Here is a 72089-nt window from a genome sequence, read left to right as displayed (position 1 = left end):
TTTCGCATTGATATTCATCAGAGATGTTGGCCTGAAATTTTTTTTTTTTTTTTAATTGTGTCTCTGCCAGGTTTTGGTATCAAGATGATGCTGGCCTCACAAAGTGAGTTAGGGAAAAGTCCCTCTTTTTCTATTGTTTGAAATAGTTTCATAAGGAACAGTACCAGCTCCTCGTTGTTCCTCTGGTAGAATTTGGCTGTGAATCTGTCTAGTCCTGGGCTTTTTTGGTTTGTAGGCTATCAATTACTGCATCAATTTCCGAACTTGTTATTAGTCTTCTCAGGAATTTGACTTCTTTCTGGTTTAGTCTTGGGAGGGTGTAAGTGTCCAGGAATTTATCCATATCTTCTAGATTTTCTAGTTTATTTGCATAGAGGTGTTTATCGTATTATCTGATGGTAATTTGTATTTCTGTGGGAACAGTGGTGATATCCCCTCTATTTTTTTTATTGTGTCCATTTGATTTTTCTGTCTTTTCTTCTTTATTAGTTTGGCTAGTGGTCTATTTTATTAATTTTTTTTTTTTTTTTCAAAAAACCAGTTCCTAGATTCATTGATTTTTTGAAGGGTTTTTCATGTCTCTATCTCCTTCAGTTCTTCTTTGATCTTTGTTATTTCTTGTCTTTTGCTAGCTTTTGAATTTGTTTGCTCTTGCTTCTCTAGTTCTTTTCATTATGATATTAGGGTATCAATTATAGATCTTTCCCACTTTCTCATGTTGGCATTTAGTGCTAGAAATTTCTATCTAAACACTTACTTAAGCTGTCTGCCAGAGATTCTGGTACATTGTGTTTTTGTTCTCATTGGCTTCAAATAACTTATTTTTGCCTTAATTTCGTTATTTAACCAGTAGTCATTCAGGAGCAGGTTGTGCAGTTTCAATGTAGTTGTGCAGTTTTGGGTGAGTTTCTTAATCCTGAGTTCTAATTTGATTGCACTGTGGTCTGAGAGACTGTTTGTTATGATTTTTGTTCTTTTGCATTTGCTGAGGAGTATTTTACTTCCAATTATGTGGTCAATTTTAGAATAAGTGCTATGTGGTGCTGAGAAGAATGTCTATCTTGTTGATTTGGGGTGGAGACTTCTGTAGATGTCTATTAGGTCTGCTTGGTCCAGAGCTGAGTTCAAGTCCTCAATATTCTTGTTCATTTTTCTGTCTTGTCGGTCTGTCTAATATTGACAGTAGAGTGTTAAAGTCTCACACTATTATTGTGTAGGAGTCTAAGTCTGTTCTTTAAGTCTCTTAAGAACTTGCTTTATGAATCTGAGTGCTCCTGTATTGGGTGCATATATATTTAAGATAGTTATCTCTTCTTGTTGAATTGATCCAATTATCATTATGTAACGCCCTTCTTTGTCTTTTTTTATCTTTATTGGTTTAAAGCCTGTGTCATCAGAGGCTAGGATTGCAACCCCTACTTTTTTCTTCTTTCTATTTGCTTGGTAAATATTCTTCATTCCTTTATTTTGAGCCTATGTGTGTCTTTGGAGGTGAAATGGGTCTCCTGAATACAGCACACTGATGGGTCTTGACTCCTTATCCAATTTGCCAGTCTGTGTCTTTTAACTGGGACATTTAGCCTATTTACAGTAAAGGTTAATATTGTTATGTGTGAATTTGACCCTGTCATTATGATGCTAGCTGGTTATTTTGCACATTAGTTTATGTAGTTTCTTCATAGTGTTGACGGTCTTTACATTTGGATATGTTTTTGCAGTGGCTGGTACCTGTTTTTCCTTTCCATATTTAGTGCTTCCTTCATGAGCTCTTGTAAGGCAGGCATGGCGGTAACAAAATCCCTCAGCGTTTGCTTGTATGTAAAGGATTTTATTTCTCCTTCACTTATGAAGCTTAGTTTGGCTGGATGTGAAATTCTGGGTTGAAAATTCTTTTCTTTAAAAATGTTGTATATTGTCCCCCACTCAATTCTGGCTTGTAGAGTTTCTGCAGAGAGATCCACTGTTACTCTGATGGGATTCCCTTTGTAGGTATCCTGACCTTTCTCTCTGGCTGCCCTTAACATTTTTTCCTTCATTTCGGCCTTGGTGAATCTGACGATTATGTGTCTTGGGATTGCTCTTCTTGAGGAGTATCTTTGTACTGTTTTCTGTATTTCCTGAATTTTAATATTGGCCTGTTTTGCTAGGTTGGGGAAGTTCTCCTGGATAATATCCTGAAGTGTGTTTTCCAACTTGGTCCCACTCTCCCTGTTGCTTCCAGGTATACCAATCAAATGTAGGTTTGGCCTTTTCATATAGTCCCACATTTCTTGTAGGATTTATTTATTCATTTTCATTCTGTTTTCTCTAATCTTGTCTTCAAGCTTTATTCCATTAAATTGATCTTCTATCTCTGATATCCTTTCTTCCGCTTGATCAATTCAACTATTGATACTTGTGTATGCTTCACAAAGTTTTCATGCTATGTTTTTCAGCTCCATCAGGTCATTTATGTTCTTCTCTAAACTGGTTATTTTAGTTAGCAGTTCATGCAACCTTTTATAAAGGTTCTTAGCTTCCTTGCATTGGGTTAGAACATGTTTTTTTTTAGCTCAGTGTAGCATGTTATTAACTACTTTCTAAAGCCTACTTCTGTCAATTCATCAAACTCATTCTCCATCCAGTTTTGTTTCTTTGCTGCAAGGAGTTGTGATCTGTTAGAGGAGAAGAGGCATTCTGATTTTTGGAATTTTCAGCATTTTTGCACTGCTTTTTTCTCTTCTTCATGGACTTATCTACCCTTGATCTTTGATGGTGGTGACTTTCAAATTGGGTTTTTTTTGGGTGGTCCTTTTTGTTGATGTTGCTGTTATTGCTTTCTCTTTATTAATTTTCCTTCTCATAGTCAGGCCTCTCTTCTGCCAGTCTCATGGAGTTTGTTGGAGGTCAACTCCAGACCTTGTTTTCCTGGGTATCACCAGTGGGGGCTACAGGACAGCAAAGATTGCTCTCTGCCCCTCCCTTTGGAAGCTTCAACCCGGAGGGGCACCCACCAGATGCCAGCCAGAGCTCTTTTGTATAAGGTGTCTGTCAACTCCTGCTGGGAGGTATCTTCCAGTCAGGAGGCATGGGGGTCAGGGACCCACTTGCAGAGACAGTCAGTCTCTTAGCAGAGCTCAAGCGTTGTGTGGGAGATCAGATGTTCTCTTCAGAGCCAGCAAGCAGGTCTATTTAAGTCTGTGTAGCTGCAACCACAGCCACCCCTGCCCCCAGGCACTCTGTCCCAGGGAGATGGGAATTTTGTCTGTGAGCCCCTGACTGGGGCTGCTGCCTTTCTTTCTGAGATGCCTGGTCCAGAGAGAAGGGATCTAGAGAGGCAGTCTGGCTATAAAGACTTTGCCAAGCTGTGGTTTGCCAAGCTGACCAGTTTGAACTTCTAGGCAGCTTTGTTTACACTATGAGGGGAAAAGCGCCTACTCAAGCCTCAGTAATAGTGGATGCCCCTACTCCCACCAAACTCTAGTGTCCCAGGTCAACTTCAGACTGCTCTGTTGGCAACGAGAATTTCAAGGCAGTGGATCTTAGCTTGCTGGGCTCTGTGGGGGTGGGATCTGTTGAACAAGACCACTTGGCTCCCTGGCTTCAGCCCCATGTCCAGGGGAGTGAACGATTCTGTCTCTCTGGCATTCTAGGCATCCCATGGGTATGAAAAATAACTCCTGCAGCTAGCTAGGCGTCTGTCCAAATGGCCACCCAGTTTTGTGCTTGAAATGCAGGGCCCTGGTGGTATAGGCACACGAGGGAATATTCTGGTATGCAGGTTGCAAAAACCATGGGAACAGCATTGTATCTAGGCTGGATAGCACCATCCCTCATGGTACAGTCCCTCATGGCTTCCCTTGGCTAAGGGAGAGAGTTCCCTCACCATTTGTGCTTCCCAGGTGAGGTGATGCCCCACCCTTCTTCTGCTCCCCCTCCATGGGCTGCACCTACTGTCTAATCAGTCCCAATGAGAAGAACTGGGTACCTCAGTTGGAAATGCAGAAATCACCCACCTTCTGCTTTGGTCTTGCTGGGAGGTGCAGACTAAAGCTGTTCCTATTCAGCCATCTTGCCAGCCCTCTCCAGAAGCTGGTTTTATGAAGAAATTCATAAGACAGATAAGCAGTTAGCTAAACTAATAAGGAATAAGAGGCAATCCAAAAAACAAAATTAGAAATGATGAAGGAGGTTACCACTGATCCCACAGAAATAAAAATAATCATCAGAAACGATTATGAATACCTCTGTGCACAGAAATTAGAAAACCTAGAAGATATGAAATAAATTCCTGGACACATACAACCTCCCAAGACTAAACCAGGAAGAAATTCATTCTCTGAATAGAGCAATAATAACCCCCAAAATTGAATCAGTAATAAGTAGCCTAGTAACAAGAAAAAGTCCAGGACCAGATGAATTCACAGCTGAATTCTACTAGATGTAAAAAGAAGCACTGGTACCATTCCTACTGAAACTTTTCCAAAAATGTGAGACGGAGGGACTCCTCCTCAACTTATTTTATGAGGCCAACATCATTCTGATACCACAACCTGGCAGAGACACAACAAAAAAAGGAAACATCAGACCAGTATCATTGATGAACATTGATGCAAAATTCCTCAATAAAATACATGCAAAAAATCCAGCAGCACATAGAAATCTAATCCACCACCATCAAGTAGGTTTCATCCTGGGATGGGAGGTTGGTTCAACATACACAAACAAACAGAGGTAATTCATTGCACAAACAGAACTAAAGACAAAAAACACATTATTATCTCAATATATGCAGAAAAGCTTTTGATAACATTTAATATTCCTTAATATTAAAAAGTCTCAATATACTGGGTATTGAATAAACATACCTCAAAATAATTAGAGCCATCTACGTCAAACCCACAACCAACATCATACTGAATGGGCAAAACCTGGAGGCAATCCCTTTGAAAGCCAGTACAAGACAAGGATGCCCGTTCTCACCACTTCTATTCAATGTAGTATTGGAAGTCTTGGCCGGGACAACAAGCAACAAAAATAAATAAAGCACATCTAAATAGAAAGAGAGGAAGTCAAACTATCTCTGTTTCCTGATGACATGATTCTTTACCAACAAAACCCCATAGTCCTGGCCCAAAAGTTCCTTCAGCTGATAAACAATGTCAGCAAAGTTTCAGAACACAAAATTAGTGTACAAAAATTATAGAATTCCTATACACCAAAAACAGCCAAGCCAAGAGCCAAATCAGAAAGGCATTTTCTTTCACAATTGCCAGAAAAACAATAAAACACCTAGGATTAAATCTAACTAGGGAGGTGAAAGACTTCTACAAGGAGAACTACAAAATACTGCATGAAGGAATCAGAAAAGATACAAACAAATGAAAAAACATCCCATGCTCATGGATAGGAAGAATCAGTATCATTAAAATGGTCATACTTACCAAAGCAATGTACAGATTCAATACTATTTCTATCAAACTACCAATAACATTTCTCAAAGTACTATGAAACACTATTTTAAATACCATATGGAATCAAAAAACAAAAAACAGCCCAAATGGCCAAGACAATCATAAGCAAAAAAAGAAACAAAACAGGCCGGGCGCGGTGGCTCAAGCCTGTAATCCCAGCACTTTGGGAGGCCGAGACGGGCGGATCACGAGGTCAGGAGATCGAGACCATCCTGGCTAACACCGTGAAACCCCGTCTCTACTAAAAAATACAAAAAAAAACTAGCCGGGCGAGGTGGCAGGCGCCTGTAGTCCCAGCTACTCGGGAGGCTGAGGCGGGAGAATGGCGTAAACCCGGGAGGCGGAGTTTGCAGTGAGCTGAGATCCGGCCACTGCACTCCAGCCTGGGCCACAGAGCGAAACTCTGTCTCAAAAACAACAACAACAACAACAACAACAACAACAACAACAACAAAAGACAAAGTTGGAGGCATCACGTTTTCTGACTTCACCATATACTACAGGACTATAGTAAACAAAATAGCATGGCAGTAGTACAAAAATAGACACATAGACAAATGAAACAAAATGGAAAGCCCAGAAATAAGGCTGCACACTTATGATCATCTGATCTTCAGCAAAGCTGACGAAAACAATGTAGAAAGACTCCCCGTTTAATAAATAATGCAAGGATACCTGGTTAGCCGTATGTGGAAGTTTAAAATTGGACCCCTTTCTTACACCATATCCAAAATTCAACTCAAGACGGACTAAAGACTTAAATCTAAAACCCAAAACTATAAAAACTCTGGAAGACAACTTAGGCAATACCATGCTGGACACAGAAACAGGCAAAGATTTCATGACAAAGACATCAAAAGCAATAGCAACAAAAGCAAAAGTTGGCAAATGGGATCTAATTAAACTTAAGATCTTCTGCAAAGTAAAAGAAACTTTCAACAGAGTAAACAGACAACCTGCAGAATGAGAGAAAATACTTGCAAACTATGCATACAACAAAGGTCTAATATTCAGTATCTATAAGGAAATTCAATATTAAGAAGAAAAAACAACTGCATCGAAATGTGGGCAAATGACATAAACAGACTTTTTTCAAAAGAGGACATACATGTGTCCAACAATCATACGAAAAAAGCTCAACATCACTGATCATTAGATAAATGCAAATCAAAACCACAATGAGATACTATCTCATAACAGAATAGCCATTACTAAAGAGTCAAAAAAAAAAAAAAAACAGAGGCTGGTTAGGTTGCAGAAAAAAGGAAACACATACATTGCTGATGGGAGTGTAAATTAGTTCAATCGCAGTGGAAAGCAGTATGATGGTTCTTCATAGTGCTAAATACAGAGCTACTCTTTGATCCAGAAATCTTATTACTGGTATATACTGAAAGGAATATAATTCATTCTATCATAAAGACACATGTGGCACTATTCACAATAGCAAAGATATGGAATCAACTTAAATGCTCATAATGTTAGACTGGATAAATAAAGTATGGTATATATACACCATGGAGTACTATGCAGACATAGAAAAGAATGAGATCAGGTCTTTTGTGGGAACATGGTTGGAGCTGGAGTTTATAATCCTTTGCAAACTAACAGAGGAACAGAAAACTAAATACCTCATGTTTTCACTGATAACTGGAACTTAAATGATGAGAACTCATGAACACAAAGTGGAGAACAACACACACCCAGGTCTAGTTGATGGTGAAGGGTGGGAGGAGCAGATAAAACAACTGTTGGGTACCAGACTAACAAAGAAAAAAAAGATACAAGACACCAATTGCCAAGATCAGAAAGGAAAAAGTTGTTATTGCAACTTATTCCATGCATACTAAAAGGATGCTACCTAAAAAAAATGCAGTATCTACAGACTTATAACTTAAATGAAACAAACCAGTACCTTGAAAGATGCAAACTATCAAACTCATACAAAAATAAAATAATTTTAATAGGCATATATGTATTAGAGAAATTGGTCAAATAATTTAAAAAACCTTCAAAAAGAAAGCACCAGTGCAGATGAAACCATGCTTTCAAACAACTAAAGGAATAAATCAAAGGATTATTTGAAAGGATGACCTTTCAAACACTTAAAGGAATAAATAACACAAATTCTCCACAGTCTCTTGAGGTAGAAAATAGAAACACAGGGAATACTACCTATATTATTCCATGAAGCCAGCACCACTCTAATACTAAAATTCAAAGAGAGACTACAAGAATGAAAACTACAGACAAATAACTATCGTTGAGTATAGACACAAAGATCCTTAAAAGTATTAATAAATTGCTTCCAGTGATGTTAGAAAGAATTACACACCAAGACAAATAGGATATTTTCTAGGTATGTAAGAATGCTTTATCACTTAAATGTTAATCATTTAAATTAATAGTGTCAACTGGCTAAAGAAGTAAAATTATATGAGCATATTATTGAGGAATGTCTTTTGATCCAATTCATTACTTATTTACTATGCAAACACTCAACAAACAATAAATAGGCAAAATTTCCTGAAATGATAAATAACATTTACAAAATATAAATAACATTTACAAAAAACCTACAGGTAATATCATCATTATAGATAAGACAGCAATTTTAATTATTTTATTCTGAGATCAGGAATAAGGCAAGATGCAAAGATTTTCATTCCTATTCGACATCGTGGTAGATGTCCTGGCCAGTACATTGAGACAAACTGACAGAAAGGAAGAACAGATAGAAAGAAGAAAGGAAGAAAGGGAGGGAGAGATGAAGAGAGAGAGGGAGACAGAAAGAAAAACTATATAGATTGGAAAACAAAAAACTAAAACTTGCCTCCTGAAGTTTCTAATAGCATTAAATGAGCTTATAAAGGAGTCCCCAACCCCGGGCCACAGAATGACACCATACCGAGACCATTATTCTTAGCAACTGAATTTAAATATAAATATGAATGTGAAAATCTATGTATCATAAAATCATATGTGCATATATGATTTTGTGTGAATAAATTATGTTACTGAAATATTTCTAAGCTTGTAAATACTTTTGTTTTTCTTGAGCTAATTTAACATTATTTGAACTTTTTACTAAGATTACATTTGCCAGTTTCATGTTCTATTTTCTGTGATTGTAATTTATTTCAAAGTTAATTTCATATATCAATACAGTCTCATAATTTGTTATCTTAATAGATTAACCCATTCTCAACATAAAATACTTATTTGACCTTTCTAAGATTTTGCCTTGGCTTCTACTTTGTCTAATATTTATATTTACACACCTGTTATCTATTTGTTAATATTTGCCTGGTGTATATTTTATGGTTCTATATTTTTATCATTTCTGGTCATTTTGTTTATTTGATATTTCTTATATATAGCATACATTGTATATTGATGTGATTTCTTTAGTTATTTTTGTTTTATTTTAAATTTTTTAAGTCTTAGAATATAATACGAAATACAATCATTTCACGCATAATATTTCTAAAAATATTTTTAACATCTTATTTTTCTTTTTCATATTATCCTTTAACTTCTTACCATGTTTATCTTGGAATTGTCCAAGATGTCTGTCTTTTTCTCTCCCTCTTAAAATATGTTTATATCTATTTCTATTCTTTGAGCTATTATACATTTAAAATATATTTAAGCTCATATTTTCTATAAATATTTTGAATTAGTAGCAACACACTATAGTATCCTTTCGCTCTATTTCTTCCAGTTCACCACCACTTTCATTGTCATAAATAGTAAGACCTTATTGTTTTTAGTATTTGATATATGATGGAGCTGGTATTCTTAACTATCTATTTTTTTATGATATTTGCTTTCTACTACATTTATAAAACACATTTTCATCTTTTGTTTCAAATGCCTATTCCTTTAAACATGTTAAGTTGATTTGGCTTCAAAACAAGAATTCTAAATGCATTATGAACTAGCACTCAAGAATAACAGAAAGTAAATATAAATATGTAATTACTTCAATATGTCTGAATCAATTAATAATTATTTGTAGATTTTCTTCAGTAATGTTTATTAAATTTGTATTTTATCTTTTCTGTTCTGCAGTGATTTATTTGTTTTACTTTTTCAATATTGTTTTTGTTATTGCTGTTGAAATTTTGAGTTTAGAACCAAGTATTAATGGTATTGACTTTCCCCAAATATTGATGTCAGTAATAATCCAATGTGAAAACAAAAACCATATGACTTATTGTCATTTTAATTTGTCTTGCTTTTGTGATATAACATATAGTAAGTGTATAAAGTATATTAATTGCATAAAATGTATCAATTATAAACACAGAGCTTTATAGATTTCATATATGCAGATATCTGTACAACAATCTCTCAGATTGATACATAGAGTATATTTTCAGAAATCCAGAAGTTTTTCATATGCTCTTTGCTTGACATTCCCTGCAGAGGAAAACATTATTTTGACTTTTGTCAGCATAAATCAGTGTTATTTGTGAACTTATATACAGATTCAATCATTAAATATATATTGTTTCGCGTCTGGCTTCTTTTACTCCATAACATTTCTGTAAGGTTTATCCATGTAGCGGTTGTTCTTTTTTTTTTTTTTTTTTTTTTGGTTGCTGAGCAGTGTTCTGCTGTACATATTTACTACAATTTTTAATCCATTCTCCTAAGGGTAGAGTTGGAAGAAGATCTCCATGTTGGTGGGACTCAGATTACTGAGAAAATTTTGCCTAGGTGGCTTGGTATTTCTGAAAGAATATTATGATGCTGAAAGAATGAAGGAAATTTTGGGGTGATAAATACAGAAATCTTAAAAGAAATTGCAGGTCATGTGTCTCTCTAGCATCACGATGTCTTTCCAGAACCTCACACTGGCAAATCCCATAGGAAAGCTGGCTGAAAAAGGAACAATGCCATTTGCCGAGTCCCAGTCCCCAAAATCCCAAAGCACAGTATTAATGGTTGGATTTAAGTTTCAGACTGAAAAGTTTAATAACCACAACTGACGGCAGTAGCCTGCTTCCTGTCATTGTGGGGGAAAGTTAAGAAGAAGGTTCAATAAGCTTGCTTCACTGACAGTCACAGTCCTCAGAAGCTACTTGAATGTCTGCCCTAATGTCTTGTTTGTCATACAGCCTCTTCACAGAACTAGAGTGCCATACTTCTACCTCCACTTGTTCTTCCTGTATGGATGAGGGTGAAGAAAACTATGTCAAACTGTGCTCTTCAATTTTATTGAGCTACCAAAGTTATATTATAACACTTCCTAGTTAGTTTGAAAATCTGGTTTGGTTTTTACTCTGGGGGCAAATGTCCTTGCTGCATCTTCTCAGGATTGATAGAGGAAAAAGAAAGATTTGGCTGACATACTGTTTACATTTCAGAATTTCCTCTTGCTCTTTTTATTTGATGACTTCTGGATTTAAAACTTTCAGGTGTCATTTCATAGAAAATCTTTTGGGTTTCATACTGGGCTTTAAGTCGCACCAGTTTCCATTCTTTATGTCTTATATATTGGCATGCTCAGTCTCCCTGTAACTATTCTTGTCTTTTCAAAACTTTTATGAAACACATATGCATGTGCACACATGAACACAAACTTATATGTATATAATTATATAATTGTTTATGCATATAAATGGTATTTGTTATATAATGTTACATGGAAGGACATAGATAAAATATTAATATATAACTTAAAATGTGATTTTATAGATGTATAAAACACATATTCAATAAATGGGGTTTTAGGAAGGAAAGTAGACAGTTGATTTAGATTGCCTAGATTCATTTTCACTTTTCCTCCTATTGAAATCACAAATTCTCTTGCAATTACAATTTTTTCCAAAATAGAAACTATACCAATGGACTTCACAATAAAAAGCCTAGGGATAAGATAAAACAAAACTTTTTAAATTATGAAATATTGTTGCTTATATTGAGTAAATTGAGTGTTTGATAGAAGTGAAAGCATAAAATAGTGGATTTTTAAATTACACCTGTTTTCAGGTATATTTTAATTGTCTTGGGCTTCTAATGCTTTAGACTCATGTTTATGCAATAACTTTTCAAAGCTACATCTCATAAAAGAGACTGCTTTCTGTTATACACGGCTTTGGAGGATAGAAAAAGCAACTAAAGAGAGATCAGTGATTGTCTTCATTGAAGGAAAGCTTTGCTAATTTAGGCATAGTTGCACTAAACCAATAGTTCTCAAATTTTGTACATCAGAGTAACCTGGAGGGCTTATTAAGGCACACGTTATTGGGCCCCTATCCTTTTGTTTCCCATTTTATTCTGAGTTTCAGGTGGGGCTGGAAAATTTGCCTTTCTAAAACGTTCCCTAATGATATTGATGCTCCTGTTTTGGGGACTCTACTTTGAGAACCACTGCTAAAAAAAATTGTAAATTATATAATATATCAAATAGAAAGATAAGCCTTATTCAGCATAGAATATATAGTTAAGATTATTTAAAAAATAGTTTATATACTTTCAGATGTTTTACATATTATGTAAGCATACTTAATATTAAACCTCATCTAAATGTACACCTTTAGGCCTATTCTCTAACTCTAGAAATGTATCCTTTCAGGAACATTCCGTGATATTTTTAGAAACTAATTCTATAGAAGGTTTCTGATGGAAATCTAATGATATGGTGTATAGACTGGTGAAAACAACAAAATCCATATATTCTGAAATAGAAAAATATAATGATAAAAAGAAGAACACAAAGGGATTGTTTCATGTATAAAGCTACATCATTTTCTATTAGTTTTTCTCTGACTACAATTATTATTATATATACAGTCCATATAAATGCCACTTCCAAAAGTCTGTGAAAGGAGAAGACTCAGGAAGTACATGTAGAATTCAAGCTATCACCTTGAAGAGGGTAGCCTTTAATTCAAGATGGTATGAAAAGAAGTAGACTATTAACAGATTTACAAAAGTTAATAAAGTTTTTTTTCATAATGGAGACTTTTTATTTTAAAATCAATGTGGATATTATTTGCTATAACAAAAATGTTCATGATAAATGCTTAGAAATAGGTTAAGATGTACTTGTGAGGCAAATCAAACTAATGTCTTCAAGGACTGCTTTTAAGGCCATACATAACTATGAGAAAGTTTTTGATCATGCCAGTTGGGGTTTCAATGCTTGAATATCCAATGACTGAGAACGGGAGAATCTTCAGATACAGCAAGAAAAGACTTATATCAGGTGGAGGAAGGTGCAAAGCAAGGAACTGAGAGAAGAGGAGCTGGAACGTGATCAGGTGGCCTTAGATTGGTAATATTGTTATCTAGGAATGAGTACTGCTTGAGAATTGAATAACTCCTTCCAGTCTTCTATTAAAAAAGGAATCAAAATAAATTAATTGACAGTGTCATTATTTAACAAAGAATGTCACCATGGCAATTCAAGAAGCTCATTTGTGTTCATGTAATCTCAAAAAAGCACAGAAAGGAGTGAAGCATCTTTCAGTAAAATAAATACATTTTTCTTTGGGTGAGTAAAGAGTATCATCAATAGGCAGTATCTGTTTTCCTTAATTTATCAAATTTTTATCTAGGAAAAAGTGAATGTGGCTTTAATAATTTAAACTGGAGGACTGGCGGAAAGTGGGAAATAGCAAAGTGAGGGACACATGAATCATAGCCCACGGCACTGAGGCATAAAACGTCTTCTCCTCATCCTCTGCCTCTCCTCATTCCAACACCTAACCTCTCTAACAAGAAGTGAAAAAAAGTCACAGTAATTAGTTTTAATGGAGGCACATGAAAAAGAATAAAACTTTATTAAGGAAAAAGGAGAAACAAGACTGCTTAAAGAACATGATGTCCTCCTATAGAAGAGACTGAATATTTTCAAGGAATGGTAGTAGGACTGGTGGTCTAAGAGAATTGAAGAAAATGCCATCAATTGGGCATAAAAGTCAAGTCAGGAATAGAAGCAAGAAATGTCCACAGAGTATTCTTTATTGTGAAACTCTAAGTATTTAAAAGGGGGTTACTCCCCAGAGATATCTAGGTGAAATTCTCAGATACTTAGATATTAAACTATCATTCCTACAGATAATTAATTTATTTCCTTTAGATAAAGCCTTGTACAGTTAGTCCTGTGGGCTGAGAGAAAAGGTGGACCAGAGGAGGGGGAGCAAATGCATTCCATTCGCCCAGCTCCAGGGAAGCAAGTTTGATGCCTGTGCATCTATTACTACCACAGTCTGTGATTGCTAATAGCAGCACAACTGAGAAAGGGCCATTGATAATGATCTATTGCCAAGAAGAAATGTTTTTGAGGGAAAATATTCTCAGAAGATAGTAAGAGAAAGTCTCTCAATTGTCACAAAAAGGTAGCCAAGGGTTCCCTTAGAGTAGGGCTTCAGGAAACCCCTGGAAGAAATAAATGAAGTTTTGCAAGATGTGTGTGCATGAGTGTCCATATATATACGGTCCCACATTCTCTCCTGGATCCGGGGCACACATTTTCAAGGATGCGGGCCTAACTAGATATGCACAGAAGTTAGAGCTCTGCAATGTAGAAAAATGAAAGTTAACTTTAACAAGATTTTTAAAAAGTTAAAAAAAAAATTCTATTTCTAATGTTTAAAACATTGCTGGGTTTGCAATAAACATAAACAAATCAAAGGCAAAGATCTGAATTATGAGCAATAAGGAAACACAAAACCAGTGTTGAAGCTACAGATACTTGCTTTGGGATTAAGAGACTAAGCCTGTGGCCAGCAACAATGTGTAGCAGCCAGTACTCAGATGCTTACATTAAACTAGGGCCCCCACAGCATGCCACATGGTTGCATCAGTGCCCATTGACTCCTGGACAAAAGCAAACCTAAATTCTTGGGAGAAAGAATCTCTAATTTAGTCTCTTAGTTTTATCACAAATTGGGTACAATCTAATATGTTGGACCAGTAAAAAGAGAATAATCAACCACGAAAGAATATGTCTTATTTATTTGTTTGTTTTTTTGTTTATTTTACTTTAAGTTATAGGGTACATGTGCACAATGTGTAGGTTTGTTACATATGTATGTATACATGTTCCATGTTATTGCAGCACTATTCACAATAGCAAAGACTTGGAACCAACCCAAATGCCCATCAATGATAGAAAGAATATGTCTTACAACGAGCTTCAGCAGAAACTGTAGCTTTAGATTATATAAATAATACATAAAGAATTATATTACAAGAATATAAAACATCTAAGGCTGACACATTTAAAAATGAAGATGAAGGCCAAGTGCATTGGCTCATGCCTATGATGTATGTACTTTGGGAGGTCAAAGTGGGCAGATCACCTGAAGTCAGGAGTTTGAGACCAGCCTGACCAACATGATGAAACCCTGTCTTTACTGAAAATACAAAAATTAGCTGGGCGTAGTGGCGGGAGCCTGTAATCCCAGCTACTCAGGAGGCTGAGGCAGAAGAATCACTTGAGCCCAGGAGATGGAGGTGGCAGTGAGTCGAGATCACGCCACTGTTTTCCAGCCTGAGCGACAGAGTAAGACTCCATCTAAAAAAAAAGAAGACGATGATGATGAAGTTAAAATCAGCAAGCAAAAACAGAATCATTAATTGGAAGGTAGATGTAAATAAATACATTGGAATAGAGGACTGAGAGACAGGGTAATGAAAATATGAATGCGAGCTTAGTCATATGAAGGATAGCCAGCAAAATGGGATATAGGATCGCAGAGGAGCATATGCTGCACTTCAAGATTGTTAGCGATGTTTTAATTCTTACATTGATTGAGGGTTCACAAAGGTTCAATTTAGTAGTCTTATAAGGTATTATTCAATCTTTAATAACACAGTATTCTCCCCCTCTCTTTCTCCGCCGCCGTCCTCTTCATCATTATATTGAAGCAAAGAGGTACAGATATGCTTGTTAAAGAATCTTAAGATTTTTTCATTGGTAAATGTGTTCTCAGAATGTATTTCAATGACAAAAGAGAACAAGAAACGATCACAAAAAGTTAAGCCAAAAACTGAATCCTGCAGAAGGTGGCTTTGGCCTCTTGATTTTTTACTGATTTATTTCAAAACTATTTGATACCCACAATAGCCCGTGTTCTAATTACTAGATATATAGGCATAAATGAGACAAATTCCTAGAAGATTAACTTCTAGATGTGCTGATATCACATATAATGTGCTGTTAGAGAGTGAATTATAAGTGTTATGGAGATAACTTTATTAATAAAATGTGTCAGGTAATGTGAGACTGTATTAGTCTGCTTGGGCTGCCATAACAAAATATCACAGGCTGAGTGCCTTAAACAACAGAAATGTATTTTTCACAACTCTAGGGGCTTGGAAGGTGCTAGTGAAGAGGGTTTTATTCTGAGGCATCTTCTCTTAGCTTGTAGATGGTCTTCTCATGAATGTTCTTATGATCTCACTGTAAGCTCCCTCTGTATGTGCTTATGTTTGCAGAGGGAGAGAGACCAAGCCCTCCTGTGTCTCCTCTTTTAAGAATGCTAACCTAATCATAAGGAGCCCATCCTCATGACCCCATCTAACCCTAATTACCCTCCAAAGACCTGTTCTCCAGATACCTTCACATTGAGTGTTACAGCGACTCAAACATTCAGTCCATACCAGAGGGACATATCAATTATTTTGTTTTAGGAAAAATGAATCATACAGTTCTTTCAGGATTCAATAAGATGTCAAATAATATAATTTCTCACCTTGACTCTACCACTGAAAAATTATTATTTTTCTCTAACTAACTTGTAAGATGTAAGATTTCTTCTTTCATTATGTGCAGAATCCTTAGTAGGGCAGAGGATACTGTACTCCTTCTTTGTCTCTGGGGAATATGTTCCAAGACACCCAGGGGATGCCTGAAACCATAGCACTGAACTCTATATATATTGTGTTTGTTCCTATACATACATACCTAACTTATGATAAAGTTTAATTTATAAATTAGGCACACCAAGTGATTAATAATAACTAATAACATAGAACAATTATAACAATATATCAACATCAATATTGTTACACTTTGGAGTCACTATTAAGTAAAATAAGTGTTAATTGAACACCAGCACTATAACAACACAACAATAGATATGATAAGCTAGAAGCTACTAAGTGACTAATAAGAGGGTGGCGTGTATAGTATGGATACAGTGGACAAAGGGAGGATTCATGTCTCGGGTGGGATGGAATGAAAGAGCATGAGATTTCATCACGCTACTCATAATGGGGCAATTTAAAACTTATAAATTGTTTAATTTTGGAATTTTCTATTTAGCAGTTTCAGACTGCAATTGATGCTGGGTAACTGAAATTTTGGAAAGTGAAACCATGGATAAGGGGAGAATACTGTCGTCTATTCCATGAATGATATATGAATGATATATATATACACACACATATATATGTGTATATATATACACACATATATATGTGTATATATATACACACACACATATATATGACATACACGTACATATTTGTATATTTTTTTTCTAATTTTCTTTTTTGTTTTTATTTTAAAGTAAGGAGAAAGTCAAAATTTAACTTGAGTATATATCATTTATCTCATCACACCCATGAGAAGTTGTGGTGACATTTAAGATTTGAACTTTTGAGGAAAAAAAAGATTTGCACCCCACTTCCTAGAAATTATTGTCATCAAGAGTTACACAGAAATCAGCGTAAAATAGGCTGAAATCAAATCATAGTATACATTCCCTGCTTTAGAAATTTTATAATACTTAACATACAAATTTTCTTTCATCACAGAAATATGTTTTTAGAGTATGACATTGAAATGAGACAAATATTTGGTTAAGGTAAAGTTATTTGAGCTGACAGGTTAGACTTTAGAATTTTCTTGAATTTAAAATTTCATACTTGGTGCTCAAATACCTTGGGTCCAGGCAAGAAAGGACCAATTAGGGTATCATGCTTCAGAACATGGATCAAACCAATAAAAAAGTAGGTACAGGTACAGTCCCACAATCTTACATCAATAGAAGTAACACAGAGAACAAGATACAAAAAAAAAGGTAGGTGGAAAGCAACTTGTCAGCCTGTAATCAGATAACGGGCCGATTCACTCTCCCCTGTCTAGCTAGCTATCAACAGCAGGATTAGTTCTGCCTATCTATCTATCTATCTATCTATCTATCTATCTATCTATCTATCTATCCATCCATCTATCTAATCTATCTATCTATCTTTCTATCTATCTATCCTCTATCTATCTCTGCCTGGCAAGAATATTCCTCATTAATTTAGAGAATATTTTGCTGGCAACAGAAAAACAACAGAGGATGGAGAGTGTGTTAGCACAGTTTTTCCTAATTTTTGAAATGCATATGTGGTTGTGACATAATCAACCCTAAGACAGAATTTACTTTTATGGTATTAAAAATCAATCAAGAAAATTATTCATAATAATAAAACTAGCTACCATTTATTGGGCACTTAGTATATATTAGACATGGCATCATATTTTTAAATGCATTTTAATTTAATTTTCATAAAAACAATGTGTAAATTTTCCTTTTTTTATTTTGAAAGCTATGAACTAAAAACACAAGACTTAGAGGATTCAATTATAATGCAACAGATCACATAGTTAATAGGTAGTGTAATTGTGATTCAAATACACATTTTGTGTAGACATTATTTTTGGTGGCAGTTTTAAATTAACACAAAAAATGAGCAGATAGTTCCAAGGGTTCCTACATACCTCATTATACCTTCCTGCCCTATGTTTCCACTATTAACTTCCCACATTAGTGCAGTACATTTGTTATAATTGATGAGATAATACTGATACATTACTAATTAAAATCTATAGTTTAAGTTTGACTCTTTGTGTTGTACATTTTACAGATTTTGAAAAATGCACAGCATACAATGACACATATCCACCATTGCTGTATCACAGAGGCAGTTTCACTGCCCTAAAAATCCTCTGGGGTCAACCTATGAATTCCTCCTTCCCCTGGCAGAACCCATGGTAACCCACTTTTCTCTGTTTCATGGTTTTCCCTTTTCCAGATGTCAAGTAGGTGGAATTACACAGTATGTACTCCTTTCAGATAGGATTCTTTCACTTAACAATAAGTATTTAAGGTTTTTTCCATTTGTTTTCATGGTCTGATAACTCATTCTTTTCTTTTTATCACTGAATGATATTCTATTATACAGATACATCAATTTTTTTATCTATTAACCTGTTGACGAATATCTTGGCTTTCTCTCCATGTTTAACAATTACATGTGTGGTCAGATTTTTATGTGGACAAAGGTTTTCAACTCATTTAGGTAAATACCGAAGAGAACAATTGCTGCATCAAAGGATAAGAGTATGTATAGTTTCATAAGAAACCACCAAACTCTCTTTCCAAAAGGCTATACCATTTTGCATTCCCACTAGCAACAAATGTGACTTGCTATTCCTCCACATTCTCACCAGAATTTGGTGTTGTCTGTTTTAAATTTTGATCATTTTAATAAGTGTGTAGTGGTATCTAATTGTGGTTTTAATTTGTAATATCCTAATGGCATATGATATTGAGCATTTTTGCCATCTGTATTTCTTCTTTGGTAAACTGTTCAGATATTTCACCCATGTTTTTGAAAATATGTTGCTTGGTTTCTTACTGTTGAGTTTTGAGAGTTCTTTGTATAGTTTGAATACCAGTCCTTCATCGAATGTATGTTTTGCAAATTCTATTTCCCAATTTATGACTTGTTTTATTATTCTTAACACTTTTTTTGCAGTGCAGAAGTTTTCAATTTCAATGAATTTCAATCTATTAATTTTTTTCTTTCATGAATTATGTTTTGGTATTGTACCAAGAAGTCATTGCCAAACCCAAGGTCACCTAGATTTTCCAAATATGCTTTTATCAATACATCTATAGATTAAAAGCATAAAATATTTCTTTCAAACTTGAACTATTTAAATTTAGTTTTTATGTATTATTTATTTTGGTGCTTTTATTATACATCTGTAGACTTAACTGAGAATGTCATGAGGGTATAAAAGTACTGTAGTTGATGTAAGATATTTTTATTAAAATTTTAGGAACAGTTCTACCACATATCAGACAGATGTGGTTTATATTGAAGAGACTGAGCAAACACTCAAAAGAATGGAGGAGGATCCAAAAGCAGTATGTTAAGACATCATACATTTCTTTCTCTAGAGCTATGCTTACCCACCTGTATGAATGAGTTCTTTTTCTGGTGTATTTTAACCTGGGATCTATACTGGGAAGAATATTACCTTCTGAAACTTTCCTGGTTTTGTGTAACCTAAGTTAACTGTAAGTACACTTCTGATAAGCACTTCGGTAGTTGATCTCAGCACATATACTGGAGTTTTAGGTATTTAAAACTGCCTGTGATAGTTCTGTGATAAAAGGAAAAATAAGTAAAACATCAGTCCATACTATATCTTGTACATGGTATAGATATTTTGTCTCCTTCCTCAAAAATAAACAACTAAATTCCAGTCAAGACCATGTTCAGAGAATCAGAAATAGAGGTGATTACCCATAAGGAAAAACTGAGATTTTTCTCATAATGAGTTTGTATTATTCAATTATCAATCTGTTCTGAAGAAAACAAAGAATAGCTGCAGGATAATTACATACTTGAGATTTTGCAATACAGTTTGAAATGTCCTCTAGGTTTTCATTTTTTTTTTAATCTGTAAGAAGAAACAGACATATCTAGTGTTTAAGTCCAAAGCACTGTTCAAATATTATATGCTGTACCATTTAGAATTTATGTAACATTTAGAGAATCTTACTGAGCTGGAAAATAGAGATATGCCCTTTTTTGCCAATTTGTTCTTCACTCATTTTCCAGTCTAGTAGCAAAATAACTGTTCAGAGAATGAAAGTCAGTAAAAATGCTGTAGGCTGTTAATGGTTTCCATTGGGAAGAACTAGTAGAAATAGTTGATAAAATTTATAAAGGTCTGAAGTGAGGGCACTTAGTGTCAGAAATGAAGCATTTTTAAAACTGCTTTTGCAAAGTGACTGTAAATATGCTCTCTCCAGATTGAAAACATGTCAAATGCGTTACTTAAATTGATTGAAAAAGCACAATATTATGCAAATTTTTCTAAATTAAGTTCATGGTTCAGTGATCTAAGTACCTTACCAAAAATTAAAGTATGCTCTCAGGAATATGGAATCTAATTCTGTTTTAAGGAATAACTGGTAGATAAGGCCTTGGACAAATCAAATGATCTTTCTAAGACCTAAATTTCTTCACAGCTGAATTTCTTTTCAGTTACAACACTGCTATGACTTAATAAAACAAAATTTAATAAACATTTTACCAGGCAATTCTAAGGAGTAGGAGAGTATATCTTTCAAACAAAAATATCCTATGGCCCTTTATTCTCTCCCCAGGACCCACTCTCCCCCTCTACTATCACCTACTGCAGAGGATTGGGGAGTTCTCTTCTCCAGATTCAGAAAATATTTCACTCTTAGTATCAGAACAATGGACTTCAAAACTACATTCTGTGTTGCATGCCACTGAGATATTTTTGCACTTCATAACTTATTTATTTGAAAGAAACTATTGTATTTTGTAAAGCTGGGTTAAGTAGCATTTTATTGATGAAAAGAGTTAAAAAGCTAGAAAAAAAATGCTTGATCTACACTCATGAGGCAACTTGTATTAAACGAAGACCAATATTTTTAGATGTCATGTATTTAAAACATAGTCTCTAGTCTTCATATTTCTACACAGTTTTTTTTTCTACACACAGTAGATTTTTTAAGTTCAAAGAGTTTGGAGAGTATTAATATTTCTGGTTGTTTTGACTTGTTTACATTTGTTAAGATCTGAAATTTTCTTTGAGCTTATTTCTTGTAACATAAGCACAGAGGTTTATATAAAACAGTGATTTCAATTTTAGGACTATTTGGTCATTGATATATACATATATACACATCAGATTTATGTATCTGTATAATTCCTGAAAATAAAAAGAAAAACAAAACAAAACAAACAAAAAATCTTATTGACCTGAAAAGAAACTGGAATATACTGGAATTCATTTTAAATTATCACCAACCAATTAAAATTATTGTTTTCCACCACCTACTATAAGACTCAGGAGGGGTCACACATTGATTTTGGACCTATGTACAGTTTTACTAATAATATTTAAATGTCATTCTTTGAATTAGTCAAGACTCATTAACAAACACGTTTTCTTCTATGTAGAGCAATTATATATGATACTATTAGCAGTATCAATTAAGATAGATAAAGTAATAACCTAATTGAATGCATGAGGAGTCTAATGGCTTTGCCTTCCCTGATAATGGATTGCACTCTATTCTCATGTACAATAAGCCAGACACAGGATCAATAGAATTTTATGCTTAGAAAAACTACTAGCCTGAAGGGTACCAATATCTAATTTAGAACTCATTACTCACATTTTAAGTTAATCAATGGGAAATATGTCATATAATCAAAAAGTTATTTCTGAAAACAGGTGCTCATGTCATTTCATTCCAAAATATTGGGACTTTTAAAGTTTTCATATCTATATATGAGCCATCTAGCTTATAGCTGCAATATAAAATTCAAAAAATTTATCTTGTTTTGTTTTGTCTTTTGCTGTTTACGACATTTTTAAGTTACAGAGGTGGGTTAGTGCAACAACATTCCAATAGTTGCATAACTCAGTTGCTCCTAATAAAATCTGAGGAAAAATGTGAAGTTATTGAAACTTGCCTGAGCGCTCCCTTGGTGAAAGTTACGCTGATTTTGATGGAGAAACTAATCTTTATTTTGCAGAGTTTCTGCGAATGATAGTGTCTCATATCAATCACTACCTTGCATTCAAGTATAAAGCAGCCTTGGGAAAGCTTCTAGCTTCTAGATATTTTCCAATATTCTTGAGAGAAGCAATTCTGTGAAAATCAAGGCGGTGGATGACAAGCAGAATTCAAGTGAACCTTACACAGGTAGCACACTCAAATGAAGTCAGAGTATTTTTAAGCAAATGCAAAGTGAATGAGCTTTGTAGCAATATAGATTTTAACAAAAGCTTTGTCAGACTCATAAGCCTTACTTATTATCTTACCCTCACAAATAACAGGAGATATCAGAGTAATAGCTTATTGCACACGAAAGAAAAAAAGAATTTCTTGTGAGAATATATTTTATTGTGTTAGATATGATTCACAACCATACAGATTAGTTGTATGAGCCCCTTGGTCTCCAAGCACCGTACTACTGCTTTCATTCAGTAAACTAAAATTTAAATTAAAATATTTATATTATACTTAAATATGGGGAAATTGGTATGGCAAAATACAATTAGTTGTGAGCATAACTTGTTACAAACTTTCTGGAAAGCAATTTGGTATTATCTACTAAAATGTAAAATTTTAACACATGTTTAATGGTTGACACAGCAACTCTGTTGTGAAGATATTACCTTTCATGAATGTAATCATAAAAGTTAACCAAGATGTACTATGATTTAGCTCAACTTGAATTAACAAAAATCTGTTTATATCTAAAATGTTAATAAATAAACTGAGTAATTGATAATCTAAAGGAGTATACCTAATGAGTTATATCTGCATGTGCTGATATGGAATATTCTTAAGATTTATGGCTACAATTAAAAGCTAAAATATAGAAAACATATATCTATTTTATAAAACAAGGAAAAGTTAATAGGAGAAAATTAGAAACAAGCAAACAGATAATAGGAAGATGTGGTTTATCTTTCCAGAGGTAGATGCAGGAGCCATTTAAAAGAGGATAACTTTATGCTAAGGATTATATTGTTTTGTTTTGATTAACTTTTTAATCACATGTATATGCAACTTTTATTTTTTAATAATATTGAAACAATATTTCCATGGCATGATAGGTGGGTATGTCTAAGAGAAATAGAAAAGCAATAACCAGTATAACTATACATATTCATAAAACACATTAAGATCTATGTTCATTCTCACATGAAGCTATACAATATATTTTCCTCTATTTAGTATGTTTTGTGTAGCAACGTTATGGTTAATTAGGCAAGCGTAGTTGTCAACATCATTCTTTCCTGGATTAGATAATTTTTGTCCTGAGATATTTGACCATTGTGACTTTGAAATCAGAATATAAATTATTGTTTATCAAAACTCCTATAATACCTATCATGATTATTTCGTAAGCAATTTTTAAAAAGATGAAAATATAATGTTAAATATTAATTAATTTATATTTTGGACCACTATGAACTTATAAAATATATAGTATAATGGAATGGATTTAAATAAATATATATTAAATGCATATATATATAAAATATATGCTGAAATTATTTGAAAATTAATGATAGTTTTGAATGTTAAGTCCACGGAAATACACTAAATAAAATGATGATACTACAATTAAGGAAAAGTATTGTTAAGCTTTTATTGAACTGTTGATCAGACACTGAGCTAAGCACTTTAAACACAGTGTTATGTAGAATTAAATCATGAAGCATCATCAAAGCAACCTGAAAGAAAGAACAGCTTGAACTTTAAGGATAAGATATGTCAAAATTAAAACACTCATGAAACTTTATGGAATCAGTGTTCTTTTCAGTAATGGCATGTTCTGCCTCTGTTAGGACTAGAGTATGTTCTCTGGGGTTCTTATGGTACATGAGAAGGTAGCATAGAGAATACTGGCTTTCAAGAATGACTGTCCAGAATCCTGAATCAACTCTACAAGGCACAGTACACTTCAGGCTGTGTTACACACAGTAAAATCTTTAAATAGATATTGAAAGTCATCTTACTATCCTAATGTGGAAGACATTGCAATGTTTTCATAATTTACTGTTTTTACTTTTTTTGCCACCCCATCTTTTATCACATCCTAACAAATAAAACTTTACTTGTGTCATGGGATCCTTGGGGTGTCACTTCACCAGCAGGAAATCTCCGTGGCCAGTGGCACATTTGCCCAAGTTTTACTCGGGCCCGCTGGGCTCATTCCACCCACTTGGCCTGGCAAACTGTGCTCAGCTTCCACTATCAGCCAGGATCTGACACCTGCCATGGGTGAGCAGGAGTGCAGCAGCATCAGGTGCATGAGCGAGTGAACCTAGGGTCCAGCCTCTACACACAGTCCAGCATGCCAGCTGTGGAAGGGTAGGCAGCTTCAGGTGCCAGCAAAGGCATTGGCTCTCTGCAAGGCTGCAGCCAGACTAGAAATATTTCAAGTGGGTTCCACTGAGGGCTCTGGGGGATGCAGTGGCACCTGGAAGCTTAGAGATGCCAGGAACTGCAGTGCCCCAAAGAGTGTGTCACAGCCCTGGCTCAGGAAGTTCCCAGGTCTGGGATCTTCAAAGGGTCACAGCTCTTCTCTCCTTCTCTTCACCAGTAACATGGCTAGTGGGGGCATGTGTTTCAGCCCTGTTTGTGTTAAAGCCCTTTCACTTCCACCATTTGGCAGGTCTTGTCCCACGTCCAGGAAGAGTGAGGCACCTGGACAACTGGAGGGTGAGCAAGGAGAAGAGGTGCTTTATTGAGCAATAGTACAGCTCTCAGGAGACCCCAAAATAGGTAGCTCCTTTCTGCAGGCAGGTTTCCTGATGAGCGCAGCTCTCAGCAAAGAGGAGACCTGGAGTGTGTAGTTCCTACTCACAGGCAGGTCATCCTGTCATCTGAAGAAGTCTAGCTGAGCCTGGGGTTTTTATGAGCTTCAGAGGGGAGGGAGTGCATGCTGATTGGTCCATAGTAGGTCATGGGTGTACCAGGAAAAGCACCATAAGTTCTTACTCCATTCGGGGAACTGGCAACTTGGCTCCCTCTCCAGGTCATCCCTGACTTGAAGGTGGGACTTCACTAGGCACCTGCCTCTTTCTGCCCAGAAGCCTGTCTGCCTCCTACTGCCATCAACCTGCCACCCATGGCTCCCATGGCCCCCAAGCTGTTCATGCCAAGGGGCAACTGCAGGCCCACACCAATTTGCCCTCAGCCCATTGTTGGCGTCCTTCCCATGCTCATTAGTGCCCAAAGTCTGGAGGCGGACAAGGCAGCAGGAAGCTGATGTGTCAGTGCTACCCTGAGCGCAGGTATACCCTGTTGGTCACTTCAAAATCAGAGCAAGGTCCTGGAGCAAGGAGAGGCCAGGTGGCAGGAGCAGACTCTTCCAAGCCTGTAGAGGAAGTGGGGCTTCTGGGCCCCCAAGAGTGCAGGGATTCCAGGGTCCACAGCAGTGGCTGGGCAGCTGCCACTGTGCCTGGGAGGGTGGGACTCCAGGCTCTTCAACCCAGAAACGCATGGATTTCCCACCTGTTCCCAGCTCCCACTGGCTCTGTGGAGTGAGCAGCCCCAGCCACATCTCCCCTGCTGCAGCCAGTAACTTGGCAGTGACCACTCCAGATGGGCTGCCACTGCCATCAGTTGGTGATTGCACTTTGTCTTTTCTCATATTTTCAAATACAATAGTGTCATTTTCTGGACTAAGATGCATGTTTATAAAATTCTATTAACTCTGTTGATTTGTTTTGTCAAATTGATGATATAAGGCTTAAATGGGTATTTTAATTTGATAGAAATATTGATAGAATATTTAACGGAAATTATATTTTGGAGAAAATGCTTTATGGCAGAAATCCCAGCCACAGGGCAATGTACAGAATAATGATACAAGAGCAATTTGCTTCCCAAGTTTGTTTTCTATCTACATTTTTTAATTTGTTTTAAAACTTCATTTTTAATTTAAGGATGAACATTTAGTTAAACCATATTTAATGCTAAAATTTAACAAAAATATAGTTGGTTTAATTCTACATATATTTTTATTATATATAATTCTGATATATATTCGACTTTTATTATATAAAATTCCTACATATATATAATTCTATATTTATTATAGAATTAAACCCTCTACTTGCTATTGTCTGCTGGTTCAACTGTCTTTTATATGAAGTAACCAAGGTTATTGGGGGACTTAATTCCAGGAATTTTAGAATCTTCTCAAAAGTCAGGAGAATTATCTTGCAAGAGAAACCCATGTCAATAGCTAATATCAGATTTTATATTGTAAATTGTGTACTTAGGAAAATTTGATATTTGTAAAATATAATCTCATACAAATATTTTGAACTTTCATATTAAATAGGCATTAATCCAAACATGTAATGATCACTTCAACCTAAGTAGAAGGCAAATGAATATGTCCAGGTAAAGTTCTAGTTAAAGTTTATTATAAAAAGATAATAGAAAATAAATGTACACTCGTAATGACTTGATTTTTGTATAATTATTTTATCTCCAATGGGTCTATTATCTAATATGTATTAGACAGCATATTTACTTGGTTTGTAGAACACACACAAAAAAGGATATGTATTTTGCCCTAGTCATGTATCAAACAGATATTACGAGTGCTAGAAAGAAGCAAAGAAATGCCAGACTATTTTTAACAGTTCAGAAAACATTTGGATGAAATTTGGAAGTTACTTATTTGGGACCCAAATTTCCTCATCATTTTGGTAGGGGTATTAGACAAAATAATTTTCAAGGTCATTTTCTACTGTAAGATTCATAATTCAAATCCTTAAAGCTAAATACATAAAGTGATCATTGGCCAACCTTTCCATTATGATTAGTCATATATTTGTTTGAAATAATTTTGCCTATTTGGAAAGACAATTTTAATATTAAGAAAAATACTTGATCACTACATAATCTATGTATATAACAAAACACGCTTCTATCCCATAAATTTATATAAATAAAAAAGAAACATAATATCAATTAAGAAACACAATTTTTCAGCTCAGTATACAGTAAGGATTAAAAGAGGATCTATTGGGCTAGATTTCCGGGATTCACACTCTTGCTCTATCAATTATTAGTTATGTGGTTTACTAAAATATGTTACTTAACATCTCTTAGAAATTGAGTTATCAGAAAATAAGATATACTAAGGATGTAAAACCTTAATAATATATTCGGGATTACTAAATACATGTACTGAGTCACAAGTGGTCCATATTCATTCAACCAAGAATGTCCCTATAATTATTGGTCTTGACAACTAAGTATTTTGAGATATTTGCTAAACATTTTTAATAACTTATTAATTCCATTGTTTAAGACAATTATTGTGAGTTAAATTCACATTAATGTGAATTAGAATTCCTGAAAAGCATTATGACTTAGAACAAAAATATTGAAAAAAAACCTTTATTTTAACCTTTATATTTCAATGAAAGGTATATATTCAATGTGTTACATTTCAAAATTTACCAATAAAAAAGAATCTTATTAATACATTGGCTTGGGTTCCTTGGGCCTTAAGAAACACCATTCTGTGTGCCTGCACTGAATACAAATGTATACATGGGTTCGAAGTATACAAGTAATATGTAGTTACCACATAGAGGCTTTCAACACTGTATAATTCAACACTGTATACTTTCACTTGGAATTTTTCAATAAGTATATATACTAATAAACCACAGCATTTAATCAACTAAGTGTTACAGGTGATCTGAAAAGGCATGTTAATGCAAATTAGGTCATTGGAGGAGTTTTCTTCAGGTAAGGGATTCAGATCCAGGACTTAAAGAAGTAGTGGAAGTAAAATGATGGGGAAGGAGCTGGAAATGAAATGAGGACCTTACAGACTCAGCAATGATACTGATTTATAGAATAACATATTTGAAAGATAAATGAATAGCTTGGTCAGACCGAAGATATGTCATACAGTAAGACAGATTGTGCAGAAATGTGAAAGGAAATGGGTGTGATTTTATAATAATAGAAGCAAAGAATTTTAAATTCTTTTTCAAGACTGATTCAACAATAAATCTAATGTAATTCTTCAAAATAATTTGTAAACAAAAGTTTGGCCACTTATATTCATTCATTGGCAAATATTTCTTTAATGGGAGTCACAATCTTCTTAAAATGAACCAATATTCATTCAATACATAATTTAATGTAAATCTTAAGTATTTTCTGTATGCATATACAATGTATACACAATGTATATCATATGTAAGCCCATTATGTATATGTTTGTAATGATATATTCATAAGTTTATACATGTATGTTTGTGTATAAATATATCTTTATGCATTTATACATAACATCACAAATATCAAATTTAACTAACAATTTAACAAGTGATAATATACAGCTACTATATATAAGGGCTATATATACACATATGTATGTGTGTGTGTATACATGTATACACTAGGGATCACACATTATGAATCTTTTAAATTGTTAACTAAGGTTTGTATTAAAAGCACCTATTTCTAAATTATTGCTTTTGCTTTATCAATTAAATTAGTTAGACTATTACTATAGATTTTTTATTATGTTTATCCATTTGTCAACTTCTGAAAATTCTAATTTTTCACTTTTTGTATTTTGAAATGATACCATCAGGAACATACCAATATATGATCACTATAGCATTTTTAGGGGCTTCTCTTTAATTATTGTATTATGTTCCTTTTTTAAACTTCTAATTATTCATTTTTACCTTAAAATCTTTTTCACTTATGCCAATATTGTTACCACAGTTTTTCAAAAATTGGCTGTTGATGTTATTTTTGGTGAATATTTTTCTAGCTAGATAATTTTTTCTTTAGCCTTATGTTGAAAACTTTCACTGAAGTGCCAGTTAGCATTTCAAATCATCTTCTCAGTCATCTTGAGAAATTTCACGATCTTAAAATATCATTTGGATACACTGTCCATTTACTTTTGTCATTATCTTTTAATATTTCATCTTGATCATTTGTGCTAATCGTATTCCTTTAAAAATATGTAGGCAAATTATATCAATAGGCAATTACGTTTCTCAACTTCATCAGATTATGAGGTCACTGTGTTTCTTGTATATTATGTATTCTCTCTGTGTTCAAATTTTTATTTAGTAATAACACCGTTTAATATAAATTTTAATAAAAATCTGGGATTTATAATCATTGTTGGTCTTTAATATGTCTGAAGGTATCTTTATTTTGCTCCTATCTTGAACATTAATTTGGCTGTGTATAAGAATTCCACAACCCTTTGAAGATATTACTACCATGTCTTTTGTCTACCTCAATGGCTGCTGAGAAGGAATCATTATTCCTTCATTATTTGTATATAATCTGTTCTTTTTGGACAGCTTTTAAATTGTTTTCTTTATCTTGGACATTCTGTAGTTTTAATAAAATTTGTTTGGCATGACATTTATTATTTTTTATCTTGCTCAACCTGAGACTGATTTCTTGATTTGATTCTAGAAAATTCTTTGCAAGTATATTTTCAGGTATTGCTGTTATCCCATCTCCTACAGTTTATTCATTTGAAACTTCCAATTAAAAAATATTGAATTAATCAACTTCATGCCTTTTATGTGGATGTTCATATTTTTATATACATGCATCTGGCTGAGCTTCTTCTAACTGATTATTTTGTTGTTTTATGTGTAAAGTGTAGAGTTCCTTTTATCGCTTGCATTTTTTATTTTATGACTATACACTTTATTTCCAAAGCCAGTATCACCTCTTTTTCACACATGTATCAGATATTATTTGATTTTTCCCTGTTTTTATTTTATGATCTTTTAAAAAATACATGCTATGCTGTTAAATTTTATAATAATGGAACATTTACCATATCTTTATTATAAAATATTTGAAGGAATATAATTTAGAAATTTTGTTTGAAAACATGGTATCTCCGATTTTTTAATTTGTTGGCTACCATTGATTTCTGTATTTTAGTATTTTGCAACGCAAACCTTGTTTTTTTTAAAAAAAAACTATTTTTACTCTACTCATCTTTTTCTCTTTAGCATTTGTAGGTGTAAAATATGACAGGCTCTATCTCACACAGAAGTTCAATTGGCCCGTAGAAGCCAGACTGTTGTCTTTCCATGACTTTTTTAGATTCCAATGAGCAGTTCAACAGTCTTTTTAAGGCTCTATCTAATGAGTTCAGAAGACCGTTGTCTTTAAGCAGTGAGTCATCTAATGGCTCCCAGTTCTGTGCCAGTACACTTTGTCTCCTTTTCTACAAACATTTTAAACGCATTTTATAACCTCTGCCCGTTTCAGGATCTAAATTGAGCAAGCCCATGGCTTCAGACTTTGTTTTCTGTTTATTTTTCTGTATCTATTCTACTAAGATACAGGTATTTTGTTTGAGAATGGATTTTTTTAACCTTTACTTTTGCTGTTTTGAATGAACAGAGAGTTTTCAAGTGTGAATTTAACTGTACTCCATAGATCTAGAAGAAGTCATTTTATTGCTAAAAATAATAATCTACAAATAATTGCTTCCTTTTGAACTCTGGTTTTCAGTGCATACAATTCTCTCTATTTTCCATACTGGTTAATACTTTACAAATTTTTTTGCTTGTTTCTATCTTTCCCATTCTTCATGTCAAAATGCCCCATTTAAACAGTAGATTTATTATCTTTATTTTTCTTAACTCATGTCCTTATCATTTTGTCCAGTCATAAGGCTACAATTAAATATATAAATGTCACCCATATATTAACTATAACTCAAACATTTCCTCTGCATTCTAGAATTGAATAAGCCATTACCTACTCAATATATCCAATGGAATATCGAATATGCATCATAAACTTAACAGGCACAAAAACAAGCTTCTGAACATTTTAAAAAACTATTTCCTTCAATACCTTCATAAAGCCTTAAAAATTGCCTCTCATAAGCATTGTCTCAAGAAGTTCATGGAAGTCTTGCTGTATAAGAATAAGGTGCACAAAGACAAGGAGAGCTGTGTTAGGATAAGTAGAATACAACATATGAGAATGTAAAAAGAAAACATTCTGAATCCCTGGATCATGGTTCAGATAAATTCACAATGTCACTTATGTAGCACAAACAAAAAACTAGTAAAGGCCAAAGCAGGAAGTTTAAAATCTAATACTTTTCACCAGAAACAAACAAACTAACTAAAAATTATGGTGCTTTGGTTACCATAGCTCTGTAGCATAATTTGAAGTCAGATAATGTGATCTGCCCACTTTTGTTCTTTTGCTCAGGATAGCTTTGACTAATCTGGTTCTTTTGTGGTTCCACATAAACTTTAGAATTTTTTTTATTTATGTGAAGAATGTTATTGGTATTTTCATAGAGATTGTATTGAATCCGAAATATATTTCCATATTTCAGTGTCTTCTTCAATTTCTTTTATCAGTGCTTTAGAGTTTTCATTGTAGCAATCTTTCACTTCTGGTTAATTCCTAGGTACTTAATTTTATTTTTAGCTATTGTAAATGGGATTATTTTATTATTTCTTTTTCAGATTGTTCAATGTTGGAATATATAAATGTTACTGATTTTTGTGTGCTGATTTTGTATCCTGCACATTTACTGAATTTGTCAGTTCTGGTATTTATGTATTTATTTATTTTTGGTGGAATCTTGATGTTTTTCTAAATATAAGATTATATCATCTGCAAAGAGGGATAAATTGACTTCTTCCTTTCCAATTTGGATGCCCTTTATTTCTTTATCTTGTCTAATTGCTCTAGCTAGGATGTTGAGTACTATGTTCTATAACAACAGCGAAAGTGAGCATCCTTGTTTTTGATTATAAAGACAATGATAGTTTTGCTCAGAATGCCAGCCTGTGAACTGTTTTTAATTTGTGAAGATACATAAATTTTAAGCCAGAATGTAAATTGCCTATGTCAATGAACATACTGTTATGTTCTGTTGACTATATATAAAATATTATATATACATATACAACATAATATATATGTGTTTACTTATAGAACATATATATTTTTATTTTTGGAGAGGGCTATCAAATCTGTCTCAATATAGGAAGCAATGCATTGGTTGATTATATATTTTTCTTTGCCATTAAATATACCATACATGTTATTCTTTATATGCATCTGTATTTTTACCGCCTATATCTCTTTAGAAACTCTATGTTCTTAAAAAAATTCCTACAATTAACAATCTCCACCAGTATATCTTTAAATTATATCTTTGTCCATTTTGTGCTGCTACAGTAGACTACCACAGACTGAGTAATTTATAACGAACAGAAATTTATTTTCTCGCAGTTATAGGTATTGGGGAGTCTGAGACCAGAATCCAGTAAGGTCCTTCTTGCTGTGTAATCACATGGCAGAAGATGACAAAGCAAAGAGAGGGCCACAGGGGACCTTTACTATTATAAAGTCACCAGTTCCATCCATGAGGGTGGATGGCTCATAACCTAATCACCTCTTAATGACTACAATGGGAATTAAATTTCCACATATGTTTTTATGGGGACAGATATTTAAACCATAGGAAATGATTATCTATTCTTTATTCCCCCCAGTATTTTTTTCATTCCTTTGGCTCTGCAGATTCAGTTCTCTCTTAGTTGTAAAAATAATGTTTTACATTTCTTCTCACATTCTCAGATTTTAAATACAGTATCTTATTCTCAGAAAATATTTTCTCATCCATCCTGCAAGTTGTTTTCATTCAAGCCCATACCTCTAGCCTCATTCTGTAACTCTCTATCTCAATCAGCTTCTGATGGTTTCTTTCATAGAACTGCCATGGATATGTTTACCGGTAATCATCATCCATTTCTAGCTAATGTAGGCTGATTCTGCAGACAGCAGCAGAGATGGTGCCTCTTGGCTATAGCAGGTCTCTTGACTGTGGGAGATGCTCATTGTGGTATCCTGTGGAGCCAGCAGCTGTAGAGGCAGTTTGCTATAATGACAGAAATAGAATTCAGAATATGGATAGCAATGAAGCTCATCGAGCTACAGGAGTATGCTGTAACCCAATACAAGGAAGCTAAAAATCATGATAAAAAAAAGTCAGGAGCTGAGAAACAGTACAAAGAAGAATGTAACTGACCGGATAGAGGTGAAAAACACACTGAGAGGATTTAATAGTGCAATCACAAGTATTAATAGAAAAATAGACCAAGTGGAGGAAAGAATCTCAGAGCTTGAAGACTGGCTTTCTGAAATTTGTCAGGAAAGATTTAATAGAAATGAATCAAACCTCTGAGAATATATGATTATGTAAACAGATGAAATATAAATGCTGACTGCTTTCCCTGAAAGAGATGGGAAAAATGGAACCAATCTGAAAAACATATTTCAGGATATTATTTATGAGACTCCCTCAACTTAGGCCAACATACAAATTCAGGAAATACAGAGAACCCCAGTAAGATAACTCACAAGAATATCGTCTGCAAGCCACATAATTATCATATTCTCCCACATAAAATTGAAAGAAAAATAATGGTAAAGGCAGCTAGAGAGAAAGGTCAGATTACTTATAAAGGGAAGCCCATTAGGCTAACAGTGGAACTCTCAGATGAAACCCTACAGGCCAGAAGAGATTGAGGGTCAATATTCAACATTCTTAAAGAAAAAAAAATTCCAACCCAGAATTTCATATCCAGCCAAACTAAGCTTCATAAGCAAAGGGGAAATAAGGTTATTTTCCAACAAGCAAATGTTGAGGGAATTTGTAATCACCAGACCTGCCTTACAAGAGCTCCTTTAAGAAGCACTAAATATGGAAGGGAAAGATTGTTATCAACAACTACAAAAGCTCACTGAAGTACACAGACCAGTGACACTATAAAGTAACCACATAAACAGGTCTGCAAAATAGCCAGGCAGTATCATGATGACAGAATTAAATCCACATATATCAATACTAACCATAAATGTAAATGGGTTAAATATCAAATTAAAATACACACAGTGGCAAGCTGTATAAAGAACCCAAACCCAGTGGAATGCTGTCTGCAAGAGACCATTCTCACATGTAACGACACACATAGGCTTGAAATAAAGAAACAGAGAAAAATCTACCAAGAAAATGGAAAACAGAAAAAAGTAGGGTTTTCAATCCAATTTTCTGACCAAAACAGACTTTAAACAATAATGATAAAAAAAGGACAAAAAACAATTATATAATGATAAAGGGTCCAACTCAATAAAAAGTTGAACTATCCTACATATATATGCACCCAAGAAAAGAGCACCCAGATTTATAAAGAAGTTCTTAGAGACCCTCACAGAGAAATACATTCCCACAAAATAATAGTGAAAGACATTAATACCCCATTGACAATATTAGACAGATCATCAAGAGAGAAAATTAAAAAAGGTATTCCGTACCCGAACTCAGCACTGTATCAAATGAACCTGATAAACATCTACAGAACTCTTCAACGAAAAGAACAGAATATACATTTTTCTCAGTGCCACATAACATATACTCTAAAATCAATCACATAATTGGAATTAAAACACTTCTCAGCAAATGCAAAAGAAAATAATAACAGCCAGTCTCTAAGACCACAGTGCAATGGGATTAGAATTTAGGATTAAGAAATTCACTCAAAACCACACAACTACATGGAAACTGAACAACCTGCTCATGAATGACTACTGGGTAAATAAATAAATTAAGTTCTTTGAAATCAATGAGAACAAAGATACAAGATACCAGAATCTCTGGGCCACAGTTAAAGCTGTGTTTAGAGGGAAATTTATAGCACTAAATACTCACAAGAGAAAGCAGGAAAGATCTAAAATCAACAGCCTAACATCACAATTAAAAAAACAAGAGAAGAAAGAGCAAACAGATTTGAAAGCTAACAGAAAACAAGAAATAACTAAGATCAGAGCAGGACTGAAGGAGATATAGACACGAAAAACTCTTAAAAAAAATCAATGAATCCAGGAACCAGTTTTTTAAAGATCAACAAAATAGATAGACCACTAGCCAGACTAATAAACAATAAAAGAGAGAAGACTCAAATAGACTCAATAAAAAATTATAAAGGTGATATCACCACTGATCCCACAGAAATACAAACTATCATCAGAGAATATTATAAAAAGCTCTACACAAATAAATTAGAAAATCTAGAAGAAATGGATAAATTCCTGGACACATACACCCTCCCAAGTATAAACCAGGAAGAGGTCAAATCCCTGAATAGACCAATAACAATTTCTGAAATTGAGGCAGTAACTAATAGCCTACCAACCAAAACAAGTCCAGGACCAGGTGGATTCACAGCCTAGTTCTACCGGAGGTACAAAGAGGAGCTGATACCACCCCTTCTGAAGCTATCCCAAACAATAGAAAAAGAGAGAATCTTCCCTACCTCATTTTAGGAGGCCAGCATCATCCTTATACCAAAACCTAGCAGAGACACAACAATAAAAAAGAAAAATTCAGGCCAATATCCCTGATGAACATCAGTGCTAAAATCCTCAATAAAATACAGGCAAACAGAATCCAGCAGCACATCAGAAAGTTTATCCATCATGAAAAACTCAACTTCATCCCTGGAATGCAAGGCTGATTCAACATAAAACAAATTAATAAACATAATTCATCACATAAACAGAACCAATGACAAAAACCACATGATTATCTCAATAGATGCAGAGAAGGTGTCAATAAAATTCCACACCCCTTCATGCTAAAAACACTCAATAAACTACGTATTGATATAACATACCTCAAAATAGTAATAGCTATTTATGACAAACCCACAACCAATGTAATACTGAATGGGCAGAATCTGGAAGCATTCCCTTTGAAAATTTGCACAAGACAAGGATGACTTCTCTCACCATTCCTATTCAACATAGTATTGAAAGTTCTGGCCGGGCAATCAGGCAAGAGAAGGAAATAAAGGGTATTCAAATAGGAAGAGAAGAAGTCAAATTGTCTCTGTTTGCAGATGACATGATTGTGTATTTTCAAAACCCCATTGTTTCAGCTTAAAAACTCCTTACATTGATAAGCAACTTAAGCAAGGTCTCAGGATACAACATTAATGTGCAAACAAGCATTCCTATACACCAAGAACAGACAAACAGAGAGCCAAATCATGAATGATCTTCCATTCACAATTGTTACAAAGAGAATAAAATACCTAGGAATACAACTTACAAGGAATGTGAAGGAACTCTTCAAGGAGAACAACAAACCACTGCTCAAAGAAATAAGAGAGGACACAAACAAATTAAAAAAAAATCATGCTCATGGATAGAAAGAATCAATATCGTGAAAATGTCCATACTGCCCAAAGTAATTTATAGATTCAATGCTATCCCCACCAAATTACCACTGACTTTCTTCACAGAATTAGAAAAAAACTACTTTAAATTTCATATAGAACCAAAAAAGAGCCTGCATAGCCAAGACAATCCTAAGCAATAAGAACAAAGCTGGAGGCATCACACTAACTGACTTCAAACTATACTACAAGGCTACAGTAACCAAAACAGCATGGTACTGGTACCAAAACAGATGTATACACCAATGGAACAGACCAGATGCCTTGGAAATAACACCACACATCTACAACCATCTGATCTTTGACAAACCTGACAAAAACAAGCAATGGGGAAAGGATTCCCTATTTAATAAATGGTATTGGGAAAACTGGCTAGACATATGCAGAAAAGTGAAACTGGACACCTTCCTTAAACCTTGTACAAAAATTAACTCAAGATGGATTAAAGACTTAAAACATAAGACCTAAAATAATAAAAACCCTAGAAGAAAACCGAGGTAATACCATTCAGGACATAGGCATGAGCAAAGAATTCATTACTAAAATACCAAAAGCAATGGCAACAAAACCCAAAATTGACAAACGGGATATAATTAAACTAAAGAGCTTGTGCACAGCAAAAGAAACTATCATCAGAATGGACAAGCATTTTACAGAATGGGAGAAAATTTTTGCAATCTGTCCATCTGACAAAGGGCTAATATCCAGAATCTACAGAGAACTTAAACAAATTTACAAGAAAAAAACAACCCCATCAAAATGTGGCTGAAGTATATGAACAGACACTTCTCAAAAGAAGACATTTTTGCAGTCAACAAACACATCATCACTGATCATTAGAGAAATGTAAATCAAAACCACAATGAGATACCATCTCATGCCAGTCAGAATGGCAATCATTAAAAAGTCAGGAAACAACAGATGCTGGAGAGGATGTGGAGAAATAGGAACACTTTTACACTGTTGGTGGGAGCCTAAATTAATTCAATTATTGTGGAAGACAATGTGGCGATTCCTCAAGGATTGAGAACCAGAAATACCATTTGACCCAGCAATCCTATTACTGGGTAAATACCCTAAAAATTATAAATCCTTCTACTATAAAGACACATACACACTTATGTTTATTGCAACACTGTTCACAATAGCAAAGACTTGGAACCAACCCAAATGCCCATCAATGATAGACTTGATAAAGTAAATGTGGCACATATATACCATGGAAATACTATGCAGCCATAAAAAAGTATGAGTTCATGTCCTTTTCAGGGATGTGAATGAAGCTGAAAACCATCATTCTTATCAAACTTACACAAGAAAAGAAAACCAAACACCACATGTTCTCACTCATAAGTGGTAGCTAAACAGTGAGAACACATGGACACTTGGAGGGGAATATCACATACTGGAGTCTGTCGGGGGGTGGAGGGCTAAGGGAGGGATAGCATTAGGAGAAAAATCTAATGAAGATCATAGGTTGATGGGTGCAGCAAACCACCATGGTACGTGTATAACTATGTAACAAACCTGCACGTTCTGCACATGTATGCCAGAACTTAAAATACAATTTAAAAAATTAAAAAACAAGAAGGAAGGAAATTCTGACACATGCTACAACATGGATGATTCATGTGGACATTATGCTAATAAAATAAGCCAGTCACAAAAACTTATTTCTTTGGTAGTTAGTTACATTTCATCAAGAAAAATTCTTTAATTGCATGTTTCTGAGCCTTTAGCTGTATAATTTACATATGCTGCCTTTAAAATGAAAAAAGACTCCACAGAACATTCTTGGGTTATTCGCTTTTATCTTGTAATCTTTACAGTTATTGGGCCATTGCCTTCTGGAGTTTAATTTTGGAAGTCTATATCTTACCTGTTTCTTGTTATTGCTTGTTTATTTTTAGATATACTCTCTCTATTGCATACCTGACAGCATAATTTCTTGGTCTTCATTTCTAAACCCTTTTACATCTGCATGTTTATTAGGAAAAGTTTTCATAATTATAGCTTTAAATGTATATAAATCTCTTTATTATTTTTGCCGAGGAAATTTTCAACTATTTTGGTCTAATAAAGTATTTCTATTTTGGTAAAGGACATCTTCTATCATATTATTAATTTTTATTTATTGTTTGAATTTTATTTGATATTCTTCAAGATGTCGAACATTCTTAAATTAATAGATTGAAATAATTTTCTGTTTTCCATTATCTATCATTTTCATTTTAGTTATTCATTTGCTCTTACATTCTACATTTGGAAATATATCCCGAATACATCCCTATACATTTGATTAAAATTTTTGCAGTGTTAATCTGTTTTATCTTGCTTCTATGTGGATATTATTTTGTTTTTTTGTTTCCTGCAACAATTTTTTTTCCCAGATACTTTTCTTTTTGCTTCCCTTCTCGGTTGGACATATTCTATGATTTACTTATTATATCCTTGCCTTGTTTTGTAGAGGCCATACTTTTTATGTCCTACATGGGAACATAAAATAGATTATATATGTAAAATATATACATATATGTATTTTTTAAATTTTTTAATGTGTGTTTTCCATTTTAGTCTTCATTGTAATATTTCCTTTCAAACACCAAAATTATTTTTATTTACTAATTTTTAATCGTAGGGAAATAACTGTGTTTGTTTCTCATTGGGCATTGATGTAATGCTCATTCGTATCCATTGCTTCATTTTAGATGTTGCCAAAATCTTCCACTCCATTCTTTAGATTCTGTTGTTTCTGGTAAAGAATCATTAATGCAATTCACTAGAATAAGAGGGTTTTCACCTGCCTACATTGTTTTTCAACTTTAAGCATACTATCTGAAAAATCTGAGTTTTTTCTTGGTAAACATGCAGGAAAATGCAAAGGACTACTCTTCAGTCAAGGCTTCCTTAACCCTTCTATCCCAACCACATTCTGTGCTCTTTGATGGCACCTCCTAAGATAAGAGTTCTCCACATAACCTGCATAAGATATTTGTCAAACTCTCTTCAGTGATAAAATGGGTTAGTCTTAGAACTGTAGTACTTGGATGTATGAGAAAGTCACGAAAAAATTTTATAAGATAAATAAAAGAAAGAGGTTTGAAAGAAGCTTATAAAATGATGATGCATTGGTTACTCAAAAGACTCTTCCATAGAGTAGGGGCAGTGTCACATTTTTAACTATTTTCTCAAAATTTTCATCTTAATGGAGGGGAAAAATGTAGCTAAGACAAAAATCTTATTATTTCTACTTCAGATGCAATACTAAGGGTTTTAAACAGAAAAAGTACACATATATCGATAAGCATTCTTTACCAGTTCAAATCCTTCATCACTTTCACTGGTAAAATTCACCGCTTAATTGGCTTATTGCATATTCATACTATTTCTCTATGGTATTATTGCTAACAGTTTTGTTGTGCTCAAGGGTACTGGGATTAAGAAATGAGAGTAATTAAATCAGGAACTACTTAACTTCTGACATGTTAATTTAGAACGTAATACACATCGTAAAAAGGAATATGGGAGATATGTTAGGACCTTTCACAAAAGTGTGTCATTACACAATTTCAGGTGCATGATTACTTAAATTATCCCTTTTAAATATACGTAAGAACAAGATTTTACTCCGACCCACAAAGACTCATTTTATTTAATAGCTCATTGTCTTAGTTACGTTTATTGCTCTAGGGAATGTCGTCACTGTAGTGGAGTCAAGACTGATAAGCAAAAATTAATTTAAAACCCATCATGTACCGACAGGTCATAACAATATATAAACAATTTTAGGGGTCAAAAAAATTAAGTTTGAATATTATAGTGACAGAGTATCAAAATGTAGTAATAGTTCAACAAATATCTCAACAGAGAGTTGAGTTTTACTAACAAAGAGATTAAAATGTGAGAAAAGCTATAAGATGTCATGTCATCAGTGCATGGATAACTGAAGGAGGGAAAATCTGACGTAAAACAGAAAGTAAGAATGAAAATCTGTGTGAACCCAAATAAAATGTTCACTACTACAAAATCTGTGTCCTTACAGAAGGTCACTTGAGAACTGTAACTGTTATTGTTAGCATTTTAAATTAATGAATATATGAATGAAACTGTGTAAAGTAACTGGAGCATATCGTCTTGGAACCAGTGATCACTCAAAACCACTTACACTGTAGGCCATGCATAAAGAATAAACACACAAATAGCATATTTTATTTCTGTATGATTATAGCCTTGGTGTTTTAATCTTGTGTATGAGATTAAATAGATATGGTTAGCTAACTTCCGGTAATTTCAATGCATTTTTTCTGAAAGTTATCTTTTAGATAAAAAAAGTGTGGAAATAAAATTAGTATATATGCATTTCATAGAAGTATTTAATAAAATATTGACATATTTGCAGCCAGTCTGATATTCTCTAGTGAGAGAGCATCATCAACCTAATTTTCATTCAGCTGTGTCAAATGGCATATATTCTGCAAAAAACTGCATAGACACATTTATCAACTTCTGCAGGCTTTGAATTATAGATTCTGTTTAAGAATGTGTTAGGCGGACGGGTGCGGTGGCTCACGCCTGTAATCCCAGCACTTTGGAAGGCCAAGGTGGGCAGATCAAGAGGTCAGGAGATCGAGACTATCTTGGCTAACATGGTGAAACCCTGTCTCTACTAAAAATACAAAAAATTAGCCAGGCATGGTGGCACGCGCCTGTAGTCCCACCTACTCGGGAGGCTGAGGCAGGAGAATGGCATGAACCTGGGAGGCGGAGGCTGCAGTGAGCGGAGATAGTGCCACTGCCCTCCAGCCTGGGCAACAGAGCAAGACTCCGTCTCAAAAAAAAAAAAAAAAAAAAAAAAAAAGGAATGTGTTAGGCATGCAAACAAAAAGAAAAAATGAGCTGAGAGCTTTAAAATACTAATTTCATGATGTGTGTAATATTTGTTAAGTATTGCAACTCACAGCTAATTTATTCAGTATCTAAAAGACTATAATGATGAGGAATAGCTTCATGATATATAAAATCTTAATAAATCTAATTTTATTTTACATACATTTATTTATTTAGGAGGTTGATTACCTTTCTCTATTCCTTTTGTTGCCTGGCTAAATCATACTGGAATATTGCTGTATTAATTTTCCACTTTTTTTCTCACCAATCCTGTCAATGTGGCAGAAATTGTTTTTTACCCAAATTGTTTTATCGCGCCTTCTGTACAAAAGAAAAAAAGAACAAATTGTAACTAGGCACACTATTGTCCAGCCAAACTATCTCGTCCAGTCTTCCATATCATTAGAAATGGTGGACTTTTTTTTAATTTGAATGCCAGCCAAAGTGGTATCTGCCATTTCCATTGTTGGATAGTAGGAAATTGATGTGTCAATTTCACACTTTCTTTCTCTTTTCTGCCAGGGGAAGCAAACATGGCAGTGACCTAGCTTCAACCATGCTTATAGTAACAGTGTCCTAATGCAGTAGTTGGAAAACTGCAGGCCACAGGCTAAATCCTTCCCTCTGCCTGTTGTTAAAACTTATTGGAATGCAGCCATGCTCACTCATGACGTGGAGTCTGAGGCTACTTTCCCATCACAGTGGCTATTTTGAAGAGCTACAACAAAGACAGTACTTCTGGGAAGCCTGAAGTATGTACACTCTGTTCTTTTACAGGCATACGTTTCCAGACCCCTGCCCTGGGAAATGGAGGAACAACAGGATAGAAGCAGCCTGGGTCCCTGAAGGAACACACTGAGCAAAGCTATACCACTGCCAGGAGTGACAGATAAAAAAGAAACTCATTTTTGTTTTTCAGCCACTGTATTATTGGTTCTTCGAATTACCAACATTTTGGTGTTTTCCCAAACTAAGCCAGTCAGAAAAAAAGTAAGTAAATGAGCAATGGTAAGGAAATAATACAAGTAATCAAAATATCTAACCATCAGTCTCCTAACTCTGCAATAACGCTTTACTTCATTCTGGGGAGTTTTTCTCTTTCAGAATAGACATCATAGATAAACGTATTATTTTACAAATAATAATAATAGCACATTGTTGGATTTTTGCAATAGACACTTAGTGTCTCCTTAAATGTATAATTCACATGCAGGCAATATAGCTAGCTGATTTTCATAAAAGATCCATTTGCCTAATGAATCCTTATCTGAAGTGCTGTGTGAGTATTAATAAACCTTTTAATGTAATATCGAAAGAATTTTATAGGTGCAATTTTACCATTATTGGTCCTAATATAAATAACATATTTTAATTTGTTCAGGGAATATTCCATTTATCTGATGTATATTTCAAGTCACTATTGCCAAATTTACACTATTAAATGCTCTCAGATCCATGAGAACCAGTTATTTAGAGAAAAGTCACAATATTGTTTCTATTTTTAAGAATGATTTAACAGAAGCAGAATGCGGGTGAAATTGGTACTAATTATAAGACCAATAGAGCTAGGATAAGGAAACTCTACCAGCACCAAACATTGTTCTATTTGTTTTGCGAAACTAAAATCAGTTGAGGAATACTGAATCTCTCCAGCTTCTCTTTCCATATTTCCATTATACAGGCCTTAGCAAGTGGATTGCTTTGTGAGGTTAACTAAGTATTCCTTCCAATTTCTAACCTCTCTACTTGTTTACATCATTTGCTGTAACTGGGTGATTTTATAATTTCCCCCAAAACATAATAACAGGGAAATGTGTTTTTGAATTCTGGAAGTCATAATCTCCAAAAGTAAATTTAGTCCATGATATTATGTTAATAAGATTCTTGAAATACCAGGCGTTGTGTGCTGGTAATTATACTTTTTTATACACCAAATTCAGATATCAAAAAACTGAGAAGGAGGAAATGGAAAAACCCATTACACAGCAGAGGGATGTACACAAAGTTAAAAGTCTAATGACACGAGAATAATTCAATTCGCTTTGACTGGCTTCTGAAAATAATATTAGAACATCACAAGTAACCTTTAGTGGATTAAATAACATAGAAATGGTTAAGTCCATTTCCTCAATATCCAAAATCTCAATAGCACTGTTAATACCATCTGTCAGGAACAGAATAAAAATATTATGACAAATAAAATGTGTAATATAAAAGACCTGAGAAAGTATTACAGATTATATAGACAAATCACAAAGCCATTCAAATAAGAAGAAAGAAATGTTGATTAAAATTAAAAGGAAACAATACAGTATCATGATATGGGCAACATGTGTTCATGACTCAAATAAAATATACCATATGCAATGATTAAAATATAACAAAAGTCAACTTATGTACTAGTCATGTTTGATGCTTATTTGTAAGCAATATGACCTCTTATTTAAATAAGGAATAAATAACTTATTGATCTTAATTTGGATAGTTCACTGAATCTCTAGGATGAGGGAGAAACAGGGTCAGAAAATTGGCTGGAGAAAAAGAAAGCTAACCAGCCAGAGATATTGCCCATATCACACACCAAACTATTTGAGTGAAAATACCAGCTGTTAGACCTCAACACCAGATGGCTTGCACCATGGATACTGAAATGGACATTGAGTGCTACTGTTTCCCATGAAAATCTAGTTTTCATGGGAAAATCTTCAATTAATGACAGCTTTTAGTTCTAGTGCATTTTACGTAGTTTTTGCTTTTCTTGCATCATAAATCCTGAAGACAAGTCACAGGCAAGGGCCTCTGAGGCTAAGTAATTTGTGGGTGTCCTAGTTAAAAGGGGTGACTTCTTCAATTGGAGGTAAACTCTATTCATTTACATGGTAAGAATTCTCCCATCCTCCAAAAATGACTTATATGCTAGGAAACCAAAAAGACAAAAATGTCCTGAGTAATCCAGACTTTGGCTTCACAGTGTCAATATAAACCTTTCTTCATATAGTTTCACTACCCTTGACTATAATTCCAGTAACAATTCAATTATCCTCAATCAATACGAAGTACACCTCAAGGCCCATTAATTCTCCATCTCCAAGCCCCAAATCTTTGGGTAACGGTCATTCTTTCTCTCATTTTCTCATTTCCTGTATTCAAAGAGAAAGCAAAGCAAAGAAAAAAAAAATCTGAACATAGATAAATATAACATACATATACACACACATATAAAATATAAATATATAAAACAGTATGTATTACAAAATATAGGCAGATATAGAATATATTTATATATTACATCAATCTATACATGTATTACATCTATCTGTATGATAGAGGTATGTCTGTATATAACACAACAGTGAAGAGATGTTAATATGAGATACAATTGTCACTTCACTTCTATAAGTGGTAACTGGGCATGAATGGCATGTTTTCTCTTCTCTGTTATCCATTACTTTTTTGTTTCTATGGGCTCCCAGCTGCGGGTGACTTGCTCTTAGAGTTATGCCTGTGGCCTTAAACTATACAGAGAGTACCCAAATGGCCCAACATATGTAGTTAAAATTTCCTTAACACTAGCACAGTGTGCTTGTCAATAAAATAAACACTCTAGGTTCTCCTCCCCACTCTTTCCTCCCCTCTTTGTGTAGTAGTAACCCTCTTTTTTTGTCCTCCAGTAAACATAAAAACTCATGTTGTTCTTGAAAATGAATTACTAATTATAGTAATCAAATGACCTTTCCCACTTTAATATCTTAGCAACAAGATATGTGTATTTTGGCTTTGGAAAAAATGCTTCATATATGGGTCACTAATATGAGCATAGTTTGAATGCTTAGACAGCTCCTATTTTTTTTTAAGGACAGTACTTTTGGGTGAGAGGATATAAGTATAATAATATCAGAAAATCTCTTGAAAAATAACTTTATTTACTCCGAAATAAGTTCTTGAATGTGAAACAATGTGGGTGGAATATTATTTCATAATTAAAGCCATTTAATAAGTCCAAAGAGCCCTTCAATAATTCTTCAGAAAAAAGTAAGCATGACAAGCAAAAACAAATTCAGATGAAATATGTATTTTCATGAGAAATATCACTGGCTACTCCAGAACAGAAAAGGTTTCACTGTAATCAACTGCTGTAGAGAACATGCTGTTCCCCTGAATTATAGTGTTGTATTGATATCATGACTAATTTCTACTAAAGAAAAAGTAGCTACATCACGTGAAGAGAATAACATGTTTTTGAGGTCCTGTATGGCTTCTATCCTGACATTAAATTTGCAAAGTATAGAGACTCTACTCAGAGTTCTCCCTTCTGCTTAATCTAAAACATCACTTATCTTCCTTTATGCTCTTACTCTGATGTAGCACATACCGTTTTCTGAAATAATATTGTCTATTCTTTGTATTATCTATTTAATTAGCTAAATTGTAAGCCCAATATTTTGCCTGCTTGTTTTCTGTATCTCCTGTGCTTAAAATAGTGCATGATACATTAAAACCCTTAAATAATACTAACATTGGTTATGTGAATGAACAAACAGGGCAGAAGACAGGAAAGGTGGCTGAATTAATAATCTGTCAATTTGTCTGGCTAATTTCTAAGAATCTATTCAATAATTAGACATCTCAATGGTCATTTGTAGAGGACCTATACTTTTGTGCTACAGATAATTCAAGTGCCTCTTTCCCAAACAATCGTGACACCAGTTACAAAATGTTGCTTTTTCAAAGTCTGTGATCATCTAACCAATGAAAAGATAGTAGTTGATAATTAAATGCAGATAATTTTCTTAGGCCAGGTCTTCTCCCCAAGGGGAAATCAGGGGACACTCCCTGGAATGGTTTTCCCCATTCCATATGATACTAGCTGTGGGTCTGTTGTATATGGCTGGTTTTGTGTTTTATTATGAATGGATTTTGGATATTATCAAATACTTTATCTTCATCTATGAATACGATCATGTGGTTTTTCTTCCTTTAGCTAGTTGATGTAATGAACTTCATCAGTTGATTTTTGAATGTTGAACCTACCTTGTATATCTGTAATAAATCCCATTTGATTATGTTGAATAATTATTTTTATACATGTTGGGATTTGGTTTGTTATTTTCTTGAAAATTTTGTATTTATATTCATGACAGATATTGGTCTATAGTTTTATTTTCTTAAAACCATTCAGTCTGGTTTCAGTGTTAGGGTAATGCTGTCCTAATAAATTGTGTTGGTAAGTATTCCTTCTGCTTCTGTCTTCTGGAAGCAATTATAAAGAATCGGTATAATATATTCCTTAAATTTATAATTCACTAGAGAACCCGTCTGAGCTGGAGCTTCTTTTTTACTGATGAACAGACATACTCTAATAAATTGGAAGTTCTGGCAAAAAGACTATACGTATTAAATTTATTCCAAAGCCCATATTTTCTTGCATCTTATATTTATTCCTCTATATTATGCCAAGTAATATCTGAAACTTCAGTTTCTTCACTATTTTGTCATTGTTGAATCAGGGTTTGAGTCAACCATTAAAGCAAATAAGCTCTAGGGCACTACTCTCCACTAACACTTATGTAATGAAATACATGTTTTATACCTGAAAACCCTGCAAAACAAACACAGAACAAAAGATTAACAGCCGTTGGGCAATTATAATAGTATCAGAAGCTTGCAGCCTTTAGAAGATTATAATAGTATCCGAGGCTTGCAACATAATATTAACTATGTTCCAGATAAAAAATCAAAATTACCCAACATTAAAAAAATAAACCATGCACATAGGAAAACAAGACAAATGCTTGACAAGTTTGGCTCCAGGCCAAAATCCTAAAAGGCTCCTGGGTCTGATCTTTCAGGCCCAGATCCAGGCAATTACAAAATCTTCACCTAGACAGTCTCATGGGGGAAAACTGCTCTCCCATAAAAAACTTGGTGCACAATCAGTAGACTTCAGTCCCTGAAAAAGAGTTGCAGTCTAACTCAGGTGATTTCCATCAGAGGCCTCTCCCTCAGCAGTGAGATAATCCCCACTTTTATGCTGATAGACCTAACCCTTACTCAATACCATTCTGTGGGGAAAAATGAAAAACTGGACTCTGGGAGGCCGAGGCAGGTGAATCATGAGGTCAGGAGTTCGAGACCATGCTGACCAACATGGTGAAACCCCATCTCTACTAAAAATAGGTGGCGTGCGCCTGTTAACCCAGCTACTCAGGAGGCTGAGGCAGGAGAATTGCTTGAACCGCAGAGGCGGAGCTTGCAGTGAGCCAAGATCTCGCCACTGCACTCCAGTCTGGGTGACAGATTGAAAATCCATCTCAAAAAAAGGAAAGAAATCTGGAGGTCCCAGTGCTTTTTCCTGTTTAGCCTCTTGCTTTTGCTATATCAATGAGTGACTAAAAGCTTCACTGTTACTTTCATTTTGGCTGTTGCTTTAACTGACCACCTAAATACCTGGGAGCTCAGTTCTCTGCAGCTCAGCTCCTGACAATTCTCAAAGGAAAATGAAATAAACAAATGTCAAACCTTCACAGACAAAGACTTCAAAGTGCCTATTGTAACCAATCAACATGAGATAAATACAATATATATAATAATATATTACATATAATATAAATATAATATATATTATATATAATATATAATCCAAAACAATACATTCACTAGATAGTCTCAATAACAGAATGGAGATAGCAGAGAAAAACATCAGTACACTTGAAAATAGATGAATATAAATTATCCACTCTCAAGAAGAGACAGAAAAAGTTGGAAAAACAAAAAAAGAATAAAGGCCGGGCGCGGTGGCTCAAGCCTGTAATCCCAGCACTTTGGGAGGCCGAGACGGGCGGATCACGAGGTCAGGAGATCGAGACCATCCTGGCTAACACGGTGAAACCCCGTCTCTACTAAAAAGACAAAAAACTAGCCGGGCGAGGTGGCGGCGCCTGTAGTCCCAGCTACTCGGGAGGCTGAGGCAGGAGAATGGCGTGAACCCGGGAGGCGGAGCTTGCAGTGAGCTGAGATCTGGCCACTGCACTCCAGTCTGGGTGACAGAGCGAGACTCCGTCTCAAAAAAAAAAAAAAAAAAAAAAAGAATAGAAATATATTATCAGAACTAAATTATTGGACAATATCAAAAAATTTAATATTTGAGGAAGTAATGGATTAAAATTTCTTAAATTTGGAAAAATAGATAAAATATATACTCAGGAAGCTCAGAAAACCTCAAACAGAATAAACTCAAGTAGAACTACACCCGGATACGCCACAAACAAACTACTAAGAAGTCAAAGATTAAAAATAATAAAAGCGGTAAGAAAAACAAATGGCACAATATATAAACAAGAACAATTATTAGAATAACTGCAGTTTTCTATCAGAAACAATGAAGTAATTCACCAGTTGAAAGAACAGAACCAGCAACCAAAAATTCTTTGCCTTTTAGCTATGATGTGGATATTTTCTCAAATATGAAATCTTGGATAATTTCTCAACAGCTGACTTGCTCTGAAAGAAATACTAACCCAAGTTATTTAGGCCAATGGGGAATAATCAGAGAGAATTTGGAACTCCAAGAACAAACAGCAACAGAAATGGCAAATATCTAGGTAAATACGAAATATTATATATTTGTTCTTATGCTTTTATTTTTTTAAATATATATTATTGTTAAAAGCAAAAATTATAAAATTGTCTTGGGGAATTATCAGTATATGTAGATATCATGCATATGACAACTGTAATATTACGTGGAGAGGCTAAAGGGACTTACACAGTTTTAAAGTTTATATATTTTATTTGCAGGGATAAATAAAAATTTTAGGTAGACAGTGGAAGGTTAAATATAATGATCACAAAAAATACAAGGATATGGTCTGAATCCAGTAGATCAATTAAAATGGATACTAGAAATGTTTAAATAATCTAAATATGGTACGGAAGTGGAGCAGAGAAACAAAAAAAAAATGAGGAGAAAAATGACTAACAAAGTGGTAGACCTACATCAAATTGTGTCAACAATCACATTAAATGGAAAGGAGTTCTACAGTTTCTTAGCTGTAAAGTTATGAAACTTTATAAGTAAATACAAGTTATGCATATATATTTACAATATGACTTAGAAATCCTACTCCTCAGTGTTTAACTGAGATAAATAAAAACTATCTTCATAAAACCTGTATGCAACTGTTCTTAGCAGTTTTATTCATATTAATTTCTAAAAACTGGAAGCAATTCAAATATCTTTCAACTGGTGATTTTTTTTTTTTTTTTTTTTTTTTTTTTTTTTGAGACGGAGTCTCGCTCTGTCGCCCGGTCTGGAGTGCAGTGGCCAGATCTCAGCTCACTGCAAGCTCCGCCTCCCGGGTTTACGCCATTCTCCTGCCTCAGCCTCCGGAGTAGCTGGGACTACAGGCGCTCTGATAATTCATAGAATAGGATTCTACAGAGAATAAAAAGAAATAAATATTTACAGATGCAAAAGCATAGTTGATTATGCTAAGTGAAAGAAGTCAGACTAAAAAGGCCCATTATTCCATGATTTCACTTATATGGCATTTCAGAAAAGGCAGAATCATACAATTGATGGGTGGTTGCCGTGGGCCAGAGGTGAGAGGATGGACTGACTGCCAAAGGGGATTATGAGGGATTTGGGGGGTGAATGTTCAAACTGATCTATGCTTTTATTGTGGGGTGGTTACATGATTCTATGCATTAGTTGTAGTTCAATGACCTATACAGCAAAAGTAAATTTTACTATATGTAAAAATAGTAATTTAAGAGCACAAATTTAAAAATAAAACAGTGCCTTGGAGAAATATTCAACAAATATGAGCTATAAATGGGCACTATTATTCACATAATAATAATGTTAGTACATTTAAATATAGAATGACAGGTAAATTCAACCATTTCTATAAATTTACCTCCATCTACAATTATCTTCTTTGCTCTTTGTCTGTACTTCCAAACTCCACTCCCACATATGTTTTCTTAAATTTTGCTTATATAAAAGAGAAAAGTCTTCAAATACTTTTGTGAGGTCAACCTTCTACTTTTGCTGTTTACTTTAATTTGCCCATCAGAATATAGAGGTCCTGATTCTAGTTGTATGTATAGAAGCAATGAGCAGTGGTGGAAAGAAAGGTTAGAAAGAATGACTTCTGGAAGGAGAATTAGCTTTCCCTCACAAGTAGTTCACTAACATTAAGTAACTGCACAAACTGCACCTAATGCAAGAAATCATTCCTGAATAATAACCAGCTGTTCAGGTGGCAGTCCCCTCTGGGGATCGGGAGATGAGTTACCAGGAGTCTCATTTTAATTCTTAGCTTCTCTCTATATATTCTTAAATATCCTCAATTTTGTTTTTAAATCTTGTGAAATTGAAAATCCTAGTAACACTACAACTTGGCAAGCAACCAATTGAGACTTTGCATGTGGATTTTACTTACCTTAACTTTACGGTTTCATGAATTAAGAAACTCTTTCATCAGAGTTATAGAAAGTTCCTGTGATTCAGTCTGCATCTTGAGAGTAAATTGTAGACGTTTTGGTTTATCATTCTCTTTTTTTCTGGTTCTCTGTAATTATTCGAGATATCTAATCTGTCTCCAATTCTTATTTCCTCATCTTCTTCAAACAAACAGTTGTGGTTTTTTATTGTTTTAAATGAAGGATTTTTTATTAGTTTTAATCAATGGCCACTTGATTTTCAGTCTTGAATTGTGCCCTTCAATTCTAGGTGACCGTAAGTTACTATTTAATTAGTTGTTTTACTACTGTGTGCCACATGCTTCCAAATTCTATTCTTTAATACTTTCTGAATTTTCACTGTTCTCAGCCCTAACTGAACCAGATAGTCAATAACATATTATTACTTTTTAAAAATCTTCTGCCTACAGTCAGCAAGCACTCTGATATCTAAACCTCTACTAGTCAGCTTTGGTTTAAAAAAAATGCAAGTTTGAAGAAAGAAAAATAAGCATTCAGTGAATTTAGGGTAAATCGGGAGAGGTACTTTACAGTATTTCCCAGAATTCAGAAAGAATTTGGTAAATAGGTGCTAAACCTTTTGCACCTAAGATGAACAAAATATAAGCAAAGGTACTGGATAAATGAACAAAGAAGATATTTACATATGAATATGGCCAAAACTGTAACATTGATCAACATCAAAGGAGTATTTCAGTCTTCATTTTGTGACTTTTCTATAATTAACTTCCTCATTAGTAAAAGGACAAAACTATACAGTTTTGAATCTTTTTACTGAATAATGCTTTCTAAGCACTCTTTCACCTGTTTTTATTCTATATCTTCTTTTATTTAAGGAACTTTTATTTAAGGAACACTCTAAAAGTGAATATTTGTGGGTGAGCAAGGAGTGGGAAGAGTCCTAAGGGGGACTTTCAAATTTTCACCGTTGCTTTAATGCCTGATTATGAAATAGACAAATACCATTTCACTAGTTTATTTCCCATAAGCTAATTATTACAACATAAGTTCAATTGTAATAAAAGCAAACATGGAAACTGGAAGCATACAAACAATCTAATGTAAAGTCACTTTTGTCTACAGGGTTTAGGATACTTTGTAAGATGACTATTCCTCGGAGCTGGTAGTTACAAGTGGTATAGTAGCTAAGAGTGTAGATCCTAGAAGATTATTGTTTGAATCCAAATAGTAGTTCTGCCACTAACTAGTTGGATGACCGCCAGCTATCACTTAACCTCACTGTGCTTCAGTTTCTTCATCCATGAAATGAAGGTGGGAATAATCATTATTTCATCAATTTATCTGAGGACACAAATGACTTATAGACAAAGAATATAGAACAGTGCCTGGAACAGAGTAAGGGGCAAAATTTTATTATGAAATAGAACTGAAATGTGTTTTGGCATGTGGAGAATGGAGAAAGGGCTGAAAGGTAGGTCAGTGTGAAAAACAAGAGTCGTTGTTGTTTTTTCTGGGGTAAGGTGCAAAAAGCTAATAATAAAGAGCCCAGAGCAAACAAAATGCAGAGAAGATACTGAAAATCACAATGAATGTATTGGGTGTTCAATGGAAATGCAGTGAACGTTCTTAAGTCTAGGAATTGCATGCTGTTTGTTGTGATTTTCATAAGGCCTTTAACAGCATCTCTTAAATGTATGGTAATTACAAAATAAATGATTTTCCAGTCCCATTTAAGCATAACATGAATTGCTTCTTACTTGTAAATATATAAAAATATCTAAAATATAGGATACCTTACAATTCAAACTGGAATCACAGAGGAGCAAATTAGAAATTTTTTATTAATATTAAAATCTCTAGAGAAGTAAGGAATTCAATTTTCAGACAATACAAAATGCAAAGATGCCTAATATCAAAATATACATATTACACCAAAAATGCTTACAATATCTAAAGTCCAAAATTCACAGGATGAAATCATTGCAAGGGACATGGAAGATGTAGTCTCTGAGATGGCTAGTACTAGCCTTTGGGAGATCCCAAATGTAGAGGTAGGAGGGTATCACAAGTTATTTGAAACATGTATAGAGAAACATATTAGAAAATAATATAATCTTTTAACAAAAGGTCTTTTAAGAGTCACTGGTTAAACCTAAAACAGTTTATTTCTTGAATGTCATTTAAAAATTAATAATTGAATGTTTTTCCATATCCTGAAGGAGAACTAAGTCTACATTAACCATAGTCAATAGGAACATCTATTATTTATTAGGTATATTGGATGTTTCTATCACTTGGCAGCCTTTGGGCACATTTCTAATGGAAAGAAGGATACTATAGAGTTTCAAACAGTCCTCATTTGCAGATTTAAGTATAGAAATGGAAAGGTTAGGTTGTCCTGCAAATACGACATTTGTATTTATATATTCATCTAATACCACTTAAAATGGAACTTGCAAAATAGATTTATTTCTGTGTTATTCTTTTTATATAGCCACATTTTACAATAATATGAGCTCAGAAAATTCAACGACCAATTATATCCTGAATGTTACTCACCTGGGAAAGCTGAAAGTTATAGACCTGCAGGGTAAATGTCAAGTGAATGTGGTTGGACTATGGCCATATCTGATTAGCAAAGCTGTTTTCAGCATAGTCAATTGCCAGGCATATGTAATTTGCCCTGTATTCCTGAAACACAATGGAAGAAAATATGGTACTCTGCAATCCCTAGACAATTAAGGCAGCAGGGATGGGGATTAAATTCTAATTAATAAACATTTATTGAATATCTAAAATCATAAAATAAATGGGATAAATGATGTTGAAACTTTTTATGGGATATTCTTCACAGCTCCTTCAGCTATTAAAATACTTGAATTTTATATATATATAGATTACATTTCTGATCAGATACTTGAAATACAAATTATCATAGATTACAAATTGTTTATTCATGTATGTCTTAACTCTTAACTAGATATTTTAAATGGTTGCCAGTGAGGTTATCTGTTACTAGGATATTCTATGTTTCCCTTGGTCTTGTGCAATGTAATGTACAGAGTAGGTGCTGAAAGAATTCCTTTTTTGTTTCGTTTTGTTTTGTTTTAGAATATCTTTATTTTCTTACCTTTCATTGGTGAAATTTAGTCCCTCAGGGCTATTACAGGCCATGTCTGAGCAAAAGCTTAGGAAAGTATAAATTTAATTTATAAAATAAAAGTTTAAACACCTACATTTGAAAATTTAACATTTGTTGTATATAATGATACTAGCAATCTGCAGACTTAATAAAAATGATTATATGATATACTCCTACAACAAAATAATCTTATAAGCATATAAACTCGGTGCTTGAAAATTAAGGGTGTAAATTAAGAAATACTTCTATAATGATCTAAGCATTAAAACAACAACTGAGTATATAAATGATTAGCAATTTACTTTGAGTCCTAAATAGATTAGGACTCACACTAAAGCAAGTTAACTTACCAAATTTTTCTTTTATCAGGGAGCAAACACATTTAAAAAGTATTATCAACAGATAAATATGTTTATTTTTTACATAATAATGTTTTCTAATTTTTAGAATGAGAATATTTTAATATATAATTGTAGATGTCTTTTACATTTAATTGAAAATAAGAAACCAAATATCTTCAAGTAACTATCACAGCATATTGTACAAAGTGTTTCTTTTTTTTATTATTATACTTTAAGTTCTAGGGTACATGTGCACAGCGTGCGGGTTTGTTACATATGTATACATGTGCCATGTTGGTGTGCTGCACCCATTAACTTGTCATTTACATTAGGTATATCTCCTAATGCTATCCCTCCTCCTTCCCCCAACCCCACGACAGGCCCCGGTGTGTGATATTCCCCACCCCGTGTCCAAGTGTTCTCATTGTTCAATGCCCACCTATGAATGAGAACATGTCGTGTTTGGTTTTGCTCAGAATGATGGTTTCCAGCTTCATCCATGTCCTTTCAAAGGACATGAACTCATCCTTTTTTATGGCTGCGTAGTACTCCATGCTGTTTATGTGCCACATTTTCTTAATCCAGTCTATCACTGATGGACATTTGAGTTGGTTCCAAGTCTTTGCTATCATGAATAGTGCCGCAATAACCATACGTGTGCATGTGTCTTTATCCAATGAGATTTCTAATCCTTTGGGTATATACCCAGTAATGGGATGGCTGGGTCAAATGGTATTTCTAGTTCTAGATACTTGAGGAATCGCCACACTGTCTTATGCAATGGTTGAACTAGTATACAGTCCCACCAACAGTGTAAAAGTGTTCCTACTTCTCCACATCCTCTCCAGCACCTGTTTCCTGACTTTTTAATGATCGCCATTTTAACTGGTGTGAGATGGTATCCCATTGTGGTTTTCATTTGCATTTCTCTGATGGCCAGGGATGATGAGCATTTTTTCATGTGTCTGTTGGCTGCATAAATGTCTTATTTTGAGAAGTGTCTGTTCATATCCTTTGCCCACTTTTTGATGGCGTTGTTTGATTTTTTCTTGTAAATTTGTTTAAGTTCTTCGTAGATTCTGGATACTAGCCCTTTGTCAGATGGATACATTGCAAAAATTTTCTCCCGTTCTGTAGGTTGCCCGCTCACTCTGACGGTAGTTTCTTTTGCTGTTCAGACGCTCTTCAGTTTAATTAGATCCCATTTGTCAATTTTGGCTTTTGTTGCCATTGCTTTTGGCGTTTTAGACATGAAGTCCTTGCCCATGCCTATGTCCTGAATCATACTGCCTAGGTTTTCATCTAGGGTTTTTATGGTTTTAGGTCTGACATTTAAGTCCTTAATCCATCTCGAATTAATTTTTGTATAAGGTGTAAGGAACAGATCCAGTTTTATATATTAAATTGAAAATTAAAAAGTAAATATCTTCAAGTGACTATCACAGCATATGTTACAGAGTGTTTCTAAGCTTTAATTTAGTTGTGATAAATATTTATCCAGTTACAGTGGAAAAATATGATATAGTATTTTTAACTCAAAAGTTTAGCCTCTAGCCTTCCTTTATATATTTTTTGCTTTATGAAAAAACAATGAAACCATCAATATTGATTATAACACAGGCAATAATGAATGAACAAAATATAATCATAAATACAACCAGGCAGAATTAAAACACCCTTATGATAAAGAGACATGAGGTAAGAACTTCAGGTTTGTGTGTATATTTGCTTTCAAATAAAGAACACAGTTGGGCGCAGTGGCTCACGCCTGTAATCCCAGCACTTTGGAAGGCTGGCCAAGGTGGATCACCCGAGATCAGGAGTTCCAGACCAGCCTGGCCAACATGGCGAAACCCTGTCTCTACTAAAAATTAGCCGGGCATGGTAGTGCGTGCCTGTAATCCCAGCTACTAGAGGGGATGAGGCAGGTGGCAGGAGGCAGAGGTTGCAGTAAGCCAAGATTGTGCCACTGCACTCCAGCCTAGGCAACAGAGCAAGACTCCATCGAAAAAAAAAAAAAAAAAAAAAACAGAACCGTGTGAGAAATAGAAGGTGGAAGTGAAAAATGCTCATGGTATCTTTTCCTATTCTGTCATTTCAAACTAATGGATTAGGTGGTGTACTTCTAATTCTTGTTTGTGAGTATGAAACTGAACTGGCACAATCGACAAAAACTAGAAACTAATGAAAAATGGCACAATAAAAACTAGAAACTTTGCTGAATTCAGAAAAAGAGAGCAGTTTTTGGATATATTGGAAGGATCTATATTCGTAGGTTTTTCAAAAGAACCAAAGTGAGACCTATAAATAAGCTTGTTGTTGAAAAGGGTTGCTGCTAATTGGGCTAAGGAAGCATGATAGGCTAGAACTAAGTGGCAAAACATTGACTGTTACAATGCTGATAATGGGAAATGCTAACTCTAGGAGCCAAGATCTACCTATTTATATGATGTATTGCAGACTGATCTTTAAGGCAGTTTCTTTGAGGATATCTTAGAAGTATAAGCGATTACTGTAACCCTGCTGAACATACCGCACGGAGGGCAATTCTAGTTTCTTATCTAAAATTAGGCTAAACTGTGAACTCTGAGCAGTAATCTAACCCTGACATTAAACTCTGTATTGAATGTCACACAGTTTTATAGCTCTTCAAAAATCTAGTTAATTTGTATTCTGATACTTATCGCATGGGGAAAAAATAGGATAATGTACAAAATATATTTATCATCCTGATCATAATCTGCTTTTATACTGAATTGTCACTATTTTTACAGAATGTAAATCATCCGGAAATGGTATTTCTTAGGTTTTTTACAAAACTTAAGAATTTTTTTTTTTCCTTAAAAGGAAGAGAAGAATAAATGCAATCCTAGTGACAATGAGAGAACTTTACTTTTCAGTGTCCACTGGCAGACGATCTCCTGCCTCGAAGTCATGGTTAGGTCAATGAATAAAATGCACAGATTTCAACAGAAAGTGCATCCTATAATATAAAATCATGCTTTAACTCTACAATAATTTCTGCAATTTTATTCTATTTCAGAAAAAGTAAACTTCGTTTGAGTAGTCTTTTATTTACCCCAAATGTAATATATTTATGAAATAAAATATATCCAAAAATTTCCAGTCTTTTCTAGACAGTCTATCCTTTAAATATTTTCAGGTAATAAAGACCATACCATTGACTATGTCAGCAGTATTTTTTTTGTGTGTGATTACAGAGCCATTTTCCCAACAGTAAAATAGGGTGGTTAATCCTAATGCTTAATATAAGGCATTTGCTTAAAATATTTATCTAATAAATAACAGTTCACAAAATGTACACAAAAAAAGAAAATAATAACATTTACAGAAGAGATACTAAGCTAAATATATCGAATCTGATCAGGAAATGAGTCAGGAAAATTTTAATTCAACCATAGCAAATCTGTTTATGACTTTTTTCAGGAGTCAGACTGAACTATTTTCTAGTATATGTGCTGGAAAGTAGTTTTTTTTGTTTTTTTTTTTTTTTCAAGTGTGAGAACCTTGGCAAAATTAATTTACAAATACAGGGACATGGATGGAGCTGGAGTCCATCATCCTCAGCAAACTAACACAGGAACAGAAAACCAAATACTGCATGTTCTCACTTATAAGTGGAAGCTAAATGATGAGAACACATCCACACACAGAGGGGAATGACAGACACTTGGGCCTATCAGAGAGTGGAAGGTGGGAGGATGATGAGGATCAGGAAAAATGACTAACGGGGCACTAAGCTTAATACACGGGTAAGCAAATAATCTGTACAACAAACCCCATGACACAAGTTTACCTGTGTAACAAACCTTGACTTGTACCCCTGAACTTAAATAAAAGTTTAAAAAAAAGAGAACTATACTGCTCTGTCTCAAAAAAACATACACACAGGAAAATGAATTTTAAAATCAGTCAAGAGGACTAAGAATAACAGATAAAGAATAAGAACATTTTTCTCATAATTTTAAAATTTAAAAAGATTTTAAAATGTATAAAGGTATTTTAAACATTATCCTGCTTTTTCTTCTATCATTAGGCCTAGTATTATCATAAGTAAGTCATTTATAAAAGATGAGATCGGTCCAATTTTAATTTTTTTAATTTAAGTTTTATATTTTTCAAACTTTTATTTTAGAAAAAGAAAGAAAAATAATCAGAGAAATCTATCATATTTTTAATTAACTTTGTCCTGGCTACTAGGATATTTCTGCATATATCTATATTAAGACATTTATGATTCCATTTTTAAAATTAAAATTAATGAAATGTGGATCTCTTCTTTTTTCTCTATAGGGGTAAATGGTGCATCTATCATATTTATTAAATTTGATTTAACTCCTATACAACAAAAAAATTTTTAGAATTTCCTTAAATTTGCTGTGTCCTGGGTGATGTGTAAGAGAGATTTTCTAGAGTAAGACTCTCTTAATTTTATCACTTTACCAGCAAAAAAATTAATTTGTATCTCAATAAATGTTCAATTATTTATTTATAAGTTATGTACTTGTATTATTATGCTAATATGACATACATATTACATCTAAATAATAATGAAAAAACAGAGTAAAACAAAAATAATATAAAAGCTATACTATTTTTTTCATATCAAGATTGAAATCCTCTTGAGTACACACAAACAGCAATGTTTGAGAGTGAATAGGTCATACATATTCATGTATTTAAGGATGCCTTAAATCACTGTATCATCATTTGATCCTTTATATGAAATTGAACATACCACTTTATTTAGAAATCAAATTTCAAAATATGAACTTCATTTTTGTTTTGCTTCAAATATGATCACTTTTCTACATGTACTCTTATATATTGCTCTGTCTCAAAACTAGTAGTAATATTTTAAATAGTATCATTTCAGTGGTCAGAGTAGCCTAACAAAACTAAAATAGATCTTAATTTTATTTTAAGGATCATATTTTTTAAACAGATATACATAATTGAATTATTTGTAACACAAAGTCTTTTTAACAGCTAAATTTCAAGACTCACATCTTTATTCATTTATGATGAAAATCGTTTTAATGCTATTTTTATATTCACATTAAACTCTCTACAGGATTGCATTTTTTGAAACTTGGGATAAGCATCTTTTCAGTGTTTTACTAAGAATGGAATCCCTAATTCTTAAAAAAGAAATATGAAAGTAAAGAAAAAGCAGAGTGAATAAAAACATAAATATTCCCAAGTTCACATTCCCCATTCACTCACTTTATCTTAAATAAATTGTATTCTATATTACATATATATAATTGCATATGCTATGTTATATATGCATATACATCTCTCTATATCTATGTATATCTATATCTATATCTATCAAAGTACTTTGATGTATTGGCCAGAAATCCAGGCCATTTGGGCTGACAACACTTTCCTGGTAAACTTGTCTATGTTATTTTTTATTGTTGTTTTTTGTTTAGTTAAGAATACAGAAAACTAAAATTCTCAAATTAGGATTTTTATGTATCTCTACATAACACCTTCTACCTTTGAATCTCAAGGCATATTATTAGCATTAATTAGCAGTGCCTGAGGATAACGTGTGAGATACAAGTTGAATGATACCAACACATTGGACAGATGAGTAAACTAGGCTTTAGTGTATAACAGTTAAACATCTATATGAATCCTAATTCATAGGAAGTGATGGGTTTCTGATTTTTAAAGCTATAAATTCTAGACGAAAAAATAGAGAGAAATTAAAAGTTTCAAGAAAATTTGACGAGTAAATATTCTGAAATTGACCTAATTATTAATCTCAATGTATGCTTAGAATTTAAATAATGATAAAAATCAATTATTTTTCACCCTTCCCCCAATGACTATGTCCTCTGTTGTTTCCTGTTATTGACTTGTAATAATGAATACAACACAAGATATGTATTTAGCTGTTACATATAGCATGTCAGTCTGCATGGCCCATAGCATTACTGAGTGGCAGTCCTGTATTTGGAGCATCTTTGGAATAGAATAAATGTTCAAACCGGCTGATTGGAAGTGAGAAAATAATGCGGTGGCAACAATAAATGTTTTCTTTAATTATAATTCTGAATTTATTGAGAACATGTCTCTTGAAATATTTAAATGTATGTGTGTATCACATGTAAAAGCAAATAGGAAAAGTGAATGACTGTAAGGTTGCTGTCATCACTTCCAATGGCAAAACTGCAATTCCTTTTCAACCAACATAATATTTTTCTTTTATTCCAATTTTATGAAGTATACACTTTGGAAATTCATTGTAACTGGAGTTTTTCTACATGACAGTAGTTTTAAAGTGCACTTTTGCGATCTCTTTTCCATTGTTATACTTGAGGAAGCATGTGAAAGAGTAATTGCATTTTATACTAACGTTATCTATTAACAATTTCCTCCTCTCACGGTCCTTAGCAATCCTTATTCTCGCCATTACCTCTGCTTCAGCTGTTTTTTCTTAGCCCCCATCTTGCTATTAAAAATACTATTAAACTTTTGGATTGCAGCTTTTACTGTTTTCTCTGACCTCTTAAGCCCCCAGAAATCTCTTTTTCCTTAGAACTTCTGCATCTTTTATTTCTTCTTCAGAAAAAAGACAAAAAAAAAAAAAGAAAAGAAAAAGAAAAAGAAAAAAAGTGGCAAAATGCCTTGGATTCTTGTTTTAAACTTTTCATTTTTTAAAAATACATTTCCTTTTTAAGTAGAATTCAAGCTCTTTTAAAGTAAAAGTTGTGTTATATATTTGCTCATATGTATGTGAACAAATACTTGGGCAGTGTGTGTACATAAAGTGTACTGGATTGATAATCTGCTAACATTATTTAGTTTCAGCTATTATTAGCTTTTGACAAATAATTTTACATCTCTGATCTACAGTTTCCTTGTCTATAATAAGGGAATATGTTCTCCAATGCTTGTTTAGAGAATCAGAGGGTTAAATAACAGGATAATGAGTTGGAACAGTACCTAAGTACTTGGGAAACCTTCAATAATTATTAATTGAACCAAAGTTCACATACTACATTACATTGAGGACATGATAAACAGTCTATATGTGTATGGAAAATACATACATGACAGGACTTTATATATCACATATATATGTTTTTAAGCTAGCCTTGTATGTATCTTATTTGATGTTCAAACTTTATTAGAAAGATGGCTATATTCTTCATTCTGAAAGTACAGATGTGAATTTTGTGTGATTTCCTCACACACTTCTGTAGACTCTAACTTGATTCTAGATCTTTTCATTTTTAACTCATTTTTTTTTAACGTACATGTTGAGTTAGAGTATAGATGTGTTTATTATTTAACTATACAGAGTTTCCTCTTCAAAAAGAAAAAGGAAAACTTTCCAGGAATATAGAGTAGATTTTTTCACATTTGCCCACTGTGAACAAATAGCATGGTTTATAGTTCTTTTATTCTGCAGTCCCCTACCCAATATTTGGTCCTGAGTTGGTGATCAATAAATACTTGAATACTGTTAGTTAGTTTAAAGGGAAAAGGAGAAGAAATATATGTTTTGTTGTTTTCTTCTTTACATATACTAACAGAGAAAGAAGAGTATTAGCAAGTGAAATCTTATTTAGATGCCAAACTCCCTAATTGAAATGGAAGCTTTGACCACCCCTCCATAAATCACCTAGATTCAGCCTTTTTGCTTGTGATTAAAACAAACAAACAAAAAATGGAACTCTATGTTTGCCTAGTCAAAATGTGAACAATTTGTATGGCACAATGTGAATATTAAGTGAAAAATAGGATATTGTCATTTTATTAAGAAGTATGACAATATGTTCATGGGTTCTACTTTTCATTTATCTCACTTAGTCACAAAAGTGAGATGTCAACCCCCAAAAGCATAAGGATGAATGATACGGCACTTGTTATTCCTGTTATGATATGAATGCAAAGGAAAAGGTAATGAAAAGCCTTCTAGTCCTGGGGTAAAGAACAGCCTTCTGGTCCTGAATGTGGCATTGGTTTCCCATGTGTGGTAACAAGCATATTAAACCTTTTTTGTTTCTCTCACCATTCTGACAGGAATACTGCATAAAAATATGTCTGCTCCCTTTAATCTTCAATAATATTTTGTATTAATATACAAAATATTCATAGTCTACACAGAACTAGGTTGAACAAGAAAGTATAAAGACTAATGTGTTTTTATAGTAGCGTAAGAATTAATTTTACATATTGTAAATAATCATAGGAATTAAAGAGAATCAGATTATAAAGAAGAAAATTTATGAGATTAAATTATACTTTTTTTCTGATTTAATTTAAAGACAGTTTATGAGTACAAAAACGTAATAAGACATGACATTTTTAAAATTATATATGTAGGTGCAAAGACAAAAAATATTTCAAATGAGTTAAAACCAATCAAGTCCATAAAAATTATGCATTTAATCATACCTGAGTTATCAAGAGTAGTTTGGCTTCCTTGTCAGTGTGTATATGCACATTCCAGCCCTATACTGGAGAAGGAGTCAGAGCACTCTTCCAGATAATGGACCTTCAATGAATGATACAATATCCTCCATGATACTTGCCTCTTTCAGTCTAAGCATTCCCACAGCATTGCATAGTCATTTATGTGCCATGCTTTCTAGACATGGCACCTTTGCTTTGCTTCGTCAGAATTCCCTAGCTTATCAGTGCTATACTTAAAATGATTATCCAGAATTGAATATGGTAATATAAATGTTCTAGCCTGGTCCAAAATGCATGGAAATGATCACCATTCTTGACCTCTATATCACAATATCAGATACTATTACTACCTAATATTCACTCATCATTTGAAATTGCTCAGAACTCTGAGTTTACTAACAGTACCCTTCACATATAACTCACTGCTGAAAGGTAAATCCTGATATGTCCAAGCCAATTACAATGGTCCCATCCAGTGGTATGCTTATAAATGTTTAACAATCATCTCTACAGATTAAAAGATAGATACAAAGACAGAGATAGAAAGATTAAAAATAAACTGGTTCGTAGGACTCTTATTTGTTTGCTGCTGATTGTTTTGGTGTAAAGTCTCCCATCGTGGAGCTATTAACATGCTGCCGCTGAATATGGAGTTAGAAATTGTTGCCCACAATTTGTTTTCATGAACTGTTTCAAGCCATGAACAAGCTGGTCCCATCTCTCATGACAGAACTAATTTCATGCAGAAACTGAGTTTTGATTTAAACATGTGTCCAACTCTGCTAATAAACTTTGAAGAGAAATTCTTCTTAACCACCTTACATCCCTACTCACCTTCCCAGAAATATCTTGATTTAAACTGTTTAATGTATATCCATCCTGACCAATATAAAGATAAATGATAGATAGATGAATATGTTTGTATTTACGACATGCATACTCACAACTGTGTGAGCTTCCATAACTGACATCTATTCATATTCAAGTGAGAACTGCTCATATTTTCCTATGAAGATCATTTTTAAATTAATAATATATCTTGAATATTGAAGATTTTTCTATAACTGACAATCTAATGTTAAAATAATCTTATGTTTAAAATTTTGCTTGACTTTGAGTGTTGTATTTTTATTGCCCAAAAGGCTTCACTTATCTCTATTTTTAAAAAAATAAAGTGTGCATATTTGATCTCTCTTTTCTATTGGGTTCCTGGTTTTTCTGCTAAGTTATAAGCACTTTTGTTATACAAGATACATAAGCCCTCCAATATATACAACAAATGCTTTTGGGCATTTGTTTCTATTCATCTATTTTTTTTAAAGAAGAGATTACAATAGTTAAATGCTGCTATTCATTTCTTCTCAGATGTCTAGCCAGTGTGAAAGATCTTCAAATGTGAGGGGTTTTTTTCTTGATTAAAATAATAAAAATAGTCACTTGCACATATCCCCTAAGGATTTTTATAAACACTTATATTTGCAGGTTTGTTAAAATAACGCAAAAAGTAGAAACCATTCTCACACTGTGGTCTCTCCTCAGAAGGATGGAAGAGGAAGAAGCTGAGATATGGGATGAGGCACAAGCCCAAGGTGGGATCTGGATATCTCCTGAGTTTTTACTTGCTTTATTCAATCTGGAGTCATTCTTTTCATCTAACAGGTACCTCATATTGACTGTAACAAATTGTTTGTGATAAAATGTTATTTTTCATTTAAGGGTATGGCACCAAGGGGCAAATAGAATTGTAAAGAGGAGGCTGGAAACTTTGAAAATAAATTTCCCCTTTTTCATAGTTTTTGCATAAAAGCAATCCTGAATTGTAATTTTAGATTGACACTCCCTCATAATAACTGTTTTCTCCATGGGAAGGTGATCTCAAAAACATATTTTTCGTGTCTATTTAAAGACGTGATCATTGCTGCCTCTCCCACTTAGTCAGCACACACCATTTATTCTTAGTATTACAGCTTGGGAGAGAGCCTAAAACCCACTCAACTAACCTCAGGCTGACTTTGTGCTTTTACTCCAAATTAAACCACCATATCTACTGATTGCACAAAGGCATAATCAGCTACGGCTGTTGCGTCTCCAATAACAATGTCATGGTTATAATAAAATTCCTACCTTCCTTTGCCTTCAGCTGTTCCCATTGTTTGCATTTACAGGTTCTTTTTCAGTTGTTCACACAAAGTGCTGTTTTGGCATAACGCCATTTATCAGATTGGCATATTAACTCCTTGAATTCCCTCTCAAATTTTCTCCTTATACATTCACTTAAAAACAAGGAAGAGAAAAGGAATTTCTGTGACTCTCTGAATATTTTTCTATACCTACTCTTGGCTTGGAGTAAAAGTGTTCTTGATGAAGAATTGGCATAAAAATAAAAAACTATTTACATTTTTAAAAATACCTGTAACTTTTGCCTTCCTTTAGTACAGTGTACTTTTACATTTCCTCCTAGCTTCATACAAGCTTGAGTCCTTCTTCTATGGGCTGAGTTAATATGATAACATAATTTACACTAGAATGCTTTTAATACAGGTAAATGCATGTTTTTATTGTCTTTAAGTATAATGATAAAATGGTTAAAGCAGTTAGATTATCCTGAGTCAACTCCCATTTGCGTTTATAATAAACTCTAAATTCTTCATTAAATGTCCTTTTGCCCACCTCAGCTTATCTATGTGCTCTATCTTCATTTTAAATAAAATAGCCTCAAATATGTCTTTTTTGATTGATCCTGTGAGCCAGGGTCTCACTCTTTTGCCCCAGCCATAGTGTAGCAATGCAAACACAGTTCACTGCAGCCTTGATTTCCTGGGCTGAAGAAATATTCCTGCCTTAGCCTCTCCAGTAGCTGGGACCAGAGGCACACACCACCATGCCTGGCTACTTTTTTTTTTGTTTTTCATAGAGATGAGGTCTTGCCATTTTTCCCAGGCTGGTGTCAAACTCTTGGCCTAACAATGTTCCTGCCTCGGCCTTTCAAAGTGTTGGGGTTACAAGCATTAGCCACCATGCTCAGCCAATGTTTTCTATTTTTTCTGAGTTCTAATACACTCTGAATCAGTACTATTGGCACAGTCAACACAACATAATGCTTTTTGAGCACCTACTCTTGTCAGAAACACCTCTAGTCACTGGATTGCAGATGTATATAGAGCACAGAGCTTCCCCTCACAGTATTTGGTGCTCCTGTATGCTGCTTCTTCCTTCCTTCTTCTTCCTTCTTCCTTCTTTCTTTCTCCTCCTCCTCCTCTTCCTCCTCCTCCTCCTCCTCTTTCTTCTTCTTCTTCTTTTTCTTCTTCTTTTCTTCTTTCTTTTGACTTTGCTTGTACAATGTTAAAGCTTAACTTTTTCTGTAGAAATATCTATCTCTGCTGAAGAGCCCCTATGACTTCTCATTCTTCTTACATGTTAAGAAAGGTGACTAAAAAGCACCAAGGAGATTGGGGTCCTAAAGGCAGAGACAGTGTCTATTCTGCTTAATTTTCTAACACATAGCACAGTGCTTAATGTAGAGCTAAACATTCAATAAGTGATAGTAAATAAGAATTAACATAGATTTGCCTGGATACTACAAATGCACACTACCCCAGGCATATAAAAGAACAACAGTTTTCACAAGTAAAGTTTCAGTAAGTGAACAATAGAAAAAAAGTGATCAAGCCAACATATAGATTTGTGGGGATGAGACTGGAAATGTTGTGAAGAGAATGAGCAAAACAAGAGTGAAGTTTGTAGTCAAAGAGATCAAACCAAAAATGAGGAAGATAGTGTATCAAAATAAACTGGCTAATCTATGTTTTGAGTTTTCTCCAAAACTGAAAAAAAAAAAAAATGCTGTTCATGCTCGTTAATACAATAATAGATCCTATGAGAATTAAACTCATGGGGATCATAAATGTGAGGCTAATTATTCTGACACTTATTTTTTTCATATATCATTCTTACTCCCAAGGTCGTGTTTACTCAAGAAACATCAAATTAAATTAAAAATATATTTGAAGAGATCAATTACATTGTAGTATTTAGATTTATAATTTCCTTCAGAGTTGAAGGGTATTTTTGTATAAAAAAGTAAATTTTTGTTTCTCTAGCTCATTACTTTCTCTTTATCATTGCACAATCCAAACACTAGAAAAATAAAACCTGAGATGGCATGCTAGGTAGAGTGAGAAGTAACTAGAGAAAAGCTGAAAGTGGTGGAAAGTGAAGGCTGTTTTCCATCTAGGCCAGGAAAAAATGTTGCACTCTACTTATGGTTTTTTTTTGGCGGGGGGGGCGGGGAGGGTACGGTGTCTCGCTCTGTCGCCCAGGCAGTGGGCGGCACTGGAGTGCAGTGGCGCGATCTAGGCTCACTGCAAGCTCCGCCTCCCGGGTTCACGCCATTCTCCTGCCTCAGCCTCCCGAGTAGCTGGGACTACAGGTGCCCACCACCACTCCCGGCTATTTTTTTTTTTTTTTTTGTATTTTTAGTAGAGACGGGGTTTCACCATGTTAGCCAGGATGGTCTGGATCTCCTGACCTCGTGATCCGCCCGCCGCGACCTCCCAAAGTGCTGGGATTACAGGTGTGAGCCACCGTGCCTGGCCTCTACTTATGGGTTATTTAATTGTTTTTCTGCCCTACGCTACAGAACACATAGTTTTGGTTTACTTATAAATATATTCACTTAATATGAGAGCCAAATGTATACAAAAATTTTAACTTCAAGTTATATCTTGAAGTTATAGTGAATATCTTCCTGAAATTTTCTTTCTGCCTTCAGCTTTGAAAAGTGATTATTATTCGAGTCTCCAGTGGGTCTGCTGACAGCCATGGCATCAATTTCCACGGAGGAAATGGAAGCCTGCAGATATGTGTGCATGTACTAAGCTATCTGGAATAGGGTTTCTCTGAGGAAAATCTTTGCATTATTTTCAAATCTAATGCCAGAGAGAAAAAAAAGAGTGCAAATATTTTGTGTGGTATATAGTATAGGCATAACTAACTAAAAATAACAACCTAAATTTCTTTATATTTTCTTATGTTTAGTAAAGCTAGCATCATTTTAGATATTGATAGTTTGTTTTTATCTTAAAGGAGCCCATAATTAAGAGTTCTGAAAAATATTAAGAGAATATTAATTTCTTAAAATGTATGCATATATAAAGAATAAAACTATATATTGTCATGCTAAACACAAATGATTTGAATGGATTCTGATGCTTTAATTCCAGATACAAAGACATAAATCAAACATGTCCTACATAAAATGAGTTTCATTTAATTTCTTGAAATTACCTAGCTGATAAGTTAGACAAAATATTTAACCACTTTGCCTCTCACATAAGTCTACCAATAGAAAAAGTATAGCACTTGGGCATATAATCTCAAAGATTTCTTCCAGCAATACAGCTCTGATGTGTACACCCTTTAAGCTTCATTAACTACCTCTTTGTCAGTGTTCCAACATGTCAATGTGCTGTAATGTAGAAGAGGTCATCGACTACAGTGGTTAAGAAGGCAGAAAGACTCAGCCCTGCCATTTCTAAATCTATTATAGAACTGGACCACTACATAAAATGTATATATAATTTTCTAATTTGGGAAACATGGAATACTGCAATACCTAATTCCTTATAAGAATAAGTTAAAGAATGCATGCAAATTATTTAGCAGAATGGATGTCATTTATTTGGTGTGTGATAGGTATTGATTATGTAGCTACTGTGGAAATTATGGGGTTTCTTTAGAAGGCTGCAGGTCAAAGAAGTGTGTCAGAAGATATTAATGGTTTGGATCTCAAAATCCCATTCATGATTTATACATGCCTAATTATAAAAAGAATCATTCATCTTATATCAACTGTAGGTCAGAAAGGCTTATAAATTTACAGACCAATAGATTTGACTACACACACAAATATAAACATACAAAAAGCACACATTTATACCATACACAACTCCCATGAGAAAGAAATGAAAGAGAAAAAAGTCAAGACCAATAGACTAACGAAGTATGGAAAAAAGATGTAAAATGTCTTTTGGAGAAAGACTGAAAATATCAGTAACAAATAGAAGCAAGCATCTAGTAGAACCATCTCAAAAACTAAATAGTTCCAAGTAAAAGTGTTTACCTTATAAATATATTAAATATTCAAATTAAGACAATACCTATATGCTAATTGTACATTTCAAATTGGGATAAACTTAATAAACTTATATGTGCTACTTAGCACAGGTATGAGGAAGAAAAATGACTATCCAGGGACTGAAATAGGATGTGTTGCTAATCATAATAAAGCTATGGTAGCTACAGACAAGTTACAAGTAATGCATGAAAGAGTACATCAGAAACGTAGCTGGATTTGGTGCCTGGGATATTAGTTTAACAACTTCAGAGATAAGTTTTGACAATTTGCATGTCAAATTTCACCCTCAACTCTCTAGAAAGAGACCCTCTCTAGAAAGAGAACTGATTTTATTAGATACATGATAGATATAGATAGATAGATAGATAGATAGATAGATAGATAGATAGATAGATAGATAGTAGATACTTAGATACATAGACAGAAATATCTCTGAGTATCCCATTAGGCATATCTGGGCAATTTCTCAATAGGCATCAAATATTTGAAAACTTATGCAGCATTTTTAACTTCAAAATTCTACTAAGAACGTATCACATAGTTATTATTGCTTTCATAACATCTACTATTTATTTTAGCAGTTTTATATTTCAGTCACTGGTATTATATTAACTCATCCAAGTCTCACTCGCAACAATTTCATGAGGCAACAAATATCTTTATCTACATTTCGGTTAAGGAATTGGAGGTACAGAGATATTAGATCACACAGTACAGGTCATTCAGCTTGCAAGAGGCTGAATCATATTTCGAGTTCATGCAGTCAGTTTCCACAGCCTGCATTTTATCCCCTACATTGTTGGTTGTTATATCCAAGGATAACCTGTTTCATTATTATGTCTTTGAAATCATCATAGGCAAATAGAATATTGCCCTTGAAGGCAGAGTTATAAAGTATTATTTCATGATATGGGAAGTTATATATGGATGGAAATTATGTACATTCAAAGAACAAATTTACTAAACATTATACCACTATGACTCCAATCCTGGAAGAGTGGTGGGGAAACAAAGAGATTGAGAATAAATATATCCCAAACAATGATATTCACTTCTGTTTGGTGGACTATTGGTAGCTTTTATTTATTATCTCTTTGCTTATATTTTAATTTATATTTTATAATGAACATCTTCCTTATTCTTATAAAGTAAAAATGTGTTTGTTTGTTGTTTGTTTTAATGCTGGACCATTCTGAAAGCCTCTTGAGGATCTGAGGGAATTAGTCTTATCTTAAAATTTCATTTATTTTTGATAGAGCTTTTCTAGTCAATAAGAAGTGGTCTCTTGGTTGTTGCCATAGGTTGGTAGGTAAGAAGTAAACCTATTGTTTTAGGTGTGAATCACATGACCAAGATAATTATTATTTTTACCTCATACTTGGTTTTTAATTCTGTATTGTTTTTAAAGTGTGATATGTACCTTTTTTAAAAAAGTCACTTATATTGCACCTACTATAAATTGCTCAATGTTACTTTATAATATATATGTTTCCTCAGAATTCCAATAATCCAAAATTCAACAATTTCACTGAAACTATTTAAAAACCTGGACACATTCAATGTTTATTTCATCCATATTTCAAACATTCAATATTTAATTCTACTTTGATGGTCTTCGATTTTAATTTTTTTTAATTTTCTCCCAGTAGATCAGTTTTCTGAATGTGTTTTTCATGCCAAACGGTGAATAAAAATTCTTTCATTTAAATATAAAAGACCTTAAATAAACATATTTGTTTCACCTGTAATAACTGTTTAAACCCTAGGAAAGAAAAGCTGATATTAGAGAAATTCTAATTATAACTACAAACTCTTTATTATGTATTCATTGAAAAGCAAGATTTCTATAAAGCTCCTTAAAGCAAACCAAGTCAATGTTCAATGTAACAGAGAATGAAATGGATTTTCACAGCATCAGCTATTGTTTCTTTCAATGTCTCATTTGACTCAGATTGCTGACAGAGAAAAAAGTACCAGGGCTCCGATACATATTGAAAAATATGGAGAACTGGTTCAGAAACAGAAGAGGTACATGTCCAGTGAAAGCACGGTCAAAAGGCTTTACTGCTTTATATATGACTGAAAACAGGCAGCTCTCTGCTAAAATGAGCAGTTTATCCCATTCTACTGTTGAACTGTCTACAATCCTGTCCATAATTATATTGTTTGAAGTAAATTCTAGTCATCATTAATTATTTGCTTTTTTTCTTTTTCAGGTTTTCCTATGTGAGAAACATGAATTCCAGTGCAGGTGCTAAGGTGCAGATTCTTAAGTGACACAGCCAAAAACTCTTAGTAGGTCTGAGCGGATGGTCAAAGACAACACTTCTAAGAGTGGTTCAGAGAGCACAGGATTTTAAACCACAAAAACCTAAATCCACTTAATAGGAATATGATGTCGATAGAGCTTTTTAATCTTTTTAAGTCTCAGATTTAACATTTTTTAAGTGGATATAAAGACAGTACTTATCTCATCTGGTAGTTATAAAGATTAACTAAAGAATTCATGTTAAGCACCTAACAAGTTTCTGTCACATAGTGTAATTGCTCAAAAAGGTATCATCTTTATCCTTATTATTTTATCTTTATTCATGAGTAAAGCACTTCTATATAGTAAAATATTTTTCAATCATTTAAAAAAAGTTTTGAGTATATTGTGACTTGAATTATTTTAAGTTGAAGATTAAGTTCTGATCTGGTAATGATGAATAAAGATCAGACTTTATGTTATTTTTCTCTATGTAATTTCCATTTAACTTTGAAATTCTAGTTTCTAAACCTGCAATAAATTTTAGTTTTGAAATGTAATAAAGTTTTATACAAGGACAACACTGCTCTGAATCTCTTCTATTTTAATGTGCATTTTAATTTAGTAGGATAAACAAATAAATAAATCTAGGAAAACATGATTGTATGAAAGATAATCCTGAGGAAAATAAAAATGTATCAAGCAAATACCAATACAAGAGTTATCAGAAAGACAATAAAAACATGCATTTAAAACACCAAGCATATAAAACAGCACTGCATTGAATATAGTGGATATTATAAATTTTATTATAAATCAAAGACTAACTTTGTAACTTTGTCTAGTAAAATTATA

At 33.8% G+C, this 72089-nt stretch overlaps 1 long non-coding RNA gene across 1 annotated transcript; it reads left to right on the top strand.

Moving 5' to 3' along the window:
- Positions 1-42252: 42252 nt before the first annotated feature.
- On the top strand, positions 42253-71731 carry LOC115892405. Its single transcript, XR_004052303.1, has 3 exons — positions 42253-42453; positions 64390-64509; positions 71203-71731. It is a non-coding gene; the product is annotated as an uncharacterized LOC115892405 (long non-coding RNA).
- The last annotated feature ends 358 nt before the right edge of the window (positions 71732-72089 follow it).

The sequence above is a fragment of the Rhinopithecus roxellana genome, chromosome 2 (assembly GCF_007565055.1).
Source record: "Rhinopithecus roxellana isolate Shanxi Qingling chromosome 2, ASM756505v1, whole genome shotgun sequence".
In the NCBI taxonomy this organism is placed as follows: domain Eukaryota; kingdom Metazoa; phylum Chordata; class Mammalia; order Primates; family Cercopithecidae; genus Rhinopithecus; species Rhinopithecus roxellana.
The sequence above is the reverse complement of the archived record's forward strand: the minus strand, read 5'-3'. Positions and strand labels throughout refer to the sequence as shown.